General features: G+C 43.1%; 3 protein-coding genes across 4 annotated transcripts in view; 1 reads left to right on the forward strand and 2 right to left on the reverse strand.

Moving 5' to 3' along the window:
• Window positions 1-9782: 9782 nt before the first annotated feature.
• STK26 (serine/threonine kinase 26) lies at window positions 9783-39863 on the forward strand. Its single transcript, XM_066182066.1, has 11 exons — window positions 9783-9913; window positions 24681-24911; window positions 30979-31035; window positions 32711-32819; window positions 32910-33067; window positions 35563-35748; window positions 36381-36529; window positions 37171-37264; window positions 37759-37821; window positions 37912-38048; window positions 38433-39863. Exons 1-11 carry the CDS (start codon window positions 9872-9874, stop codon window positions 38455-38457), a joined length of 1251 nt encoding a protein of 416 aa, XP_066038163.1. The 5' UTR covers window positions 9783-9871; the 3' UTR covers window positions 38458-39863.
• A 3226-nt stretch (window positions 39864-43089) lies between these two features.
• Window positions 43090-54987, reverse strand: FRMD7 (FERM domain containing 7). 2 transcript variants are annotated; one of them, XM_066182449.1, is made up of 12 exons: window positions 54931-54987; window positions 50854-50958; window positions 50465-50507; window positions 49002-49035; window positions 48242-48339; window positions 47999-48113; window positions 47667-47814; window positions 46422-46520; window positions 45978-46141; window positions 45687-45755; window positions 45516-45591; window positions 43090-45359 (listed from the first exon to the last, which is right to left on the reverse strand). In XM_066182449.1, the coding sequence occupies exons 1-12, from the start codon at window positions 54985-54987 to the stop codon at window positions 44325-44327; spliced, it is 2043 nt and encodes a 680-aa protein (XP_066038546.1). In that variant the 3' UTR covers window positions 43090-44324. The 2 variants fall into 2 exon arrangements, with proteins under 2 accessions (XP_066038546.1, XP_066038544.1); XM_066182447.1 differs by having other exon boundaries at window positions 49002-49080.
• Window positions 54988-64638: 9651 nt separating this feature from the next.
• RAP2C (RAP2C, member of RAS oncogene family) overlaps window positions 64639-70865 on the reverse strand; it is a 9874-nt gene continuing 3647 nt past the window's right edge. Inside the window, exon 3 of the mRNA XM_066182067.1 lies at window positions 64639-67144. The gene's annotated coding sequence lies outside the window, so the exon portion shown is untranslated. The remainder of the gene's footprint in view (window positions 67145-70865) is intronic.

Consider the following 70865-nt stretch of genomic DNA (forward strand, 5'->3'; position numbering starts at 1 on the left):
GAGAGCTTTCAGAGTGCTGTAACCTTCCAAAGGAAGGGTGAGCCCACCTCTTCACAGCTTGGTTATGCATTTTATCCTGCCTCCTACAAATATAACTTCGGTCCATAAAATCGGTGTGTGAAATAAGGTTAGTCACAGGACTTCCTGGCAGCAGCTCATAAACAAGATTTCCTCACTTCCCTCTTATGAAAGCTCATCTCTCCCCTGCTGCACTGACTTCTTTGTTTCCCTCTTCTCCCATTTATCCCCTGACTCCCATTAGTATCTCAGTCTAGTAAACGTTTTGCCCCGTGCCAGCCTCGTCAAACACAGCAGGAACATCAGACTCTGGAGCGCACTCTTAACACATCTCCTGGGGATGGATCCTTTTGCACTTTCTGGTAGGTTATTTTGCTACCGTTCCTCATTCACACATTGAGCAAGGGGGAACCAGTGGCCCAAGTACTCAGCAGCTCGTTAGCAGTGAAAGGTAATAGGGTCTGTGAAGCTTCCTCTTCCCTTCATCCCTTTCTCACCCATACCCTCCCCCTACTTTTTTACCTTTGTAGTGGCAGTTTCCTGGGATGAGTTTGCTGTTCCACATCTGGTAGTTGAGGGTGGTATTTAACTAGATCTCACAATTATTTATGTTTCTCTGAAAAATACACCCTTTTTCCTGGATGCAAAGGTGGCCAAGCACTAGCACACATGAAGGATTCACCCCCCCCACCCCCCCATTGTGTGTTTTATAGATGCAGCCTTCTAGCACACAGGTCACGCTGTCACCATCATGGCATTTACAGTCCCACCAGTAGCCTTGCTGTCCTTGATCCACATGTTTACATCTGACTTCCTCATCAGCACAAGGGATAAGTGTACGTAGCAGTTGGACCAGATAGAGGAGAGTTCCAAAAGCAGTCAGGGGAGATGTGTACTCATGAGTCATCTGCTCTTTGGTTGCTCTTAGCCGGCAACACAGTGACTCTGTTGTGGAAATTTCCCTTCCTTACTGCAGCCTCCGTCATTGAACACACTGCACTTAGATACACACACTCACCAAGCTGGTGCCTTGATGTCACCAATTCACCCAAACCCTGGCCCTTGCCCAGAGTTTTATTTTACCTATCAGGCTCCGCCTTTACCAGTCTGATTGCAGGTCTGGGACTAAGACCTGTCAACTTATTGTCACCCCATTTGCCCCCTGGCTAGTCACACCTGTGAATGGCAGCTGGGTTGGTTTGCCGAATTGCTTGAGGGTTCATTTCCTGGAAAAAAGAATGGTGAAGCCAGGAAAATTTTCAGATCACCCTATTTACATATTCAAACAGAAATGAAAACCTAGCAGAATTTTCTGCTACCCCTGTGTTTCCTTTTCCTCTCTGTCATCCTTTTACCCTGTCTTGGTGTAAAATTCACAAAGCTCTCAACTCCTCATCCTCCCAAACTCAGATTGCCCCCCTCCTCCTTACTGTCTTTGCTGAAGTATTGAGCATCTCCTAATTTTTTTTCACCCAAGAGCCACCATCTGTGACATCTAGCAGTTCACACAAAGCTGCGTGCTTGCTGTTCGTGAGTGACAGCCCAACTGGGACACAGATGTTGAGTCTCATTTCCCACAATCCGGTGGCTTTTGGACATTTTTCCGAGAGATTTGTTCCATTCTCTCCTCTAGTTCAAGCTCCTTTTTAACAAACAACTCAACTGAGTATGTCTCTTATGCAAATAGAAATTTCCCTTTGAAGCTCTTAGTGAAGGCCATGTTTGTCACTTAGTGCTCTGAAGGGAATTTGGGTGAATTGGACTGGAGACAAAAATCCCTCTGTTCCCTCTCCTAGGAAGGTATCACATTCCTGCATTTCATGTGTATTTCTGCTCTAAGAAGCTCAGTAAAGTGGTACTATCAGACTCTCTCTTCACATTGGTTCACATTGGCTCAACCACACACGATTCATTTATGTAAAAGACTTCTTGCCATCATTACTAAGTTCCAACTTGGAGGTTCAGGTGAGTTTCCATGACCCAAACTGTGGTCTTTCCCCTGCTAAGACACCATCAGTAAAAGCAAAGGATATGCATGACAAATGCAGCACTTGGATGCACTGGCTGTCACTGTCACTGCCTCGTTTGGTCTCAGACCAATGTTGTCTCACAGTGCTGCCTCTCCAGGGATATGGGAGTGGAAAGCAAAAAAGAGAGGAATCCATTTAATATCCCAGTTTGTCCGGGCAGAACTTGTGGGTAGAGGCAAAGGCAACGTGTCTCTGCCTATTCTGATCACTCCTCAGAGTGAACTGAATGTAAACTGAGAGCCATCAAATACATGTCTCCCTAAAAGGTTTCCAGGGACAAACGCTCTTCCACAGCCACATCCCACTGCTTTCTTCCTCTGTCTGCAGTGGGGCAACTTGGAAGAAACTGTGGGCTGGGGTGATGAGCACACAGCTGCATGGAAGGGACTGTGGTGCCACCGTTTCTTCCTAGCAACCAGCGTCACTGCAGGGGCAATGGATTTCTGAGCCGTATTCCTCCAAGGGAACCATGAAGTTATTTCTAGCTTTGACCAAAGTTTTCTCTTCTGAGTGTCCCCGTTTGTGCTCCCCACTGTGCCGTGACCGCTCCATCAGCCTGTTTTCAGCAGGTACTGATAGCTGTGATGTGCCAGGAGCCCTTGGCAGGCTGCCCGTGCATTTTGTGAGCCCTGTTGCCATGATACTGTACGCAGAGCAGATGTTTATTTCAATAGAGATGGCTTTGATTCCCTTTCAACTCTTCTCTCGAGCTGCCATCGTGTGTGAATACCTCTTCCCAGGAGCCAAGCCCTCTGTCAGGGCTCAACAGGCAGGCGTTGTGGCTGCAGCCAGTGAGGAGGGCAGCAAGCTTGAGAGGCAAGTGGCAGAGAAGCACGAAGCAAGCTGATGGCCCTGGCCTCTCAGGAAGGATGGCTGAAGCTCTGGGGACAGGGACTGAGGATGTGTGTCTGCATTCACGTGTTTGTGCATACAAACACACGTGTGTGTGTGTGTGTGTGTGTGTGTGTGTGTGTGTGTGTGTGTGTGTGTTCGTGTGGTTCTGTTTTGGTACTGGAAGCTTGGCAAAGCTGGGCAAAAGCAGTCTCCTCACAGCTAATGCTCCCTAGCACTTCATTTTCCTCTTTTCTCCCTCCCAGTTGCCTCCTTCAGATCATCGCTGCCTTGCTGCATACGTGGACCAGCTTAGCTGGAGGCTGAAGTGAAGAGACAATCTTCTTAAGAGCAATAGAAACCAGGCACCAAAAAATATTGAAGATGTGATAGGAAAGGTAAGGAGATCCCTTCCTTTAGTACAGTAATTCCATGTGAGAATTATCAAGAAGAGATAATTACTGATCTCTGAATTTTTTTTCTTCTCCTTTACCCTTTCCTTCCCTACTTTTTTTTTTTTTCAGTTGGTATGTTTTAAAAATTACCTCTTTTTTTTTTTCCTCTTTCCTCTGTTTTCTTTAACCCAACTTGTCTGTCTTTCTCTCCACCCTTTTCTTGGTGCTGGCAGAGCAACATGCCCTCACAAATATCCTGCCCAGAGTTCTGCCCAGGGCTATCAGCCTCTTTGGAAGGGGTGCCTTGTTAGTGTGGAAATTCCACCAGAACCAGCTTCTTGCTGTTCCCTTATATAGAAATGTTTTTAATTCTATAAATACTGTATGCATTTTACTAAAAAAAAAAAAATAGGGAAAAAAAGGTTGGACTAGCTATGAAAAGACACTGTGCAGTTGGGGCTGGTGCTTTGTTTGCCCACTGGCAGGGCCTCTCACTTCCTTCACCCTTTCCACTGTTGTGAGCAAACTATTTTTGGTATTCCAAGAGCGCAAGCTTTGCTGAAATTCTGGTTTCCTGCTTTGGGGGGGAAATTAGAGCAGGGAAGAGTTATTTAGAATTACAAAATATATTTGCAACTGGGGAAGAATATATGAGAACAATAAACTGAGAACATTGTTTCATGATATTAAACTACTGAATTGGATACAATTACCTATAAACTGTGTAACTACATTGTGTAACAATTGTACCTACATATATGTGTGTCTCTGTGTGTGTGTATATTTAGGGATGTGTGTTTTAGAGATGGAAGTGTAAATAGAGTATATTTGTAATAAAGTGATCAGAAAAAAACCCAGTAGCTACATCTCACTTCCCTTGCAATCTTGGAAGCACAGAAGTAGCTACATCTCACTTCCCTTGCAATCTTGGAAGCACAGAAGTATCCTACAGATCATCTTTAAGCCAAATATTGTAGTGAAATAAAAAATTAACTGGCACAAGGGTATTTGTGAAGGTGAAAAAATTGCCCTTGAACTTGTGAACTTATGATTAAATATATCATAATCCTTAGGAACATAGTGACTCACCATTCACCAGACTGGTACAATACACACACACTATCAGTTTAGTGATAAAGACCTCATAAAGAAAACTCACAGATTTTTTTTTTTTCTCTGTTATGGAAAATCAAAGATGTCAATGCAATATTCCTGTGCTACAGACTCATCTAGAACCGTGGGCACTGTGTCTACTGGTCCTGTTAGCAAGTGGCTCTGCCTATCATTACAGGGCAGTTCCTCCCACCTCAGCTGAGTACTTTGGCCAAATTTTAACCCTCCAGGCTGAAACTTCTGCATGGAACAGGCCAATAATGCAAGAACAAAGCCCATCCACTACAGTAGGTCATCTCTGACTGGAGCCAGTGGAAGGGGCTGGGGAAGTGGATGAGAATGGAGTGAGCAGGGCAGTGCTTGCCTGAGGGGATTTGCAGCTCACCTAATTCCTCAGCCAGAGGTGCTAGTTTTATAAAGAGTATTTCCCAGTGTCAGGGTTTTGGTTTTTTTTCCTTCCATGAAACTGTCCAGTCACTTTTGGCCTGTAGCAAATAGTTCACCAGCTTAATTATACCCTGTGTGAAGAAGTGCCTTCTTTTGTTTGTTTTGAACTTGGCATCTGCTTGTTTGATTTAATGATCTTTAGTCTTTGCATTGAAGGATATGGTGAACCAGCATCCCTCACCCATCTCTTCCATCCTAGGTATTTACCTCAGCCTGATTATTTTCCTTAAAAGTACAGGAAGTGTCAATTAAAAAATAGTTCAGACCTTTCTAAGAGGAAGATTGCAAGAAGATGTATCATTTTGCTCTGCTAAGAAATATCATTTTGCTCCCTTTGCTTCTGAGGGAGGACATGGAGCATCATAATTTTGTCAAGCATGTGCCATTGTTGTCTCCTGGAGAAAATGCATGGTTTTGCTGTATTACATGAAAATCTCCAGTTTTTAACACTTAGTTGGGACAGGTATATTTTTGCAGCTGAATTATCTAAATAATCCATTAGTACTGCAGGAGCTCCTTGCACCTGGTCTCCTACAGAACAACTGAGCTGCCTCCTCTGGGGATACGCAGGGCTGTAGAAGCTACAAGGAAGGTGGGATATGGAGATTACTAGAGAATGAGGGGAGACAAGATGTATTCTGGGTGTGGGAATGAAGGTGGTGAGCAGAAGCGAATGTACTACGGTACAGTTTCTAGTTCAGCTGCAAGGCTCTATAATTGTAAATTATTTATTAGATACAGAGACATCAAAGCTGTAATAAGGCATTGACAAGGACTACATTTGTCTCCCATGTTAGTGAGTATCAGCAGCTTCTAGTGGCAGCACTGGAAATTCTGAAGGTCCTAAATAAGTAGCCTTGAAGACAAAATGATTTCCGTGATGTCCATGAATCAGAGACTGATTTATGTCAAAGAATTGAGAAACTATGTGCTTACAAAATCATTTTAATTCTTCCTTTGACATCCCTCATGTTCTCATTAATAAAATAAATATGTGGTTCTTTTTTCCCCCAATTCCAGTTAACTTTTAACCTCCACAACATCTTTGGCAAGGTGTTTCAGACTTTAAAACATGAAAGGTATTCAAAGTTACTGGTTTGGGATGCTGTATTCCACTTTTATGGGATAACCCTTTAGCTGTGCTGCTTGAGAGGCACTAGGCAAGAGAATTGTGGCTGCCTCTAAATGCATCGCATGGGATTATCACCACAAGCCCAGGTCAGTGCAACACCAGCCAGCTGATCTTTGCAAAAGCACTGAAGTGTTTGGAATACCCAGATCCATCCTGATACACAGAAACTGGGCATCATATTTTCTAGAGGGATGTGTAAGTTTGCATCAGCTCTGCTAGAACCAGATCAGACACCTGTTCCCACCCCCACGACATCACTGTGAAGAGTCCTTGGAGTCTGTAAAATGCAGTATTTTTCTGCTTAGCACTCTAATTAATTTCATTTTATTCATTTATATTCAAAAGTTCAAAAGACATTTCTACCACTTTTTGTGGTAGGTCTAAAGCAACTAACATGGCGCAGGCACTCTGCAAAAGCTCTGTGATTTTGATAGCTCCCTGCAGTCTTCTGATGTAAAAATAATTATATTTTCACACCAGCAACACAAAAATAGTAGTTAAAAAACATGAAACAGTTGAAGGTCTGACTTGGGTCACATCACTACTGTGACTGTCTGGGAGCTGTCCTAAGTGAATTATAGACACATTTTAGAGTCTTGGAAAACAGCAGCACCAGGTATTTAAAGGGCAGGCTGGGAGGGAGCAGGAAAGATCTTTCATAGCGCAATATCAGCAACTGACCACCTGTCTTTCTTAATGCACAAACTAGAATTTGCTAATTACAGAGGGGAATACAATATTACAGCCCTTTTCTTAGATGTTATGGTGCCAGACTACCTCACTTCACAGCCTGGCTCAATGATTCAGCCATTGCATGACCAGCTGCTTACTTAAGATTCTCTGACAGATTTTCCTCCCTGGTTTTGTTCACCATGTCATTCCCGGGCTTTCTGACCTGCCTTTTCACAGGATGTTTTCCTTTGTGTTTTTGTCACTGCACTTTTCTTTTGATCAACCTGCCATGCATGGGAGGCAGCTACAGATATAATTGCTGGGGAGAACACCTTACCACATGCTTCACAGTTGTCCTGCAAGAGGAGTAGAATTATCTTAAATAAGTCTACTACAATCCCTTTCATGTTATATTAAGCTGCATGCAAGTCAGAAAGGCATAAAAGGCCAAAAGTCTCAGTATATGGCCCCAAAATAGGAAGAATGGATTGACAATTAGTATTCTCTGGTGCAAAGTAAACAGGGAGAAAATATGTATAACAACAAGACAAGGCTGAGATAAACAGTTAGCAGGAATTTGGAGAGAAAAATCAAGGTAATATATGGATAGAAAGAGAAAAGCAAAGCCTCAGAACCAAAGAGGAGCAGCAGGTCTGCAATGCAGCAGGAGCATGAAATAAAAATCATCCTATTTCATTTGTCAGGATTCTTTTATGGCTCATTTTGTAAAGATTATTAAAAGGTAGAAGGAGAGGTGATTTAAGTATATTTGAGCAGAATGAATCAGGCAGGATTCAGAAGTACCATGAGTGAATATTCATTCATTTATTTGCTGAACCACTGTACATAATTAAGAAACTTTTTGTCAGTAGAAATCCCCATTTCTTCACGGAGGTTTATTAATGGAAAACATTTTTTAATTTAGGTATATGGTATCAACTTTCAGAAAATACTTACATTAAACATTCCACACATTAAAATTAACTCCAGGTAGGCCCATAAGTAACTTAGCTGTATAACTATCACACAGAAGCCTTTTAAAGTCATGCTATTTAAAAAAAAAAAAAAAAAAAAAGTCCAGAAGAAAGTAAATATTTTAGTAACAGTAAAAGCTTAACAAACTGACAAGTTGGAAAAAAAAATATTCCACCACGATCCACAAGCCCGTCCTTAACAAACATTACTGTTTGTTTTTTGGTTCAAACCACAGTGAGTTAAGGATGGAAAGACTGCCTAACTTTGAAAGTCTTGTCTTCAGCCTGTTTTAACACAACTTTACCTTAAACAGAGGTGTTTTGTATTCCTCGCCACAGTGCAACATTCCTCTGAGTCCTGAGGGAGGGAGACTGCCTGCTGTCACATCCTTTCTGAAGGGACCCACCCTCTCAGCAGGATAGCTGTGGTATGGCCAGCAATCCAACACCTCCAGCTTACCTTACTTTTTCTTGGCTTTTAGACCTAGAAACCTATGAATTTCAGGGAAGCCCTCACATACCCATGAGGATATTTGTGATGGATCCATGTAATTTCTATACTCACATTTAAAGGGCTGCTGGGAAGACCAGTGCCATAAAAAAATGCCAATTTTTGAGATTTACTTTAGTAACTGGCAAAACTTACATGTATAGGAACGTGAATCACACACACTAATGTGTGACTCATGCATGAATGGAAAAAAGTCACTTCAAAATGCTGTTATTTTCCCCTCTCCAGGCCCTGGTAGAATGCTGGGGGCAGCCCGCCTCACCAGGAAAGCAGGTGGTGGTGAGGGACAGAGGTATGTGTTGGGACAGCCCTGCAGCAGCCCCTGCAGCTGGGCAGAGCAGGCCAAGGAGGGGGGAACCCTCCTGGTGACCCAAGAGAAGAGCCAGCCACCCTGAACTGGGAGCTGAACCTCCAAAGACGAAGTGGACCTGCCCTCATCACTTCCATCACAGCAGGCTGCCAGGAGCACCCCTGAGACAAGAAGACATCACCACTTTTGTCACAAAAGTAAGTAAACCCCATCAAATATTCTCTCAGTTATTTGTATCCTGTTGCTACCCTGTGTGTCCGGGGCACAGGAGCCAGAGGTCCAGGAGTGATGGGGTGTTGGCAGTGGGGCCAGGGACTGTGCAGGAGGGACCCCATGACAGCATCCAAGAGGTCGGCATTGCCACTGGCGAGGCCACACCTCCAGTGCTGGGTCCGGTTCTGGGCCCCTCAGCTCAGAAAGGACATTGAGGTGCTGGACCGGGTCCAGAGAACAGCAACAGAAGTGGGTGAAGCATCTGGAGCACAGGTCTGATGAGGAATTTTGGAGGGAGCTGGGGGTGTTTGGCCTGGAGAAAGGACACTCAGGGAGGACCTTGTCTGTCTGCACAACTCCCCGACAGGAGGCTGTAGCCGGGTGGGGTCGGGCTCTTCTCCCAGGAAACCTGCGACAGGACAAGGGAGGTTTAGGTTGAACATGAGAAAGAATTTCTTCACAGCAAGGGTGATTTAAACATTGGAACAGGAAGCCCGGGGAGGTAGCGGAGTCACGGTTCCTGGAGGTTTTTAAGGAAAGATTGAACGTGGCACTCGGTGCCCTGGTCTGGGTGACAAGCTGGTGTTGGGCCATAGGTTGGACTCGATGACCTCAGAGGTCTTTTCCAACCTATTTGACGGTGATCCTGTGACAGCGCGGGCGGCCGCAGCCCCGAGCCCGGGCCGTGCGGACCCCAGGGGGTCTCCGCGGCCCCTCCCTCCGCCGTGCCCCGGCCCCGGCCCGCCCGAGGGGCGGGTGCCGTGACGCCCGGGCCGTGCGGCGGCCCCGCCCCAGCCCAGACGGAAGCAGCCGCCGCACCGCCGCCGCCGCCTGCAGCCGGGGCCCGACATGGCGCTCTGAGCCAGCCCCGGCCGCGCCGAGAGCCGCCACCCCGGGGAGCCCCGAGCAGCCGCCCCCGCGCCGGGACGGGGGAGCGGGGCATGGGCAGGGCCGCTGCGGGGAGCCCGGCGGGCAGGGGACAGCGGCGCTAGCGACCCCCGCCCGCCCTTCGCGCAGCGCGGCCCCGCGGCCGCGAGGTGAGGAGCCGGCGGCGGGCGGGGGCCGGCGGGCAGGGCGGGGAGGGAAGGAGGGAGCGCGGCCCGCGCTGAAGCCGCCGCCTCCCCGCCGCTTTGTCCTTCCAGGCCCCGCCGCCGCCGCCGCCCAGGAGAAAGAGGCCGAGATCGGGGAGCAGCGGGCGGCGCGCGCCCGGCCGCCGCAGCCCGCCATGGCCCACTCGCCCGTGGCGGTGCAAGTGCCCGGCATGCAGGTGAGCTCCACACCGGGCCCAAAATGGAGGCCCCGGGCCCGGGCCCGGCTCCGGAAGCGGCGCTTGCGGCCCGCACCGGGCGGAGCCGAGGCGCGGGGGGCCGCGGGCGGGCGAAGCGGAGCGGGGCCGCGGGGAGGCCGCGGGCAGGCTGGAGGGAGGCCGGGCCGGCCGCCTCGCCGGGGGAGCGAGGGAGGCAGGGAGGGGAGCAGGGGCTGCTGCGAGGTAACGGCAGGCTTCGGGGGCCGCATACCTGCGCCCCGGCGGGGGAGAAGGGATTCCCCTCCCTGCCCCCTTTGTTCAGGGGTGGCCGCTCCGCATCCAGGAGCACGTCAGAGCCTCTAAAACTGATTAAAGGCGAAATGAAGTTAATCGCAGGGTGTGTGGGTGGGCTGTAAATGACATACCAGGCGCCCTGGCAGGCGGACCTGCTGCAGGACTTCCCCACCGCCCTGGCGCTGGGCCTGTAGTGCAGCTTCCCGGAGGACCTTGGGAGTCATGGAAAGGTGGTGTCTGCCAGGTCTGGTGGGCACAGAGCACTGGGGAACATAGTCTGTCAGAAACCTGCACCTCCCCTGGCCTGGGAATGAGGCCTAGTGTCGTTTTTGTACGTTTGTGTTACGTTGCTTAGAAAACAAACAAGTTGGTATGTTACTGACTTTCATAGGAAAGGTGGAATACCTCTGACTCTTCATTCTTACTCCACTGGACAATCTAATACAAATTTGGCCACAGGTCTTTATCAATATAAAGTAGTTGAGAACCCAGCTCATTTCAGTGTTGATTTTTGCTTCTCAGACACTGGCAGCCCCGTCACTGTTTGGAGTATTGTCTTTACTTCTGGGATATTCATATCTCTATAATATTTCACTTATAGGTTTTTTTTCTTCAAATAATATAGAAGCATTTGTGGGACATCTCTTCCTATGTGAGAGATACAGTTCAGGAAGCTTCAGAACAGAAAGTTAATATATCTCTTGGTCAGGTAACTTCATGACTTCTAGAAAGTGTAGATTTGATGTGTAAGCAGTATTTATGTATTAATTTATGCCAGTTACAGTGCTGTGGTTTATTTTACCTTTCTCATTTCTAATAATTTCTTGGCTTTCTGAAATCTGTTAAATTATGGTCATTTGCTGACTTTCCATAAGAGGACACGAGCCGCATCTTCTCAGCCTGCTTATTCCATTGTGTCAGAGTAACTGTTGCATTACAACATTCCAAAGAAATTTTGTGATAAAAGAGCTAAAGGCTTTAATCTGAGCTTCTTTATTTACAGCCTCTGGGCTTTCTAGTATGTTTGTATTTGGGACACTCCTGTTTCAACATTCTAGTTTGTCAATTTCCCATTTTTATATCTGCTAAATGTATTACTGTCATATTTTCCATATCTGCCATCACTAAAGGACCTTGAAATTATTTGGGATTATGTTTTTCCATTGTTATACTAATAAACTTTATCCTAAGAGCATCCTTATCCCTACCAGTATTGTTACTAGTGTAACCCACAGCCCTTAACATATATCAGTATGTTAAAAACATTTTTTAAACTATTAGATAAATCCAGATGCATAGAATTAAGGCACATTTTTTTCCTTGGTTTACTTTTTTTAATGAAGATGATTACACACGTCCTGAAACCATCAGAATATAAAGAAACAGAATTTGGTGTGATGTAAATCTGCTCATCCTACTTCTAGAAGAGTCATAATACAGACTGTTTTAATTTAAAAAAACAAACAAACAAAAAAAACCCACCCTGAAATCAACACAACAACTGCATGGCAGTCTGAAGTAGAAGAGTTGTTTCCTTTTTGGTTTTTTTTACCTCTCTGGACTATTCAGTCAGGGTTATCTAAGTGATGGTAAAAGCGTGCCTACTTCTGCTCAGTGTTAATGTGTGGTGATTGATTGAAGAAGGAATAAACAGGTTCTTCTGTGATGCAAGATGTAATAGTTATGTTAAAACTATCACTGTGGGAAAGTGTAATGTCAAACCTCTTGTTCTGAAATCTGTTGAGGGAAGGTTTTATTGGATATAAAAATTGGAAACTGAATTTGTCAGAGAATGTCACAAGCTTGAAGTTTTCAGCTTTATTGTCATCTTATGCTTTCCCTTACATTTGATTATACAAAAAGTATCAAGAAAAATCCAGAAATAAACATGTTACATAATTCGCACACTCCAAAACCAAGGCTTAAGACAGTTAGTCAGCAAAGTATATCAGGAGTTTTTTTGACTCTTCTAAGATTTTTTCATCTTATGAAGAGTCAGTTCCCCTTAAAAAAACCTCAAACATGGAAAATTACAGAAAATCACACAGAGTTATTTTGGTGGACTTGGAGTCTGACTTTAGTCCCCTGGCAGCAATGGCACACCCAGAGGTAGTATTATCTATTGCCCTTATGAGTAGTTACAGAGCCATTTGTTTATGTAGTGGTTACATTCTGTTTAACCTGTCTTGTGTCCCTAACAAAACCAAATTTTATACCTAACACTTCTTGCCTCTGCAAACAACTTCCTAAACACGTTCATTTTCCTTGCTCCTTTGGAAAGGCTCCACTTGATGCAGTTGTACAGTGTTAACTTAGCCCCAGCTGCTGAACTCCTAAGCCCATTCAGTAAAATCAAAGTACTCAGTGTATGTATAAAATGAGTGTCCTGAAGCTGAACGTGATACCCCAAATTATGGCATTTTACACAGAATCCGGGATGAGATGGGAAATTGAAAGGGTGGTGAGCACAGTTAAGGTGTCCCGGTTACAGGAAGCGCAGTTGGCAGTGAGCTTGATTGTCAGGTTTGAGGTTTTATTCAGTAATGGCACAGTAACTTTGTTCCTTGGGATAAAAATAATCAAGCTAGTTCTTAGTCTGGAATGCTTTGAGATCTCACAGTGAGAAACCTGTTCACCAGCAGTCTTCAAGGAATCCAGTTGAACTCCTCCAGAACGTTTCAAGAAACAGCTTGCAAGAGAGATGTTGCCTGTGTCTTTGCCAGCCCAGGTGCTCAAAACAACTGGAGTGAGGGTGGTGTTGGACCCCTTATTATTAGTCTTAAGTGCTTTTGTGTTGCCCAGCAAATAGAGTACATAGTTCAGAGGGTTGTTTGTTTCAAGTGATCCGAACATTTCAAGGATGTTGTCAGTCATTTGAGATTGATGTGTTTCTGATGAACTTATGTTCTTGGCAGCATCTCACACAATGCTTCAAAACTCTGTACAAATAGAGGAGGTTGGAAACTTCACTTGCAAGTGAGTAACAATGAATCTTTCTAAGGTGGACAGGGAGGCTACTTTTCAATATGTCAGCATTTAAATTTTCTAAAGTAGTCTGTAAACTTGATGGAGCATCACTCGAGTAATAAACGCTTTTCTTTAGCTGGTGGAGTTTTAATGTATAAACTTATCCTTTTCCTATACTAATTTGTCATGCAGAACCTTAAGTCTGTGGAATACTAATTTATTCACTGATGAAAATATTGATTCTCCTGATTTTATTTTTTGTTAGTATGTGTGTCTTTGGATCCTGGTTTGGGGCTTTATGTCCCGTTATCTCTGCTATCCTGTTCATCTGAACACTTTCTGTTTCCTTTCTCATGGCTTTGTTGATATCTCCTGATCCTGTATGACGGTAGTTTTGAGCACAGCCAGAGAGGTTGTTTAGAACTGCTCTCCATCTGTTTTTGTTGGCATTCAGACTATCTTGCAATAAAGAACCTAACTTCCTCTAAAAGTGGAGCAGCCAGGAGCATGTGACCTGTCAGGCAGTGTACTCTGATTCATAATTGAGGGATTGCTTGATTAAATGAAAACTTGGACGTCAAGGTGAGCTTTGCTCTCTGTGCTGCCAGTTAACAGGGTGGCTGTAGGGTGCTGCTCACTGAACGGCCTGATCCTGGCAGGTGGAGAGTCCCTCCCTGCAGGCTGCTCAGGGGCAGATCAGTTAATGCCTGGTTGGATGGCTAGTGAAAGGTTTGATTTTGTAAGTGGTCCTTTTCATAGCCCTAGAAAAAAATCCACATTTTCTCTTACCTTAGCGCACATCTAGAAATGTGTGGTACCTGAAGCTAGTCTGGAAACGTGTCAGCTTTCTAGTAAACCTTATGCACTGAAGTTAAAAGAATATGACTTCTGTTAAGAGCAATGAGCCTGTTACTGTAAAATACTTATATATTTAGAAAGTGCATTTAAGAGGAACTTAAACCTTTGAAGAAAGATCCATTCAAGGTTCTTTTAATTAATTCCTCTCCTAGGAACTGAGCTGTATCCAGATGTTTCTACAGCAAATTTGAAAAAGGCTTTAAACTTTTACTGTCTAGAAACATGTCTTATTTAAGGGAGACTGGAAAGTCTGGCACTTGCAGGACGCCAGGAGACTTCCACAGTGCCTAGAAAACTGATGTTTTATGATGTGGACTGTAGTGTTTTTTCCAGTTTCAGTTCCTTGATTGTTACTTTGAGCAACAGTGCAGGTAGACTGCAGGAAGACAGTATTTGAAGCCTTATGGAGAACAAGCCTCTTTTCTGCTTGAAGCAGATCTCCTTTAAAATATTTGTGGGATTCAACACTGCAGTTCCTCCTTTCCGGGTTGTGCAGGACCTTCAAGCTCTGTTGTATCTAATAGTAGATTGCTAAATCAGCTCAGGCCTTATTAGCTGAACTTGTTTCTTCCCTCTTAGGCCTCGTGGTAAGTTACTCTGGTGACAAGAAAAGTAGGGCTCAGTCATCCTTGTACTGTCTTACTAGTCAAAGGAGGAGAGTAGACAGAGCTCTGAAAAGTATTCAGTACATGGGAGCTGTGCAGTTACAATCATCTGGCATTCAGCAGATGCTTTTATCAGGGTTCAAAGAATAAGTCCGGTCCTGTAGTAGTATTTTCTGTGCATATTTTGCAGTTTAATGGACACATTAAGTGCTTTGACTTGGAATTCTGAGGCAAATTAGCTGGAGAGAGCACATAAACCAACTCACCTTAATCTCTGTGCTGTTCTGTACCAGCATATACTCTCAGTTTTGAGGAGAGAATAATATTCCCACAAAAGTAAAAACATTACATCTGAAAACCGAGTTCTAACTTTTAAAAGTATATAATTATTGTTTTATTCAGATTTTAACATTGAATATATTTGCACTGGCTGTTTTTAAACTCCAGTGGCTTGGCTTTACAAGTCCTGGTGAAAGTTTTGTCTTTCTTTCCTCCTCTTTCTCCAAAAGGAGAGTGTATAGCAAGCAATAGCTCAGTAATATATTGCAATTTCTTATTTAGGTACTTATTTTGAGGGGAGGAATGTTTCTTTATATATAGAAACTCAGTGGTACACCAGAAAGCATATATATGACTGAGTGTGTTTCTGTGACAGCATCTGTTCAACGTGACCTGTGAAATGTATTAGTGAAGATAGACAAGAGTAGTTGCCTCAGTTTCAGTCATCTCTAAAAGTGAAAGGCTGAACTTTAGAACCAGTAGTAAAAGTACCACTTGTTTTCTCTTTGGTGACTGTCATCAGATTTAGAAGTTATGAAATTTGGAAAATTATAAGAGACTACAGTTTTGTCTTTCATTTATTCTTAGGGACTGAATTTAATAATTGTCAGAAGGGTTCAGGAATGGATTTTGGGAAGATGAGGTTGGAGATGTACAGTACAAAGTTGGTTTTGAAATGCTTCTGTGACAAATATTTTTTGTCACGCTGTAGTGTCTACTTGTATGTTGTCTTTGAAGAAATAAAGCGTTGGTGAGGTATCTATTGCGTCAGGAGTCACTGTTCCAAATCCTGGTATTTCTTTCTTACAATAATTGGAAATAAAATTCCTTCCTAATACTGCCTCACCAGTATTTACTCTATTTAAAGAACTGTCATTTGTTCTTTAAATTTAAACTCCTTGCAGTTCTTCTGGAACATGTCTGTTCTGCTGATTAGATGAGGATCACTGAACACACTCCTTAGCTCTGGAGGAGAAGCTTAAATCTGGGAAGGTTGCCCACCTGGTGATACTCACTGAAATCTTCTCTGCCAGAGGATCGCTAGCTAAATAGATTTGGCAAAAAGAATGGGGTTAGAGAAACTGTTAATACAGGTACTGACAAAGTAGCAGTAGTTTGCTGATCTCATTCTCTGTCATTTTGTGCATGTGTTTTTTCAGAGAGGGACTGTATTGATTAGGTCCATAGCTCAGGAAAGGGCATGACTTCAACTTAGTTCCTTCTTCATAAGGAAAACTTTGAAGAATTGCACAGAACTGCAATTTTTGGAAGTGTGTAACCAAGTTTGTGTTGCTGAAGTCTGAATTTGAATGGTCCTGATGGAGGCAGCATATCTGAAAGAGCTTTGTGACAAGGTCTGTCATAGTTCTGCATGAATCCTCTCTGCATCAGTGAAGGAAAAAAAGTAGTGAGAAATGTGCAGAAATCTGTCGTTTTCACACTTGAGCTTTGCAAGGGGGTGTCTGAGAGCCCAGAGTGGCTTCACTGTTTATGTGAACCAGAATTCAAGAACCATGTGTTCAGTCCTGGAGAATGGCTTTTTTTTCCCCCTGTTTCCTCCTGCTCCCCAGCCTTTTGCGGGCTTTCCTCTCAGCTGGGTACTGTTATATGTTTTGTTGAATATCTGAATAATGTTGACTGGGGGAGGATTAGAGGGTGTCTGTGCTTTGCTAGATGTCAAGTTGTGTTTCAGTGGAGGCTTCTGTGTTGGGAGCTGAATACAGAATAATAAAAAAAGTGTACAGCTTGAACTGACCATGAGTGTTGTAGCATGCCTAAATGTAAAACACTGAGTAAAAAAGATTGGATTTCTATTGATGTAGATCAGTTAAAAACATAGAGAATTATGAGGAGAGCAAAATGTTCTCGTTGTTGATCTCTCACCTTGGAAGGTATCATCTGGCAGCTGGTCATAGCAAGAACATTTTTACATTCCTGTACGGCTTTATTCTAGCCTAGTTGGCAAGAAGAATCTGATTTTTTTTCTTCAGGGTGTTTCTTTTCCTCCCCTCCCCCTTCCCCTTGGCTTTTATGTAATGAGATGCTTTGCCATGCTGTGAATGAGCTGCAAATTAATTGAAAAACGAGTTTCCTGAAATGGGCAGGTTGGTTCTGGCAGCAGAGGTTTCTTTCTTTGTAGCTCGTTTTGGAGTTGTATTTCTGGTTTTTTGTTGTGTGCTTTTTGTAGCTTCAGGTCCAGTATCATCGATCTGATCAAGGGCCATTGTTCTAGAAGAGAGTACTGCTTTCAAGCTTGTGGTCCTCTAGCCTTGGGAAAAGGACAGAAACATAGGATTCTAGTAGCCTGGTATTTGCCTTCTTTTCTCCAAATGGTCCCTGCCCAAATTAAAGGAATGGTGATACCCTCTAAGTATGGGGTCCCACTTAGGGTTCATTGCAGGCAGTCACTATGCCTGGAGACTTATCTGTGGTAACTAAACTTGTGGCCTGCTCTTTAACCCACCCACACTGTGGTTTGGAGCCATCCTTTTTCAGCTAGCATGTTTGTGCCTCACTTAAGTTTTGTTTGGCCTGAAAATAAGTAATAACTTCCTCAGTGGAGAGATTTAGCAAAAGTACTAACGTGTCATACTTGAGGTCTTTTTACTACCTTTTAGTTTATGAATTGGCTAGTTAAAAACCTGGATTTTGTTGTTATTTGTGTTCTAGCTGGCTTGTAGTATACTTCCAATCTTACTTACAGGAGGACGGTCTGTGCATCAAGTCCTAACTTACATAGAATAAATGCTAATGGCTTCTAGAGTGAGAAGGCCTGTCAAATTTATGTAGCAGTTGCCACTTAGCTGTATTTAAGTATTAGGAAAATGGTTGAAATGCTGTAATGATGCAGGTTATTGCTGGCAGAGTTCTGACATGGTTATTCCTTTAAATGGGTGTGGCAAGAATTAAAAAAAAATGTTTATGTACTGATAAGCAGACTGGTGCTGAAAGGAAAGGCGCACTGCTAAAAGTAGGCTGCAGCCCATAAATGGTTATTTTTCCATTTTCCTATTAGATGTGGCCTTTGAAATCGCTCTGCAGATTACATTTTTCGGAGCAGTTCTTAAAATGGAGAGGTTATAAGTGGTTTTCGGCAATGAAAAATTGCAGTAGTCTTTTATATTCTGACTTCTGATTCATGTTAGTTCATTGAGGTGGGTTAGTTACTCATTCAGCAGTCACTTGTCCTGCACTGTTCAACAGAGAAGATGAAACTTGTTGTGAAAGATCAGTTGTTGAACTCTTAATAAATGCAGGACAGAATTGAAACACTGGGCCACCAGAACCTGTTGATGTGATTTCTATCTCCATTTCAGGATGTTGGTGCTTCTAGCTAGAAAATACTCAGCCACTTACATTTTTGCCGAATCATAGTAAAGACTTAGTCATGTAATAGGTGTGTGGTGGGGTTTTTTTGATAGGCTGTGCTCCTCAGACATGTGAACAGACTGAAGATTATGCAGCTGTATGCAGTGATTTGAGGACGTTTCAAAAATACACTAGGTAGTTAAAAGGTATTGATACATGGAAGCCAAGTGGGACTCTATTTGAATTGTAGGATGTGTAGAATATCAGTTATAGAGAAACTCACTGTCATGGGAAATGTCTCTTTGTTTCCTTTCCTCTGTGCAGAGTACTCTATAAATAATTGGTGTAATTTTTTTCAATTGCCTTGTGTCAAAGATCTAATCTTTGGTACATATGGTATTAGTCTTTTTTTTGTGCTTATTTATGCTCTTCCTAAGCTGCTTTATGTTGTGTGAAAGAAAAGCTAAGAATAGAGGAAGTGACTTCTGTGGTTTCCATTTTCGGCATAACGTACAATTGACAGCTCGCATCTGCCACAGGTCAGAGATGGTTTGAATATGCAGGTAATTCTTTCCTTAAAAATCTGACAAGAGGTGGGTTTGAATGCTGATTTCAGGGTTTTGATACTCATATAAATTTTCAAGCAGCTCGCCTTATGGCTGACTTGATTGAAAACAAAGCCACATACATTTTTGCTTGCTGATTTTGCTTTTATATGAAGTTCCCTAGGTTCTCACTAAAAATGGCAATGAGTCTTGGCCTTGTCAGATATGAGAGATGTTTCATAAACGGTGTAACAGAGGTCAGGTCCCATTTAAGGACAGCAAAACCCAGATCTAGTTTTTACTACCCACTGAGTAGAAAAACTTGTGGATAATGTAAAAGTTTGATAAAACCAAATTTTTTGGTTGTTGTTGCTGTTAAAATAATTTTCTCTGCGTGTGTATCATACAGCTCCAATAAATATAATGAAATCCTGATGTCGTAGTCTTGAATAGGACTGCGGGGTAGCAACAGAGTTTAATTTACTTGCCAGAATAGCTGAAAACAAAAGCATGTATGTGTTCAAGAGGGAGAAAAAGAGATGTCTATAGGTTCCACCCTTGTCTTGAATGTCAGCAGATTCATTTTTCTTATTCTTTGTAAGTAATAATGGATCTGCACCTGTGCCTTCATTAGCTTCAGACTACTTAAATTTTTATGTATACACACACACACCCCACACGCCTATGGCACTTTCTCTGTGAGTAACTTTCCTTATGCAGGTAAATATGAAAATATATGTATAATTTATGTGAATAAGTATTGTTACATGAATGAATATGCATGGTGTATAATTTGTGTGTGTGTGTATATATATATATAAAATATCTGAAACTACATCCAGGTAGTGTACAAGAAAAGATGCAGAAGAATGTATCTGTTGATGAAGACATTACTCTTAAGAAGTACTGTAGCCTATCAGGTTGTCAGTCTTACTCTCCTCTTAATTTTATTTTAGGGGGGTCTGAACAGAAGAAAAATTTAAGAGGTACTTTATTATCTGAGAATAGGTAAATGCCTGCAAATGGAATTGCTTGAAATGACAGTCTTTAAAACACAGGTAATTCTGATGGCTTTCAAAGATACCAAGACCTTTTAGGCTGCCATAGTAGTGGATGCTTGAAAAACATGAGAAAACACTCTATGGTCTTCTCTTACCAACCTTTTATAAAATCCTTTGAACTAATTATTATGTCTTTATTTAATGTATATTTGGGTGATGTAGGTGTAAGTGTAGGTGAGCTGCTCTACAGCAGTGCTACAATTTTAAGGGAACTTCTGTTCCCTTAAAATTGTAGAGCCTGGGAGATGCTTGAAAGTCCTCATAGTGTAACAGCATTTCTCAGTCAGGTTTTAGAAATACTGTTAAGATAAGGATGAATGTTCTCACACTGACAGACTACTTAAAAGAAATCTCACAAGACTCTTAAAATTGTCACTTTAGAAATCCTAGAGGATGTTAGGTGCTTGATTTTGTTAGAATCAGAGTATTAGTTCAGTCTCCCTCTGAGATTCTTTGAAGTTTTGTTTTTTTCATTCAATTGTATTCAGTACCTTTGAATGAAATTCATTAATGAGCATTTTCAGAAGACCTGTTTCTGTAAAAGAGCTGTCCTGCACCAGACACAACCTGACATACTGTTTCTTCTAATTTGGTCTGTGTTGCTAGATTTCTGTATAATCTTGGAAATTACATATTCAGTATATTTTGAGTTTATTTTAAAGGAAGGATTCAGAATTTGAATAACAGGTACATGACAGGATAAGAGGTGAAAAACTGAGTCACCAAGTCAGTCTTGTGGCAGAACACAGCCAGGACATTGCTTCAGAAACATGTGTTTATTGGAATCAAAGGAAATAGGTTATATAAGCCAGATTGGCAGAATGCTTGACATAACAACTGGCAAAAAAATATGTTTTAAAAAGAAAAAGTATGCTGGCAAAAATGATGCTATAGTGTTTTTTATTTGGGGCTTCTGGGCAGGTGGTCAGACTGGATGGACTCCTGAGGTCTTTTTGGCGCCAGGTGGTGTGACTTTCTGCGTGCACATACAGATGTGTATAAACACATACAGTGATGGCACAAGGTTGAGTTAGAGAGGAGGGGAGATTTCCTGAAGGCCCCAGGCTGTGTGGTTGTGCTGGGCTGGTGAAATGGTGTACTTGGAAGCAGTGCAGAGGGCTTGTGTTGTCACGCTCGTGCTGGTGCTCTTAGTCACGCTGGCAGGACTGGAGCTGGCCTGTGCCTGTGCTTGTCATACTTGTTGCTGCTTTTGTCTGTGGAATTGGGCTTAGGGAGGGAAGGAGTAAGACATTGTCTGCCTTATTTGTCCACTTATAGGTATTATCTCTGGAGAGGTGATGATAGAGTCCATATACTGTCTATTGTGTTGTTACTGTCTGCTGCCCAACAGACATGGCTTCCCATGGTAACCAGTATTTATTTTAAAAAAAGAATACCAGTTATTCACGCAGGCATCTTTCAAAGTTTTTTTGTTTTCCATTTCAGTGAAAGATCTGTGAAACAGCAAGGAATAACAACGAGTGTTTTTGCTCAGGAGTGTTGAAAGTGTTAAAAATCTTAATTTCTGCAATATTAGAAGTTTAGCTAGTAGCTCTGTTGCAGAATTTTACTGGTATGTATTGAGACTGTGTATACATACATATGCATTTCTATTTATATAAAATATATCTCCCTTCTTTTCTATACATTTGTTTACGGAGCAGTCTTTTCTTAGTTTTGTTTTGTTTTCATTAGTTAAAGAAAAATATTCCTGTAGAACAGTAGGCTGAAAGACAAGGAAATTAAGAAAGGTAAAAGCAAATCTGTTTCAAGATGCAGTCTTTGTTCTCAGGCCATGTTTTAAGTTATGTAGTGTTACAAGTTTGAAGTCTTTCCAAAGGACTTTATCTCAATATTAGCTGTAGTTGGTCGGAAATATTTTTCCTTATCCTGGAGTGTCCTACAGTCCCTTGTCAGCCTCCGTGAGTAACAGAAGCTGTAAAGCTGACTTTGCTTGCTGTGAGAGGATTTTCTGAGAATAGAAAGATGTGACTGTTTCCTCAAGTAGTCCTGCACAGTTTGTTCTCCTCTGATGCCCCTCTGTTCCACCTCCTCCTCCCAGGGATGTACATGGAGTCCTGCGGCATTGGGAAGTCCAGCCATGACTGATCTCTCCCTGTACTCCAGCACTCACGCACAATGGCATCAGGTGCTGTTGGAAGATAAAATGGCCTTTAAAGCTCTGATTCACCTGGAGTGGCTTGGGGGAGAGAATCTGTAGGCCTGATTTGTTCTGTTGGTGGTGGTTAAGTGGGTATATAGGATGGAGTGATGTGATGTGCTTTTCTGTTGAGGAGCCCTGAGGAGTTTTCTGTTTAAGGTTTCTTCCCCAGCAAAATCCAAGTGTTGCCCTTTGAGGTGATCAGACGTTTGTGAAGGGCTGGATTAGCTGAGTATGTCTGTGATTAAATTGCTTTTCTTTTATCTGACTGGAAGTATTTAACAGGTCTAATCTCAAATCAACAATGCCTATTAGTATGAATGACTCCCAGATTCCAAGCAGTATGTCTTAAACTGAAGCTAGTTTTTGTGAAGATGAGTATTTAAGTATCAATATAAAGTTTTGCCAGTAGTCTTTCTTGTTTCTTGAAAGTGTGTGTCTGTTTATTGTAAGTTGAGAACTATCAGTTAATTATTCCTTATTGTAACTAATGCAGTTGAGAAACCATTCCTGGCTGGAGGATGGTTTCCCTCTTACCTGGCAGCAGGGAAAGGCTGGGTGGCAGTCACTGCTGCTTTTGCCACACCTGTCCCCACAATAATTTTTGGAGCACCCCTGGAAATAGATTTTAAATTCAGATTTTTTTTTTAAATGTTTTTTGGTCTTAGCGATGAAATTATGGCAGGAGCTGATGCAGTAATGTACAGCAATGTGTCTGTCTTTGGACAGTCTGAAGATTTACTGGTGTTCTGGGACCATTTTAAGTAAAAATCTTATAAGCACCTGAAGCCTTCAGTCATTTTCTTTCCTAATATAACGATATTAGTTCTCCCAGGCTTCAGACCAAATAGGTCCATTTTTTTTTCATTTTCCATTTCCTTTGATTATGTATTTGTTAATCTTTTAGGTCTTTCACTGTTTCTATCAAAAGAAGAAAGCATAAGTTTTATGTTTAACTGTTTCTAGGAATTGTTTTTAATGGAGCAGAGTAGCAATGAACTCATTGCAGACAAAGGGGGAAGCTCCTTATTCTTGTTGTAATGTGCTGCTCAGGAGCAACAGTGTGTCCTGTATGTTTGCAAAATCTAGGAATCTTACCTCCACAGACACTGGGAATCTGCTCTACTAATTCATGTTCCCTCCTCCTGTGATAGCAGAAATAACAGCTTGGTATATATGAACTGTGAACTGATTCAGCTGAAAATAAACCTGGCAAATCATATGGTTAATTCCTAGCTAAATCAGCTTCCTGCTTAATTTCACTGTATTGTGGAATAAATTCCAAGAGTAAGGACCCAGATGTGAGAAAATGGGACTGTCCATTTTGGAGTAGCTTAAAGTACTAATTTTTTTTTTCCTTCCCCCCCCCCAGTAAAGATTTTCCCATGAATTTCCAAGAGCACCAATGTAAAGTTATTTTCTGGAGTTTCATGTTGATACTTGAGTATTTGGTTGTGTAGGGTAATCTCTGCTTTGGGTTAAATGCCTGCTTTTGCCATACCTGCTGCTTCTTTTGCTGGTTCTGACTTTTGGAATGTGAGAAAGATACAGAGCAAAGCATCTCTTCCTTATTTTCAAAACTTTTTTACTTAATTCAGAACTGAATTAGAGGGCTTTTTTCAAGCCGGGATGTTTCTTTATTCAGCACTGATTTGTGCAGTCAGTTGCTCAGTCCTGATAGCAGTAAAGCATTTAATTCTGTTGATCTGCAAAGCATGGGCTGTTCTGTTCTGTTGGAGTGTCAGTCTGACCTCTTCAAAACATTTCTCTGTAAATTTTTGTACTCTCATCTGAAGTTCTGTGTTCTTAAACTGTGAAGTGTGTCATCCATGTCCTTCGAAAGCCAATGTTCTGATGTTTGGTTATGCAAGGTTCTCTAAGCAGCCACATGGCATGCTTTATCTTGATGGGAGAATGAGAATTTGCTTCCTTTTTGTTGCCCTCCCTCCTCAGAAATTTAAAATATTTTTATAATAACTAGTCTGGTGATTTTAAGAGCAGTTATTCAGCAGAGTTTCCAAACCAGCAGTGTGCTCAGCAGTGCTCTGCTCCCCTCTGCAAGGCATGTGTCGTGATACCAGCCAGTTCTATTCAGTGCCGTAGGTTGAGTACTCTGTGGCAGCTGAGCTCATCTCAGTCCCTTTGGCTCATCTTTCTGTCAGCACTTTTAACTGCTCTGGAGACACCTGGTCTTACCTGATCTTGCACCCTGGCAGCCGTGCCATCCTCTCCCGAGCACCCCTCACTATGTTAGGTGACAGGGAGCTGTGCCTGCCCCAGGCTCTTGGCCAGGAGGGAAGCCCAGCCTTTTCTGCCTGGGTGATGTTGGTGGTCCTGTGCCAGGAATTGCATTCTACGGTCTTCTGAATTACTGCACAGACAGGATTAATGTTAAGAACTGCTCTATTCTTTCATTTTAAAGGGTTGCTTTGGGAGGAAGTGAAATGAGGTTTGTACCTGACTCCCTCCCTGATGAGGCTCACTTGCCTTAGACAGAATTGCATAATGTATGTTCTGTAACTAATAGCTGAATTAGAATTAGTGTGTTAGGAAATAAATTTACCTGATACAACCCTTCTGGTGATGTAAAATCTGGATGACGTGCTTCCTGGGGAGTAATGAGGGCTAATAACTTGGAAATAAATTAGGCAACTCATGTGGTTTTTTCCCTTCTTTTTTTTTTTTTTTTTTTCTATTTTCTTTTTCTAGAACCACAGAGCAGACCCAGAAGAACTATTCACAAAATTGGAACGCATTGGGAAAGGCTCCTTTGGTGAGGTCTTCAAAGGAATTGATAATCGGACTCAGCAAGTGGTTGCCATAAAAATCATAGACCTTGAGGAAGCAGAAGATGAAATAGAAGATATACAGCAAGAGATAACTGTTTTAAGTCAGTGTGATAGTCCTTATGTAACAAAATACTATGGATCTTATTTAAAGGTAATGTATAATATTGCACAAAGATTTGCTAGAATGCTGCTAGGAAAATCATGCACAATTAAGGAAGATTTATCATGCCAACCTGGCATTTTTAGTAGGTTTTTTTTTTTCTTTGAACAGAGTTTTTCTCTTTCTACTGCTTGCTCTTTGGGGCTGGGATTTGCACAAAATGGCTACAGAATGAACAGAGGTGATAAAGGATTCCTTTTGCCATTGCTTTTGGACCTTGGGTTTCTCTCCTCCCTCCACAGTCCCTAGCGCAAATTAGTGGCTTTTCTGAGTAAGAGAAATATACCTTCATAGTTACAGAAATAAAAGCTGTTCCTGGTGTGGAAAAAAACCCTGCACCATGTAAAATGTGTTGGCAGTTATGCAGCTTAGTAGGCCTGAGACAAAGTAACACTGACATCAGCAGAATTATGTAACCACTGTGTGAAATGTTATCTGAGGCATAATTTAACAAACAAACAAAAATTAAAACCTACAGAAAACCAAAGAGTTGAGTAAACCTTTTCACCTTAAGTAGTACTGCTGGCATATTTTAGGTGACTTTTAAAAAATCCCTGAAACCATTTAGTGTAAGCTAAAGTTTTAGTGATAGTTCAAAGTATACTAAGTATCTGGGAGGAATTATTTGTTTGTGTTTGGGTTTTTTGTTGGTTTTGGTTTATTTGCTTCAGTTTGGGAGGTTTATCTGGTTGGTTTTGTTTTTTGGTGCTTGGTCTCCCTCTCAAAATTTCTGCTCTCTAAAGGCGTAGTGGGATTTTCTACATTTTAACGACATTTCTGATCAGTGTTCTCTCTGTCACACTTGTGCTGCATCGGTCAGTGATACGTAAAAGTATTTACAGAATGTATTTAGAAGTATTTGTAGATTTTGCTTTTTTCTGTTTAAATTGCAAAAGTATTCAATCACTTATATTTTAATACCAAGCAGGCAAGTTGTTTTTCCAAAATTTCCATTATATTTAGTATACTCCAAATACGAACTTCTCATTTTGACTAATGTAGGACAGCTGTAGTGGCTTTGCTGTTTACTGTGAGTTCCTCACACCCAAATAAAGATACAAACTGGCCTTGATAACCCGTTTTTGCTTCCCTCTATTTGGCTCAATCAGTGGGATTTTTGTTTTGTTTGTGAATAAGTAATAAATGTCTGAGAAGTAGGATTTACTTTCCACCATTACAGCATATTAGAACAAGCAGGTTCGTCTCAAGATAACTTTGAATTCAACTAGTGAGGTTCCCCTGGAGCAGTGCACAAATCTGCAAATGGTACTGCAGATCCAGACATGATTGGTCTTTTTTGCAGTCCTTTATTTTCTGTGATGAGCTAAGTCCTAAATCCTGTTCTCCTGAATATCCATAATTTCAGCTTTGTGCTGTAATAGCTCAGTTGTTTGCCCTGAAGTACAAACAGGTCAAAGTAAGTCTTGGAAAGTGTTTTTACTTGGAAGTGGTTTTGCTTGGAAAAGTGTTTTGTGAAATCTCAGAACTAAACAGTGATTTCAGCAGCTATAAATGGAGGAATTAAACTTTGATTGGGTGGGGATTTGTTTTGTTTGTTCTTTGTTTTTTCAGAGGTGGGGGGTGGAAAAGGCCTTGTAAGTTATGGATTAAATGGGGAAAGAAAACAGACTTTTCATTATTTACAGCAATATAGGTGTGGAAAGTAAAGTCTAGTTATTCTACTAGTGCTATACAACTACTAAATTCTCCTTAGTTGTTTTTTTTATTTTAAACAATTCTTGGCAAATGTAGGCTCATGTTAATGCTGCAGTACTCTCCTCACTGCTATGTGAGTTCTTTCCATTTCTTTTCTAAATGGATAAATTCTGAAAGAATAATGCTGATCTCTGGTTTACTTTTGACATTTGTAAGGTTTTTGGGAAAGGAAAATTTCTGTGCATGGAGTTTGGGGAGCTGTTTGTGAAATTTTGGTTACTTTCCCAATCCTTTAAGAAATTCCTCTCCTCTTAACACAAACAAACCCCTAAAAAGTTGTTCACAGGAATGTTTTCCATCCCAGAGTAGCATGATAAGTAATTCTGCTGCTTGCTGTTCCCCAAGTAAATGAACAAAAATGTCCAAAAATAAATTACTACCTTTAATTCTGTAATTAAAAATAAATAAAGCAACTTTTTAAGTAGTATCTTCTGTCTAAATTGTTCTTAGACTGTATTAAACCCTGGTTGCTAGTTCTAGATCTTTCAGCTTGAGACTCCCCAGGGGAAAGAGGGTATTGGCTTTGTTCAGTGTGCAAAGAATCTTTTATTCTGCCTTTTCATTTTAGTAATAGCAGGTATTCTGAGAGTCATGTCTGTCAACTTTTGTTTGTTCCGTTTTTTGCTTAATTGCTCTAGCTGTTAAATTTTTATTAGTTATTTCCTTGTGAGGGGCTGTCAGCCTAATTGTTAGGCTGTGTTGTACTTCATTCAGGATTTAATTTTTTCTATACATTGTAAGTACAATGGAATGGGTTCAGTTGTGTACCAAATGACTGTATAATTAAAGGTAAAGAACATTGAGGTCAAATTCTGAAAAATAAGATATCCTATTTCTTACAAAGCCAAGTCCTAGGCTGCAGAGATCAGAAACAGTTTGCCATGGATATAACTGGTGTGAAGTTCACATTCACAGTGGTCCCATATGTTTATTCCTGGATACTTCAATTTATATATTAAGATCACTGAAAAATTCCTGGAAATACTTTTAAAGATAATGGTTAAGAAGAGCATAGGCATAAGGTAAATGGAAGGTATTTCAAAATTTAAGATACTTTTATTTTTCCATTGCATCTTTATTTACAGGCAAACAAAACAGTTTTTGAAAAACTGTGAAAACAAAAAAAACAAAACAGTGAAACAGAGACAGTGCAGTGTGTTTCAGATCATACTTTATGGACTAGAAATAGTTTACTGAAGTGTATTAATCTTACACGCAGCTCTCTCTGAAGCTGTGGAAATGCCATTAGAAATGTTCGTAGTTTTACACTGTTCAAAGAGACTTAGTATTTTTGACTAAATACCAAAGCAAACCCTCAGTGTAACGGCATTCTGGTTGCCTACAGCACTTACTGATATTTCTCTAGTTCAGTAATCTAGATCTGTCTTAAATTTTATAGTTTCCACTTTGAAGAAATCACAGCTGAGATGATGTTTGGCTTCAAGTTTATCATGTAAGCCTCGGTTTATCCAACTGATATGTAGTGGAACATCTTCAGTTGTAACTTACCCTTTTAAAATCAATTTTAACTAAGCTTTGAGTAAGCAGATTTTTCTTGTAATCATTTTGTAGTTTTTGAGTTTTCCCTCCAGCAAGATAGTTGATGGCTAAAAGTTGTTACAACTAAAATACGGAGGAAGAGATGTAATTCTTCTGTGAGGGGGTTGTAATTGCGAGCATTTCAGATGAGAGATTTTATTTTTGTACCAATGATAGAATCTCTTCTACATATTCTGTGTCTTGACGGTTTCTTTGCACTTGGGGTGCAAAGGCAGCCTTGTGGCTGATGGAGATGGAGTGGCCCAGTCCCTGGGAGCCTGGGGCTTGCCAGCTGCATGCAGGCAATTCCAGATGCCCCTGCTGCTGAAAAGCAGAAGGGAAGAGTGTCTTTATTTCAATTACTTGACTTAATAACTTGTGACATTCTGCAGCCTAGTGGTTCATTGGCTACAGCTTGTATATCCACTTGTAAATGTGATTTTAAAAGTATGGACTTTACCCTTAATAGTTTTCCTATCTGTGCAATGTTCCTTGTCTGTTATCAGATGTTTAGTCTTGAAAAACCTTATCATTGGTTCAACATGGCGAGGTCTCCTTCCTTGAGGTTCTTGAGGGTAAATTTCATGCCAGTTTTCAGTTTTTGTGACAGAAAAAGGTGCAAAAGCACCATATCGTGGTAATGTGGGATATCTTGAAGTTCAAATAGGAGTTTACCATTGAATTAACCTTAAAGCTTAGGTATTAGGGGTTTTTTCCAATATTTTTGTTGAGTGTCTGGCAAGATGAATAGTGTTTTCTAAACATACTGGTAGGTGATGTGCAAGCATATACATAGTCAAAGAACGCAGCTTAATAAACACATTTGTGTACAGTAATAAAATGTTTTACCTTTATATCGTGGCTTTCACTGATGTGTGGAGAATCATATACACTTCAGCTCCATTGCAACTTTTGTGGCTGTAAGATAATTTAAGTCCTGATGGAGGTATTTGTAGGTATTTGTAGATATTTCGTATTTGTAGAAGGTCAGGATCTAAATTTGTCTCCTCATCCCCTATTGCACTAGGAATCCAATCTACGTATCAATAAATAAACCACTGAATGTGGAGTGTCCCCTTGATAAGTTAGGTTAGATAGCTGAAACAAATGTTTTCCTCCAGCTTAATGGCTTGTCAAAATGCATTACTCCCCTACCAGTTCAGGCAAGACAAAGATTTAAAGGTACCGTAGTTCTGGTATGTTCTGCTTACACATGTTTGGAAAATGCACTTGATGAAGTGCTTCTGCTGGACTTTCCTACAGTACCATAGAGACTCTTAATCACTGGATTCCATGACTGTTTTCCTTATTCGTGCCATTTAGACCAAGGTTTTCAGTATCTAGCCTTGTAACTATTACAGCCACCTAAGCCTGCTCTTTTCTTTTGCAGTTAAAACAAACCTGAAGTTATTCTCAGCTTTTCAGATTCAAATGTGGGGAAATCCTACAGTGACATCCAGAGACTTCCATCAGAATTGCGCGGCACTTCGTGCAGCAAAGCTTTGAGACAATCTAGAGATAGTGGTTGTTCTGCCCTGTCTATTTATACTTGACTGACAGAAAATAGCTAGGAAAAAGGTTGTTCATGCCTGGCTAGAAAATATCCACACCCAATTACAGTGGATAGTAGCAATTTCTTTGAGACATTGCTTGAGAAACAGTCCTTATTCATTTTCACCCTGTACTGTTTTCAAGTAATAGTCAAATCCTCCAAACATGTCTGGTAACCACAGTGTTTGCTTTGAACAGGAGTTCCTTGCAGGTCTTCTGGGCTGACAAAGTTGGACTTTATAAAAACTGCTAAAATTAGCCAGCCCTTCCCTGCTGAGATCATAATATTGGAATAGACTCTCATAAATGCCGTGGTTTTTAAATTCAGTGTAAATCTAATAGAGCACACTTTGTTAGGATGATTGGATGTGGTGCTTTCAGAAACTGCACCTTTATTTGCTTGCTGAATTTTCTTTAGATTTCCATTCCTGGGCAGGCCATAGGGTGGGAAAGTATACAATGGAGAATGCAAGAGGCTTTAAAGAGTATTCCTGCCCTAAGCTTGTGCTCTGTAATGAGGAACTAGCGCTGGTAAATATTTGCTGGAAACCTACACAGTGCATGTGGTACTCCCACCAGCTGTGGTTCAGTTGACTATTTTTAATAACTGGGTTTTATTTTGAATAAACATATTTATTCATGGAATTTTCTGGGGTAGTACCACAGAGATTCATGTTTGAGTTTTGTCTTTTGAGGGGACTCTGGCAGGCAAGTAGTCTGTAGATTTGTTACCAAGTGTTTCCAGTTTTGTTTCTATGAACCAGCCACCTTTTGCAGTGACAAAGCTGAGGACAAAATCAGCACCTAGAAATCAGTGTTAGAGTAATATGTCAGTTCTAGAGGTTGAGACGTCTCCACAGAGGAAGTGCAGAAATTCACATATTCTCAAGGTCCGTTTAAAATAATTATTTGTATGTAGTTAAAACTTAAACCACTGCATAATCACTTCTTTCCCTCTTGAGTTCTGTTCTTTTAAGTGAAATCGTTCCAGATACTATTTAGCAGAAATTGGTTAGTAATGATGGTGTTTCTTCATTGCTTTTTCAAATATAGAAGTCAAACTTAATTAATTAATAATTTAGACTCCACAGGAGTTGTGTGATTATTCTACAAGAAGTAATTGCATACAACTAGGTGATTAATGAGACTCTTTATTTGCCTTTTCCTAAGAGTGTGCTGGTAGTCTATTGAAATTTATATAAATTTTTAATGGCATTCTTGGACTTTTGACAACTCACACCTTCCTTTACAGGGCACAAAACTATGGATCATAATGGAATACTTGGGTGGAGGATCAGCTTTGGATCTTGTAAGTATATGATTTTTTTTTTTGCATCATAAGTATCAGTATCATGAACATTTTTTCATTTTGTTTTTATATCACTTTGTAAAAATAAGTACCTGGAGGCAGCTGATACTACATCACTACTGTGTGGTAATGCTTCAAGAAGTGTGAATTTGAATGGTAGTTCTGTCACATTGAATTCATGTTATTTTTTTCTATTTTAGTCTTTGTCTCTAAGCATTAGTAAGCACCCCTTTTTTCTTAGTCAAATGAAACAATGAGGGTTTTTTAGTTTGAGAAGTCTTTTTCTTGCCATATGTTTGGTGGGATTTTTGGTTTGGGTTCTTCTGTCCATCGCTTTCCACCTCCTCCAAGTAGAATTCATTACTTATCAGTAAAAAATGTTTCATTTAGGTTTGGATCTCAGGAATGAATGAGGTGTGTGTCCACAGACAGTTAATTTTAACTGGTTAAGTGGTGTTGGGTTTTCCATGTTCAGGTATTTTCAGTTAAGCATGAAAGTGCCTTTTACTTCAGATAGTGTGGCATTCATGCAGGGTGTAGCCTGGAAAGTGCACAGGCACAGTCCGCTGAGTGTGGATGTGGTTTCCCCATGGTTTCAGTGCAGCTCTACCTCAGCTGCAACACTGCAGACCCACCCTTTCCTGTAAGATAATACAGCTCAGTCTTTGTGTGATTCTGAAGGGAAATGTCATGTCTTCACTATTACAGAGTGGTAGTAATTATGTATTCACTAACAGGGTCCTGTCTCTGAGCGCTGAAGTATGTGCTTCACTTCACAAATCTATTTAGACTACTTTATGAAATTTCATCACATCAGCTCATCAAAAGCATAGTAATTAGATGTAGTGTGTGCTAGTTTGTAGCTCTAGAACTTGGCCCTTTTGAGAAAGGGGCTGTGAGGTACTCTTAACACTTTTGAGGAATTGATTGTATTCTATGGACTATGAGAAACAGGGAAAAGTAGCTTTTACTAGTGCCAATTTAAATCACTGAACCTGTAGAAGAATAAAATTTTAGAGAATAAAATTTAAGTCTTGCCTCATTTGCCTCCCCATAATTGCACGGTGTTCACTGTTTCGGTGCTGTGTTTTTGGGTTTTTTTTTGATCACTCACCTTAATTTCTTTTACTTCCATAGCTTTCTAATGTGCAAAGTTTACACTTAATCCATTAGCAGCTTTGTAGTAGCATGTTACGTTCTTTATACAAAAGCAAGCATGGAATCACAAAGGCTGGGACAAGTAAAAACTGCATCATTAAATTTAAAACCCACAGTTAACAGATTAATCTGTTTTTTTTAAATTGGTTTTCTTAATTTACTTAATCTAAATTGCAAAATACAGTCTGCTGAGTTTGCTGCCTGTAGGGAAACACGACTTTGTGGACAGTCAGTTGTTGCTTTTCTTGTGCTTTGCATGCTGAGGGGAGCACAAGGAAGTGTGTGTTTAAGGAGTAACAGCATTTTCAGTGTATTGGCAGGAAAGGAGATGTGAAGGTGATCATTCCAGTGGCACCTATTATAGTTAGAATATTGACATATTGCTTTGAATATTTTATTAATTTTGTTAGTTTTTTATTTTTAAAAAAATGTTTCAATTTTAGCATTTAATTTAATCAAAGCAAGGCAAAAATCAGATACAAGACTAAAATTCCTTTAATGTGTCTTTTTTCCGAAGCTGCGTGCTGGCCCATTTGATGAGTTCCAGATTGCTACTATGCTAAAGGAAATCTTGAAAGGTCTTGACTACCTACACTCAGAGAAGAAAATTCACAGGGATATAAAAGGTGTGCAACGTTTCAAATGTTATTTGTTACAGTCTTTAAAAACCATAAAATAGTATTCTAATTAGTTATTATGTTATTTCCCCTTGGCAGCTGCCAATGTCTTGTTATCAGAGCAAGGTGATGTTAAGCTTGCTGATTTTGGAGTTGCTGGGCAGCTAACAGACACACAAATTAAGAGAAATACCTTTGTTGGAACCCCATTTTGGATGGCCCCTGAAGTTATTCAGCAGTCAGCATATGATTCAAAAGTGAGTATGAGAGTGGAACATAATTTTTTTTTGTATCTTATTATCCAACAGCATTTATATTGATTTTTTTTTTTTGCTTTTACCTCTGTCACTGTGGGGACGAAAGAAAAAAAAGGTAGATTTGAAATTACAGGGTTTCAAATAATAAAATTAAAAGTAGGTTTAAAATTATTTTATACAGTAGTTACATGTCATTGTGCTCAGGTGCAAAGTCACCAAGTAAAATGGTGATGTTGTGTCTCTTTCAGACCAACTCCCTGAATGTGGGGTGGTTGGTTGATTTGGTTTCAATTCAATGTTTTGTATTTAATTAAAACACTAATAAAGTAGTCACAAAGTAAAATGCCACCAGAACATGGCAGTTTATTTAAAGCCAAGATAGTGACCAAAATGTTAATTTCTTCTCACATTTTTATACACAGCTCTGGGTATAATTTCTCAAATGGTATTTCTGAGGATCCGTGTAATGCTGAAAATTTTAGCGCAGGTCTTGAGAAGGTAAAAAGTAACTTGGTGGCTGTGACTTAGTAGGATTATGGTACCTTCTGCCCTTCTTTGTCATGAGAGCTCTTGATGGATTTCTAATTGCAAAGGAGAGTTTCCCTATGTGAACCAGTAGAAAAGCAGAGTTCTTCTATGTTTTTGTGAGACTTGAGAACTGGTGCTAGAAATGATAATAAGGAGGGAACAGTCCCCTCTTCTGTGTGTAAAACCACAAATTATCCTAGTGCATGTGGTTGGTGAAACAGCGGCGTGTTTCATTCTGGGGTTGGACTTGCCACATTTCATAGACAAAACCTTAAAATAGGACCAAGAGAATAAAAATCTTGGTATTTGTGAAGAAATACTTTCTTACTGCTTTTCTCAAATAGTAAACATGAAACTCTACTTACATGATGTGCATATAAAGAAAACTGTTGGATATCTGAAGTGTCCTGAAAATATTCACACTCCAGGAGACTTTCCTAGGATAAGTCAGACTTGAAGGAATTTGTGTACTTGTCACAAGGGTTCTTGCTGATAAAAAAGTTGGAATTTTCCTGTTTAGGGTTTCAGTGGTCCCACTGTAATGTGTTCCTTAGGGCATTTTGGAAAAGGTCTCTACTCTGCTTTAAAAATGTGTGTTGGCCAGTAAGATTGGGAGTAATTCTTCTGCTTGCCCTCTGTATAGATCAGCTTTACCACCTCTTCATTTGTGTTTCTCCAGCAACCTAATCTTCTGCCCTCGTATCTCCTCAGTGTGTTGCAAGAGCAATGTCTTCCCCCTTTTTTTCCATGCCAGTAGGCTGGTGGGAGACAGCACTAAAGATACAAGCCTTTAGTAGGAGAGATGAAGGATTTGGATAGGATACACTTCAATTTCTAGACTAATACTGATGACTGTTTTGGTATCTGGACTGAATTTTAATCTTTCTTCTTCTCTCTCTACTCCAAAAGGCTGGAAATGTATGCTAGAAATTCGTACATTTTAGTAGTGCCGGAGATCTCTTCTTTCAAATAATTTTGCTGCAATACACATGGTTAGGTATTTCAGTAATAAACAGTGAGTTAATTTAATTCTTTGCTGTAAAATACAGTTATTTTAGGTCTTGTGAGCAAAAAAAGGAATATTAGAGAGATGCAAATTGTAATCCTTGTTTACTCTGTGGGCAGTTATGGTTTATGATTCTGTGCCAAGTGTAGTTGACTATTGCCAAACACTTTTTTAATGAGAAGCACCTTTAGTGATCTAAGTAGCTATTGTAGCTCATCTAAAAAGGTGCAAGTAATAATATATTACTTGGGAAAAAAAAATCAAAATCAGTAAAGAATTTTAGAATACTAGTGTTTTATATATGATATCAAAATACCATACTGTGTTTTGATACAAAGGCAGAATTTTTTTATAATGCTTGCTTTTAGCTAAAATAAATGGTACTTCATTATTTTTCTGTGATTTAAACCGTGAACTTGGTGCTTCAAGTGGTGTTTCAAGTCTAACTAGTTGTCAATAATTCTCCAGCTAAATTCATCAGGCAGTCTGTTAGGAAAGAAATTAGGTGATCCCCTGCTGGATTTGATTCAGCTTTCTTCCTTGTTTCTTTAAAGTGAGCTGACAAACAAGGTTGGATGCCTAAACAAACTCTGAATTAGGCATAGGAAATTTGTGGCAGTTTGTCATTAACATACAGAAGAAATCAAAGGAAGTTCAGTATTTCTGAAGCTTTTCCAAAAGCATGAAATTTAGGTGTCCTTTTAACTTGCTGGCAGTGTTAGAACATCAGCTGCAGCAAAAATGATGATCTAGATGTTTGTCTTTAAAGACTGATTAAGTCGGCCAGGTCTTTGTGAGTCAGGTGTTCCTGAAGCGTTAGAAAGGAATGTTTGCATTATCTACTTAAGCCAACATTAATTTTGTTATATAGATGCATTACGTGTGAAGATTTCAGTTACTGAATGAATGCAGTCATGACAGCCCATAATTCTGTACTAACAGTCCCTTTTCCCTCTCTCAGGCTGACATATGGTCACTGGGCATCACTGCAATTGAACTGGCCAAGGGGGAGCCTCCCAACTCAGATATGCATCCAATGAGGGTTCTGTTCCTCATTCCAAAAAACAATCCTCCCACTTTATTAGGAGATTTCAGTAAACCTTTTAAAGAATTCATTGATGCCTGTCTGAATAAGGACCCAACATTTGTGAGTAGATAAATTTGTGTGTGTGTGTAGATGTTTCCATTTTGTTTTTTGTTCTCCTATGCTTGTGAAGTATTCTGCTGGTGTTGTGCATCATCAGTGATTGAAATAATCTTAGAGACTGTACTTTCCACTGTAAATTTTAGTGGTGCTTTTTAATATCTCTGTCTCTGTCCTAGTTTGTTTTGTTTAAAATACTCAAAAGGAGGAGGGAGAATGCTGAAAGAAATTACGGTGGCAGAGGCAGATTCCTAAAGTGCAGTCTAAACTAGGATCATGTCAGAAGAGAAGCATTATCAGAGGAGAGAATCATCTGAACTCCTTTTCTTAAGCACAGCTTTCGCTGTCTGAATTCAGCATACAAGGAAATGCTGCACTGGAGAGTTTTCATTAGTCATTTTCCTGGGTGTGACCTAACGTAGAAGGATAAGCTGTATAGTCCATGGGTGACTTGATCGTATTTTTAGCGTGCTCGTAAATGTGGATTACTGGCTTTTTTGACTTCCTGTTTCAATAATTTCCTGATATTATACAAGTTAGCTTTAGAAGTCTGTTGTCTTACTAAGTCTTCCCTATTAGCATTTTAAATCATTGAATGTTACCGTAACATTAAATATTTAAAGTGTTTCTTACAGCGCCCCACTGCAAAAGAACTTCTGAAGCACAAATTCATTATGAAAAATGCCAAGAAGACTTCCTATCTGACAGAACTGATTGATAGGTTTAAGAGATGGAAAGCAGAGGGTCATAGTAGTGATGAAAGTGATTCCGATGGTTCAGATTCGTAAGTTTATTTTCAGTACAGTCTTTTTTGGGTGTGTTTTTTCATTTAGATGTTCTTAAAGTGAGTTTGCTGCAGCTTTTCTGTGTAATTACACCATTTCTGTACACCTATTTTTTTATTATCTTCTTCCAAGAAAACCCCCTATATGACCCTACAGATTAACATGTAAGTCAAGCTGTGTGCTTGTTACCTCTTTAAACTTTCTCTCTTTAAACTCAATTTCAGTTCTGTTTAAGTGCTATTTATTTCCTAGTCTGAGGCTAGTGGTTGTACCAAAACCACTGAATCACAATTAGAGATAATACAGAGCAAAGTTGAGGTGCATGAAGAAGTTTGCACAATGCCTGTGGAACAACATGCTTTCTGTAAGTCTCTTGTTTTTCTGGCTATCAGATAACTCTTAAATGGGATGCCATGAGAGAAGGTAAGCCTTGTAGGGTAGATAACATCTTCTGTTTGCTTTTGATCACATTTCAATTTATTCAGCCTCTTTTAAAGTTCAGGTAATGTTTCAATACGTGTTTTTCTTATTTTAAGGAATTTTAAGGAACTAATCCTGATAGACTTCTTATGTATTTGGGTTACCTGTGCTTGATTAAGCGTTCTGTTGTATTATGTACATCATGTCTTTTTTGTTTCAGGGAGTCCAGCAACAAAGAAAATAATTCTCACCCTGAGTGGAGCTTTACTACAGTTCGGAAGAAGCCAGATGCAAAGAAGCTCCAGAATGGGACGGTTCGTACAGACAGAGGAGTTCTTCTTTCTAACTGCTGGTTCTGAAGCCAGTTTAAGGAAGATAGTGATAAAACTTAGTAACTTCACTTTTCATAAGAACTGACTGGGGTTTTTGCAGTTCAGGACATAGTGCACGTTAGTGGTATTTCCTGTGCTATGTCAGCCTCAAATGCAAAATACACAGCAGATGTGCTCTAGATCAGTATCCATTCATGGGAATTTTATAGTCTCTTATGAGTGAGGAAAAACTGATCTGTTTTTCTGATGCTGAATGACATTGTTTGAGATGTGTCATCAGGCATCTGTTTCAACATCCCATAACATTTGTTGATGTACTGTGTCTTTGTGGATTTTGTAATGTATTTTAAACACTATATTACATTTAACTCAACTTCCAAAATCACCTGTGCTGCGTTAAGAGGCAGTGTGTATGTTGTATATATGCTGATGTATGTTGCAATATGCTGATGTAATCCATATTTGTTAACTTCTAGGATCAGGATCTTGTTAAAACCCTGAGTTGTTTAACTATGATAATCACCCCTGTGTTTGCTGAGGTAGGAGTTTGTTTAAAAATCTTCTTTGAAAGTATTAGCCAAATGTCTGATAACTTTTCTGAGTTTTAACTTTTTTGGCTTGTTCTTCAGCTCAAGCAGCAGGACACAAATAATGCTAACAGAAAGAAAGCAATTGAGGAACTTGAGAAAAGCATCAATGTGGCAGAAGCAACGTGTCCAGGGATCACAGATAAGATGGTGAAGAAACTTATGGAGAAATTTCAGAAGTAAGTAATTTAGTCATAAGAGAAAGATCTGCTATGTCCAGTGCTTTATACCTTTAGCTTTGTAGTAATAGGTAACACTTCTGTTTGAGACTAAAACTAATACTAACAGTTACTGTATCTGGTCTTGAAGTGCTGTAGTGTTACTGTAGTTGCTATAGCTTGTTTCTTTAATTTCGTCTGCAGGCAGTAGGGGAGAACAGAGGATTTTTTTTTACCTCTTTTAGGAATGTTTTCTTGAGAATGTCTCTTCTGGTGGGTTTTTTACTGTGGACCATTGAGATGAAGGCATGTACTAGTTTAGTGATGCAGAAATACTTATGTGCTGTTTGCCTAGCTGAAACAATATAGTTAACAAATTTTTTAATTTGCATTTTTTATCTGTAGATTTTCTGTTAATGACTCATCCTAAGAGACTTCACACAATTGACTGCTCTTTCGTATGGACCCAGTGAAACCCACCAAAACTACTTCAAGCTTGGCAGTGCTTAGCTCATGAGCTCCTTGTGCCTTTTGGATCTTTGCAACATATTGATGGTGATTGAGGATTTGAAAGAACCTACTCAACTATTTTGTGGCAGTGCACATGGTTTTATATTTTCAGGAAATTATTTTGTAAAAAACAACTTTTAATATTGTAGTTTCACCTGTTTAATCTGATAAATGTTGAGGTGCAGTTTTGCTTTTAGAAATAACCATTACTTTAGTTAATAGAATGTGCAAGTACAGTATGTTTTGATGCTATTTTGTTCCTGTACATGGACATGGAGTTGTACAGGTCTTTTATATTCATGAGTTAAACTTTTGTAAATCACTAACAAGCTTCAGAGAAAATTAGCTTTTTCACAAGCATATTCAAGACATGTAATGTAGTGGCAAGGGTATTGCTGTAGCTTCAACCAGCATATAGTTATCGTGCCCTGAAAAACAAACCTGCAACAGCATTTGTTTTCATTCTAAATTGGTACAGTATTTTAGGCAGCTCTATGATTAAATATATTTGAGAGCAATATGGCAATAGTTTGCAGGTGTTATGTAGCAACAGGTCTATCCTGATGTACAGTCTCTGTATTACCTTTTAGAACAGGTTTTGAAGTAGTAATTCAATCTTATATCATCATGGTAGGAAAATTTAGAGCAATACAGTTGAGGGGGTGGGGCTTTCGGCAATAATGGACAAATTCTGAAGTCCAATTTAACTTAATTTAAATTTTTTTTTCCTCTGAGAATACATGCCTGGGTGGAAGGGAGCCAGAGAAGCTGAGCGTCACATGTTACATACCTCACACGCAGGTATAGGTGTAACACCAGCGTTCTGTGTAGTGGTGTTGTTTCTCCTGTAAGATATTTATACACATTTTTGTTCTGGAATACGTTAAACACAGTACATCAGCGTAATTTGTTTATAATTTTCTGAAAGTGTATTTTAAATATGTATTTACCAGTTAATATGCAAATAACTGAGTTATAGATATTCTTTCACACAAAGTTAGTACTGTGCAGTACGGAGTGATTTTTTTCATAAAAAGTAGGTAAGACTATAAAGTTGCTTTCAGTTATATATTTATGGTACTGCTAGATGGGTAATCTCTTCTGTTGTTTTGTTTTGATTTGGTTTTTTCCCTTTTTCAACCCAGTATGTATATTATGCTGAAGTTTTGAACTGGGATTGTTTTTCAGTACTTAGTTGTGGAACTGTTGGTGTAAATTTATTTTTGATAAAGGCTGGGTGTGTTTATTTTATGGTTCAGACCTGCACATTTTGTTTTTGCACAAAAGTCATTTTAAAGAATCTGAAATATATCTGCCAAATATTGAAAAAGTAATGGTGTGCAAGTAAATACTGCATTTTTCGTCAAATGTTGCCATTACATCGTTTTTATATAAAGGACACTTGTGAGAGATGGTGGTTAGATATGCCAAGGACAATTATTTTCAATGGTGCCTACACTGTAAAAAAAAATACTTTTAACTCCTTGTTTTAATTTTAAAAAAAAAATGTTTCTGTTTAAAACTTTCATCTGCTATATAACTGAAATTCAATTAGAATTTATATCTGAGAAAAAGTCTGGAAATAGTTTTTGAAAACAATAATGTTATGGATTAAATAAATATTTTTATAAATGTAAAAGCAGCAAAAGTTGTAAATACAGTTGATCGGAAGCTTTACAAAATAACTGCATCACAGAAACAAATTGTAGTGCTCCTCTAGCTTCTGTAGTTGTTAGTCTTGTAAATCTGTTTATAGATGAAGCCTATTTCAGTGTTTTTGGGGGGGGGGTTAAAATGGTTTAAAAATAAATATTTAAGTTCTGTAAACTTTCATGAGCTTGTTCTGTTGTGCATCATTTTATTCTGGATTTCAGCAGCTGTGCAGAGGTGTGGACATGTCTGTCACAGACTCGTGTTGTGAGAAGAGTGTGTCCCTGTGTGGGTGCTTTGCAAAGCTCTGGGTGCCCCACATTGTCCTTGTCCAGAGGACGCCTTCCAGCTGCTTTGTCCCAGGGAATGGATGGAGCAGTCCCGGGGTTCCTTTCCTAGAGGGGAGACTCGGGGATGTGTGAGTTCAGACATGTCCAGCAGTGCAGCGATGTCACAGCTTGGTCACAGCTGTCACAGCCCTGACTGCCTTTGGCCTCAGCAAGGGGCAGTGAAGGGATACAAAGGCCTGTGCCACAGCTCCCTCGACTTTCACCTCTGCAGCCTCAACACAAATCTCATTTTAAGGAGCTCCATATACGTTTTTCACAATTAAAAACATGTTTTTACTTCTATGTCACTTCCCTTAAGGTGTTCTTTTTCTGTGGGAAAGAGCTGGTGGGAATTCCTCGAGTTTTGTAACTGGTGGCTCTGCCCTGTTGACACAGAATCTTTAATCTGTGCAACTCTGTGAACAATTCTGGGTAGGTGCGGTCAGCGAATGACATGGGGAATTGGAACCTGACATGTTTGAGATACAACTGTAACAAGCTGCTGAACTATGGTGTCTCTTTACCTGTGGAATGTGTGGGATGTATACCTAACTCGTGGGACAGCATGGGAAAAACTCCCCCACGTGTACAAAACAGACTCATTCTCTTGTATTACAGTCCATTCAAAAGAAGGGGGTTTTTTTATTGTGCTGCATATGCCTGAAGTCTCTGTGCATCCTAAGACTATAATTAGCTCCTAAGAAGGGACATCTGTATTGCTGGTTCCAGAGATGAGCTGTCTTTTTCCCACGTGTTAGTTATTGATGAACTCTGTAACTTAATCAGCAGTATTCTGTTGCTGGCAGGTAGCTAATGGAAAGATAGATCAAAATACTCATGCAGGAGCCATCTTCTTGCTCTTTTGGTTTGCCGGCTTCCTGGTGTAGAAAGAATTGAGAAGAATTGTTGCCGAAGTAATCTTACCAAAGTAGTCTGAATTGCAGAATAGGGAAATGTATTTGTTCTTGGGTAGATCAGTTCTTCACCGTTCTTTAAGCCCTTGCTGTCTGACCCCTCTATTCATTTCTGTGCAGTCAGTGTAGTGTCATCACACCTGCTCCTGCCTTGCAATTTCGACAGCTGAATTGGAGAGTGTGTAGGTTTTAATGTGTTTGCACAGTTTAGTGATTGTTAAAAGTCTGATTTTTATCACACTGTTTTATGACTTTTCACTGGAATAAAATTATTTTCCTCTTTGCAAAGTTCTAGTGGTGTGTATGTTGGCTTGTCTTACTTCACAGTTTTATCTATTTTGTCTAAACCTTTATCTTTTTTATATAAACCAGTTCCTTCTATCTGACAGTACTGAGTAGCTTAATGTTTTCCCACTGTGATGCTGCAGTGCCCTTCTCCCCTACAATAATCCTTTGTGTAAGGACTGTAACAGTTCACATTTTCCAGGTTCTGCCGTTTGTCTTTCACCACCAGCAAACCAAATCTTTCCACGTCCTCTCTCCATCCTTATTTTCTTCCCTAGGGAAGCAAAATCTCTTAAATAGATGTCCTTATCTCGGGGTTGAATAGGACTGAGCAGGGAGCAAGGGGAAGGACTTAGTCAAGGGTTGTTTCAATTGTTCCTTGACAAGTAAGCCACTGCTTACTGGGATTGTTCCTTAATTTTAGTCAGTCCCAGGAAAGTGGTTTATGCAATGAATTCAGCTCGGAGATGTCCATTTGTGTCACTTACTGATGAGCTGCTTTGTTCCTCTGCTATTGTTGACCGTGTGTAGGATGTGCTGAGGCACAGTGTCCACACTGTGCCCCTGTGCTCCCTAGTTCATGGAAAAATCAAAAAAATAGTTCCTAAGTCCTTGTTTCTCCCTCTCAATGCTGTTTTCCCAGCGCAGTCTTGAAGACCAGACCTGGCAGTTCCTGAATATTTGGTTAGGGTGTTCATACAATGATGCCTCGTGGGACTGTGTCTGCTCTGGGACATGCTCAAGGTGTGTGTCCATATGCTTTGAGAAGCTAACAGGGATTGTGGATGTGTCCCAGGGCTGTGTGCAGCCTGTGTTTGAAACACTGCTGCTTTTTTTAACCCTCTACCAAACTGCCCACAGACTGCCACTCTTAAATGGTGTACTAAGTGCTGATTCTTGCTCTTTTTAAGGTGCAGAGCTTTGGAAATGGGGAAGAAACGACCCTCAAGCAAGAAAGATTATCTCTTTTTTCAGTAAAACACGTGCCAGAGCTGCATGAGGGATCTCTGCAGTTCACAGCTTCAGCACAGGGTAACTAGGAGCAGAAACAAACCTTACAATGTACTCACTTGTTGGGCTAATGCATTTCTTTGGGCAACCAACCAAGAATGTGGCTGTTCTCAGCAGCGTTCCGGGATCTCCACAAGTCTCCCCAGTTGCTGGGGCAGCGAAGGCACAGAGGGAGAGCAGGCAGCAGAGCAGGAGAGGGAAACCAGCTCCTTGGAGCACTGAGGAGGGGGAAGCTCCTGAGCTGGGAGGCGCAGGACAAGGTGTGCTGGGGGAGGGGTGTGCCTGCATGACTGGGGGTGCAGATTTCACAGGGCAGGAGGAAGAACTCAAAACTCCAATGTGAACAACTTTTTTATTGTCCACCTTCTAAAACAAAGGACAGCAACATGCAGAGTGAGGAGGACCCATGAGCCCAGTTCTTTCTACATTTTAATCTATTTTTTTTTTGTCTCAGCTTCCATGTTTCTGAAATCCTTCTAGTAGGCTGCAGTGGTTTCTCTGCCGTGGCTTTTCTGGGCTGTCCCTCTGCTTACAGTCCTGTCCTACAGACACTTACAGGGTTGCTCTTAAAGAAAATTATCAAGATCCCCACCTAAAATCTTATGGAGGTAGTCTCTCATCGTTCCCAGGATTTCCAAGTCAATTTCGTGTAAGTTTAGAGTAATAGCAAGTTTTTTAAATAAACATACTTCCAAGAAGCTGCCAGTTGCTTTTCTACCTGCTCCTGATACCTTTTTTCCCATGCTGCTTAACTGAGGACAGACTTGGGGAAGCAAAGGACCCCAAAGACCCCCCTCTTACACATGTCTCTCCCTCAGATTTAAGCAGGGCACTGAGGTACTGGGGCTGTCACGGTGCTGCCAGATGATGGATGATGTGCCTAAGCAATGTTAAAGAGTATGAACTCACTTCCCAATGCTCACCATGGGGTGCTTCTAAAAGCTTGACAAGCATTACTGAGATATTTCTGGAGAAGGATAATCCTCTAACTGGCCAGGGAGAAGACAGCCACACACAGAGCCTTGTCTTTGAGTGCCATGTGCTCCCTGCAGCCCTGGAGGGAGGTGAGGCAGGTGGAGGAGATGGGCTCTGTGCTGGGGTTTTGTCCTGTCCACATGGCATCAGGTCGAGGAGCAGCCTCCCATGATTTTGCTCCTTTCCAAAAGGGCCTGAAACACCCTTCCCTCCGGTGTGCTGCCCTGCAGCTGGAAAAGCAGCAGCTGAAACTACTTTGTGAGAAGTCTTTTTCTCCCTCCCTCTCAATGAAGACTCCAGCAGCTGAGCTCCAAGCATCAGCTTGGGCAGGATATACAGGCTTAGCAAGGCTTTAGGAGATCCCTGGCTGAAGCAAGATCCCCTCACTCAAAGTGTGGTGGCAGAAGCAAATCAGCTTCCAAATGTGGTGCAGGGGTTGAATACTTCTGAACACACCCCTGAGGTCCATTAATATATCCCCTATAGCTAAGAGCACACACAACACAATCCCATCAATGTATCAGAAGCTGTAAACAGACCTGCGAAAGAAAGAGTGTCACGGTTCTTTGACCCTGGGTCAGCAGCACTGGCTGCCTCTGCTCCCTCTGGCCGGTGTCAGGCACCTAGGTGAAATACTTGGAGGCCCCTCTGGAAATCCTCTCTTCAGCAGCACTGGTGGCAAAGGACACCTCCTCATCCTCCTCATCCAGCTGGAGGCTGCCCGAGGAGAGCCGCACGCGGGCCATGGGCGAGCGCAGCACGCGGCCGTACAGGGAGCAGTAGTCAGCGGCCAGCAGGTCCGAGTCAGAGTCGCTGGACTCGGTGCTGCTGCCCAGGTAGCGCTCAGTGGAGCGCCGCGGCCCCGGACCCAGCCCTTGCTGGGCTGGGATGTGCCAAAAAACACCCCCTTTCCTGCTGCTCAGCGCAGGGCACGGCCCCAGGGGCCTGAACTCAGAGCCGTAGGGGAAGCGGATGGTTTTCATGTCCGACTGGCTCCAGGACCGCCTGGGAGGCTGCTCCTGAAGGCCGTAATCGAAGGAGCGAGCCAGTGACCTGTTCTCCCCCACCATGCTCATGCCCATGGCTGTGCCTGCAGCCTCACGGTGGAACTGCCCAGCCTGGGTCCCACTCGGGCCCTGTCGGGCGGGGTTTGCTGCCACGGGGCCACTTGCACGGGCCGGTCCTGCTGTGTCCTCGCCAGGGGCCAGTGCAGGACCTGGGGACTGCAGTGCCCTGTCCAGATGGAAGAGCACAGCGGGGGCCGGGGCCACCATGGGCAGGGGACAGGGCACATCCGTGTACACCAGTGGCCGGGCGCTCACTTCCCGCATGTTGACCACAGAGGTGCTTTTGCTGTTCCCAGCAAACTGGTGGTGGGGCCGAAAGGATGTCAAGGGATTCCTGGCTCCGAAGAGGTCAATGGGCTCCCATGCCCGCTCCATCTCCAGCTCGGCGTAGAGCAGAGGGAAGGCAGATGAGCTTTTGGAGTGGGGCAGGAAGGTGGGGGATGCTTCAGGCTTGGAGCACTCCAGCTCCGTGGCAAATGTCACCTCCATGGTGGAGCTGCAGCGCCGGCTGTCCAGGGTGGGCTCGGAGCCATGTACTCCGTTGGCGTGGTAGGAGCCCCGGCTGCCGTAGGCCAGGCGCAGCTCCTCCACCTGGGCAGGGCACAGAGAGGGTGGGGGCCCAGGGTGGGGTGGGAAGGGAGTACCCAGGGCTGGGAGCCTGGCTTGGCCTCCAGCTGAGCTCCTCCGGTTGGGGCAGAAATGCCAAGACCTCACCACAGAACTATTGCTGATGCCATGGGGACTTACCTGCTTTGATACATCCGTCAGGAGGTCCGGAGAGGAGCGGCACTGCCTCTCATCGTAGCGGGATGTGTAGTGTTTCCTGCAGGACAAGAGCATGGGTAGGTGTATGGCCAGGAGGGTCCTTCCCCTCTCCCCAGTCCCCTCAGGCACTGCCCCCCTCCATGCCCGCAGTACCTCTCAAAGGGCAGGCTCTTCATCTTAGCCTTCCTCCCGTTCTCCAGCAGCTGCCGCTGAGTCCTCCCACTGCAGCATGGAGGGAGAAACGTGAGCAGCACCATCAGCCCCAGCCCTGGGCAGGCCTTGTGCCCCATGTGAGGGGATGCAGCAGGACCGAGGCATGGGTGTCTCCAGGAGAAGTAGCTGTTATCACCCCCTCGGATTCAGACAGGGCTGACATAAAAGGGAGGCTCAGAGCCATCCCCAGGCCTTTCCCAGCCCAAGTTTGGGTTTCCCCAGGGAATTTACCTGTAGCGGAAGCTGGAGCCTTTGCTGCACAGAAGGGCTTTCGGTTTTGACTTGGGCTCTTCAGAGAGCCTGAAGAAGGCATGGTACTCCACACATGTCTTCCAGAAGGCTTTGCAGGTGTCCCGGCTCGCCATGGTGAACTCCAGTGTGTCCTTGCACAGTGCCTGTGTGCCAGAGACAAGACGGCCAGGGTCAGGAGCACAGGACAAGCTCTGCCACTTGCCCTCCTGATCCCCTAAGGGTCATGCGGGCTGTCAGTGGCTGCAGGCAGTGCACTGTCCCCTTGCTGGGGACACAGAAATAGCATGTGCTGCACTCAAGAAGGAGCATCAACATGAGCAGCAGGAATGGATTTTACCCAGAACTGGGGACTTTGTGTGGCTGACCTTCCATCCACAGCTGTCTGCTCCCAAGCCCAACAGCTCCCTGTGGTGTGGTACTTACAGAGATGTAAGCTTGATGGAGCTTGATGAGAAAATGCTTTCTCTTGAAACTGAGTTTGCGAATTTTGGACCAGTTGAAGGTGTTGATCTTTGTATTGCCCTGCAAGGACAAACACAGCAATTACAGCTTGATGGGGGCAACCTTTGAATATTAAAATGCAGTGGGTCAAGGTCTGAGCTCACAGGGCACTGCATAAGATTCCAGTGCAGCTCTTGGAGCTGCTGGAGTCTGGGGAAAGGGTGTTGGGATTTGCTGTTTGACTCTCCGTCTGGTGATTCTACAAGTAGAAATTGCAGTTCAGGGCTTGACTCTGACTGCTGAAGCGCTTTGCAAAAGTCCAGGATCCCCAGACAAACCTCATAGAGGTCAAGGCAGGGAGTCCTAACCATGCCAGCTCAAATATCACGTGAGTTAAGGCAGAATCAGCGCCCTAAAGAAATAATATTCTCCCCTCCTTTGCTGCGAAGTGTAGCAGCGCTCAACTCACCCCCACACCTTTAGACCTGGTTTAAGCAGGCTGCAGGCACACTTTACCCCATTATCATTTTGCACAAGGTTAGATGCACTCACAAAACACTGGTGCCATGGCAGAATTAGGAAAAATTGTGTTACTCCACTCTGTGGCACCAGGACCCTCTCAGCTTTCTGGGAAAGCCCAGATTTTAATGCGCTCACAGATGCTCTAATCATGCGTGAGGGGTGTTTACGGCTCTGAATAAATAACCGGGTCTGGCAGCACTAATTACCAACAGCAGACCCACAGCTACGCTTTATGTTTGGGTTTGTCAGATTTTTTTTTTGCTGTGACAAGATGTTCCCAGGTTGAAATCAGCTGGTGTGGCAGGGGAGCTCTGCCTCACGCTGGCTGAGAGGAAGCCTGTATTTACTGTGCAGCTCGGCCGTGATTACAGCGTTATGTAATTGCACAGACGTGGGGGGCTATTTTCGCTGGAAGATTACACGGTGAACACATGTGACAGAGCCGTGGAACCTGTGCTGCTCACACAGCCACCACGCTCGTGGGACGAGGGCCAGCAGAACTGGGGCAGTTCCGGTGGCATGCCGCGGGTGCTGAGGGTTCGGCGGGGCTGAGCCGCAGAGCCACGTCTCAGAGCATCACCTTCACCACCGTGCTCTGCGGTACACATATCCTCTTGAAGGACTTGGGAGTTTAGAGAGCTCTGAGGAGAGAAGGATCGCCCCCAGCTGGAGAGGTCGCCCTACACCCCTGAGCCCCGGGCTCACCCGCAACACCAGCACCCCCATGTGTGTCACGGCCAGGTTGATCTGTGTCCCCTCGCCGTCGCTGGCGGGGTGCGGGCGGATCCCGTACATCTCCAGCTTCCTGGCCACGTCCAGCAGCTGAACGTCCGACTCGGCCGGCGTCTTCCCTCTGGAGACGCAAAGGCACAGGAGGCAACATGAGTGAGAAGGCAGATGCTGAAAGGGGCTGAAAAAATCCCATTTTGTAGGTGAAGGTACTGGCATCACGCCCTCCCCCACTGCCAGCCCTGCCTGCTGATGGGAACACCCCGTCAGCAGACGTTCATAGGGGATTTGTGTGGAGCAGCCCTTACCTGTGTCTCCGGTGGTAGTGCATGATCTTGTTGTCCAGGTACTCCTGGTTGGGCAGGTACCTGTGTGTGGCCAGGTGCTGCTGGTCTGTGTCCTCGCGGAAGTCGCCCAGCTCGGCTTTGGGGACACGGAGAGAGCAGGTATTAGACTGTGAGGGGTCAGCGCAGTGGGAACCCCTGGCTGCACAGCCAAAGACCGTCCCCGGGGAAGGGGCACTGTCCCTGCTGGCACTTGCTTGTCCTTACACTGCAGTAGGTGGGAGACGAGCAGTGCTGCACTCTTGTCACTGCAGGGCAGCCGCCCCTGTGCCAGGTCCTTCTTGATCTGGAGGGTGAAGAGGTACCTGTGGAGGAGGACAGGAGCCCTGGGAGAAACTGGGCGCTGGGCTGAGCCATGAGTGCCATGCCTGTTCCCATATCTCCACCCATGGATGCACATCCACAGCATCATAGGATGAGCATGCAGCCCCTGCAGAAGACTGCAGCTGGGCACCACTATGACCAACGCGTCACTGCCATTGAAATGCTCATCAGTGGATTTCAAAATTAACATTCCTTTCTGCTTTGGAGGACATTTGCCTCTCTTGGGGCTGACATTCTGCAGAAGCACTGTCTTGATTTTATTCTTAGTCCCTGTTTGCAATACTTGCTCTAAGATCGTAAAAGCTAACAATGTCGTTTTTAAAAATAAAACTAAAGTTGTTCCTTCAGAACGCTGCTTGAGGCAGGAGCTAGACTGAGCAGTCAAACTCTGTGCCCAACTACTAAAATATTTGGCAGTAAACAAATTGCAGCCTCATAAGACGGCTGATCCTTCAAGTGGATTGTATTTGAAAACAGAGGATCAAGAAAAGATATTCTTGGTTTTGTTCTGCAAAGTGTAATACTTAGGATACTTAGGATAACCACTGCTCACAGACAGGCTGGGGCGGATGAAGATAAAGAATTAGCACACTGCAAAAACACAGAACTGTGTGGGAAGAAAGTAAGAAAACAAGCACTGTACCTGGTCAGTTCTTCTCTCAGGTGGCCGGGGTCCACTGGGAAAAATTTCACCATAAATTTGAAAAGAACCTCCTTAGGATCTTAAAACACAACATCTTCATAAGTTTTCTTTTACAAGTCTATTGAGAACATTTACAACTCTCTTCACATATGCTGCCTTGTTATAAATTAATCTGGTATTAATCTGGGTAAATTAATATGGACCCTTACAAATCAGGGACTAGAGCTTGCACCCCCCCCCCCCCCTCCAAAAACAGCATGCCCAGGCCCCCAGTATTACCAATGGATGCAAACAGAGATTTGGATATCTAAAGAATGCTAAAGAGAAAAATGCCCCAGCAATTCTTTAAATTGCAAAAATCCCTGTTGGGAGGGGGTTTCCATGAAATTGTGCCAGAGAGTGTGGCCAGAGCCTTGGTTAATTGCCATCACTGGGGCTGTGTGTTAAACTCAGCCCTCCAAGCATTTGGGATGCAACAGCTCCATAGGAGGCTGCTTGGGCAAAGGGTTTGGGGTTTTTTGGGTTTGCTTGGTTTTTGGTTGGTGTTTTGTTTTGTTTTGGTTTTTTTTTTGTTTGTTTGTTTTTTGTTGTTGTTGGGGTTTTTTTGTTGTTTTTTTTTTTTTGTGGGATGAGTGGGAACAAGCAGCCAAGCCCGAGGCAAAGTGTGTGGAGGGAGGGAGGCAATTATGTAAGCACCGACTGTCACAGACTGGGATGGCTCAGAGGCACAGGCCAGAAGGCACTTGGTAAAGGAAATGGATGCCTGCAACAATTCCATTTGCGGTGCACCCAGAAAGGGAATGCTCCTTATCAGGCTTTCCCCTTCCAGGGAAATTCATGCCAACATCATTCTGCAGCCTCCCCATGGCAAAGAATGGGGTCATGGCCTCAAGCTCTCAGTCACCTCCCAGCCATCGTGTACTTGGGGAAAACATTATGGGGCTGGAAAGAGACCTGTCCTGAAAGCAGCACTGTGCTAACACCAGCCATGGCCAGGCAGAGGAGGATGTGCCTGAATTCAGATCAGGTTCTGCAGCATCTCCGTGGGGCTGGGGAGGAGCTGCAGGGCCTGCGGGGCAGAGGGGCGACCCTGCAGGTGCCTGGGCCACTCTGAGCTGCCAAGAGAAAAGGAGGGCACGCAGGAGCAGTGCCTGTCACGCTGCCAGCACGGCCACACAGGCACTCAGCCACCCCTACTCCTCTGCCAAGCTGTCAAGTTATTAACAGCTCCAGCCTAAAATGGTGCAGATACCGGACTGCAAAGGCAGCGGTATTTTCACAGGATTTTGTACAGACTGAGGCGTCCTTGCAAACAATCCTGCCCAGCCTCATCCTCTAAAATGAGCCTGGGTAAGTGCTGGAAGCCAGAGATCCTGTCCCCAAGCAACAACACTTCATGAACATGTCTGCACTAGACTCTCACTGGTACAGATTTATAAGAAATCTATTCTTGAAATACTTACTTTTGACTTGCTTTGTTATGGGTTTTAGTGGTTCCAGCCAGACCTGAAATAAGGCAGTGAAGAGCTGGGTAAATAAACAGCGCAAGAGATGGGAAATAAAAGCAGCAGCAGCACGGTGGGATGCAACACGAAAATATTGGCCAGCTTGGCTGCTGCGACAAGTGTCCTGCTAGGCAGCACGACATGGACAACTATGGATAGACCCCAAGAGCTGTAGATATCACTGGGGCTCATGGCTCCCCTCCTAAGTCCCATTTTCAGGATATTCCTGCCATCATGGCAAAACTTTCTATTTAATTTTCCATTTGGAATTTTAGGGAGGTGCTAACAATCCCCCAGCCATGCAGGCGATGGCAGCTCCAGGGGCCTGCGCTCCTGGCTGCACTCACCTGGTTCCCAGCCTGGCTGTGAAACTCCAGCCCAAAGTACTCCTTCTCCACAAGGTTGAGGTGGCTGCAGGTGAGGTTGAAGAGCCCTTTCCCACAGGATTTTTGCTAGCAAACAAACACAGAACAGAAGCAGCAGGTTAGGCAATGCTGACAGCAGCCGTGATGGGATTTCAGGGAGATGAGGAGAAGTTTCAGCTCCCTTCCTTCACCCCCTCCCTGACCATGCAGCAGCAAAATCTTACTCAGTAAATGCTGTTGACTTCAGCATGTACAACAGGACAATGGCATATTGTATTCCCTGCCTCTGGAAATCAGATTCCTTTCCATCAGTTCTCTCCTTTATTAACGAACATAAACCAGAAAGGAGAGCAAGAGAAAACAAACCATGCTTTGACTCACTGTTTGCAACTATCACTGTCTGGACAGTTCTGTCCCTGGTGAATCAATGAGTGAACCCCAGGACAGGCACCTGCCTGAACCTGGGACAGCCATGGCAAACGTGCTTAATTAAGAGCCAACAGGAGCAGACCTCAAACCTGTGCAGTGAGTCGGTGTGCCCAACAGCCAGGGATGAGCTGCAATTATGGTTGATGGTAATTAACAGCAACAGGACCAGAGATCCTGTGCCGTGGGCTCTGAGTCATCCATGGGCTTTAGCAATATGAATTAAGTGGTGCTACATGCTGATAAGGGAGGCCAGGCTGTAGTTATTCCCAGTAAACAGAAACACTTGGAGGGTGTTATCTTGACTTGTTGCCATGCTGTATGACCTGTCTGGAGACCAAACCAGGAGGCCCCTGAATCTGGAAAGTGCTCCAGAAAGTACCAGAAAATAAACTGGCAATGACCCACCCCAACAAAACCCTGATACACCTTCATCAGCTTGTGAAAAGCAGACCAAAAAGAAGTATGGGTTATTGCAAAAGCAAGCTGGGGCAGAGAGGCCAGGTTAGACAGCTGCTAAATTATGGCATGTTGGGTGATGGAGGGGAAGACAGGCTGCAGCTCCCTGTGGCTGTCCCCAGCAGGGACGGGAGGGACCCAGCTGCTGGTGGTGATGCACACTAATAACCACCTTTCAGGGCTTCTCCTGGGATGAAATTGCTGGCTCTGTGCTGAAAGGCTGCAGAAAAGTGATAGCATAATAACAGCATTCACTCTGCAGCACTCCCAATTCTCCTCAAAATTACTGGATCACAAGGGTAATTAAAAAAATTATAAATGTTTTTTTCCAAGCTAGAATTTTCTACCATGAAAGGCCTTTGGCCTTTGTCAGGCAGCCAGGAAAGACAAACGTTTCTTACTGGGTTATTACCTACCATATATCTGCTGGGAGCGACCCACTCTGCTCCAAATCCAGCACTGCCCAGGGACAGGAGCAGCCCCAAACCCAGGAAACTCTGCTCACAGGGAGACACAGACCTGCTGCTGCAGGGGATGCTTTAGAAACAGAGCCTTTCTCTTGTAGATTGTTGCTTGCAGGTGTTCTGTCCTGGATTTTGGGGTGCTGAGGCCAGTGCTTCCTCAAGCACCAGGGTACAGTCGTGCTCAGCAGCATCAGTCCTGCACTGCACCAAGTGAGAGAAGTGGGGTCTGTGCTGGAGAAGCACAGTGCAAGGCAGAAGCATGACATGTGAGGCTGTTTGTCCCATGTCCAAGCCTTCAGGTGCCTCTGAGAATGATGCAGGGCCAGGAGAGCACCCACAGGCAGAAATCCCAGAGTAGAAGGTGAAAAGGAGAGGCTGCACTGGCCCTTCACTCCCCAGTGGAAGGACAGAAAGCCAGAGGCCCTTCCAGAAGTAGGCAGCAACACATGCAGCACATGGGACACACACACATGCCCATGTCCCCACAGGCACTCTGGCAACACCCACAGTCAGATGGGAAAGCCCATTTCTGCAGTGCTCCCATAGGACAGGCTGCTGCGCCCAGGTCTGTGATTTAAGGGTGAGCAACAGCTCGTGGGATTTGATGTGATCTTTTCCCACCACCTCGGGAGATGCCTGCCCTATCAGGCATGCTGCAGCCAGCACAGAATGTCATGCACCAAAAGCCACCAGTCCTAAGGCTCCCCAGGCCCCCAAATCTCCCATCAAGGAATTCCCAGCTTTACAGAGGACATTTGACCACAGGGGACTCTGTCCTTCACTCAGCCTCAGCTACGAGTTTTTCTGGGCTTGTTTGGTTTGCTCAGCAGCATCCCAGGCCCAGCCATGGGGTGCTCAGCAGGGAGGGCACAGTGGGGACATTCAGAGATGTGCCAAGCCCCTTCCCTCCCCTGCCCTGAGGGCTCAGACCTGTTATCCCAGGAACCACCTCCAGTGCTCAGCTGAAGGAAATCCTGGGAACTCAGCGGTCTCAACTATCAGCAAGGATTGCAGTGGAGGCAGAAGCCTTCCCCGGTCAGCATCCAGCACCAGGAAAGGAACTGGTTCTCATGCGAAGGAGCCTGGAAATGAGACCTTGCTGCACATGCCAGCAGCTGTGACACCCACGTGAGGCAGGTAGAGATGTTTACACTGAGCATGAATGCAGGGGGAATCAGGCCCTGTGTGTTTGCTTGCTTTTGTCCTTTTCCCTCCCATTATACTGAAGTACTTCACCTTCAAAAGAGCTTTCCAAAGTCAGGAGGGGTTTAGGAAGAGTTGCTTAAAATATCTGCTCAAAACTTAGCCCAAAGCACTCCTTTTGTACTGGAGAAGTCACTAATTCAGCCATTCATTTATCGTACCCACACAGCAGCAAATGCATAAAATGCCTAAAAGGGGTTTCCAATACCATTCCATGCTAAAAAAGGAAATGACCAGGAGTTCCTCTAATGGAAGCTATTTGCTGCAATAACATGTCGTGCAGAGCTATAGTGCTGTGGTTTGAGCAAATAAGAAAACAGAAATGAAAAAAAGAATGAAGCAACATTGTACCAGAAACATCTTCTGAATTGTGTCTCGCTATGACTCGATCTAATCAATGGGGGGAGGAGGGGAAAGCATTTTAAAATTACCAGTCTCATTTTTAAGGTGACTCCTGGACTAGGATAGATTAATTAAACTAAATCAAACAATTTCCTTACTGTGTCAAATGATGGAATTGTTTTATAATCCTCTTTCGTGCAAAACACTGACACAAAGAAATAGAGCCGTGCATCTGAGAGAACAGTTCGCAGGCTGTGCTATAAACCACAGAAGACGACAGTATAAGAAAAGCAACAGAACTTGAATAAAACCCCCATTTTATATTAAACACTCTGCTCCCACAGGAGATGCAGGTAAGTACTAGAACAAATCTACTTGAATTAACTAATTCAATTAGCTACTGTGATTATGAAACCCTAACCAACAGTAAATGTGCGATCACACTTGTAAAAAGAGTTTCTAACATTCAGTCAAAACATATCTATTTTCAGTTATCTATACACATATGCATAAATCTAACACCATAGATATTAATACTTAACATTTTAAACCTAGTTCAGATCTAGCATTTGTTAAATGTGAATTATTAATCACAATGCGTTGTGGGATGTGGGATGTCCCAGTGATAGGACACTGCCATGCAGAAAATAAGACAGAGTGACTTTTTTTCCTCAGCTATTCATAAAACCACACAATTTTCTTTTTCAACTGAATGTCCAGGAAGAGATGTGTGCAGATGTTTCTCACCAGGGATAACTTGGACAAATATGCTATTTTTATTCTGTTCCCAGACTTTACTTCATTGCTGAATGTTTACACTGGCAGCCAAACAAATGAGAGAACTCGACACTTGTCAAGACCATCACTTCGTATTAATTAATTTCCTAAAGATCACACCAGGTAAGTAAAAGCCATTCCTCCTTCTTCACAAATAATGCCAATAACAGGAGAGTGTAGGAGTGTGTTGACACAAAAAAACACCTACCAATTAGTACCATAAACTTTCATTTTGAATTTGAGACTGGTTTTCTTGTTTGTTTGCTGGGGGTATTTTTTTTTTAAAAGCCAAAAACCAGAAGCTATCAGAGATCATGCAAACCCTTTAGAGCAACAATGCCTTAATAATTAACACCAAAAAATCAGTAAGAATATGATACCCACTTACATCAACTACAAAGATCTTCTGGGAATCATCCAGGAACTGGACTTTCAGGTGCAGCATCCTCAAGCAGGCAGCTGGGTATGCAGCAGGCACGGCAGTCCTAGCAGTGTGAGCCAGGAGCCGGGAAGGGAGCCCTGACTCCTCTTGCTCACATAATTCCCTTTCAGCTGGATGGAGAAGGCTGCAGTCACAGATGTGGAGCAGAGGCTGGAGCAAACGAGCTGACTGCCTAAAAACTAATTAAAACAAAAAAAAACAAAAAATCAAAAAACAAACAAACGAAAAAAAAAGAAAAAACAATACCTCCCTAGGTTTAAATGTCACCACTGCAATAAAAGATGTTTTCTGCCTGTGAATTATGGGTGTATTAATAGGGGGAAGATTGGCAGTAATGGGGCTGAGATAAACACTCAGCTCTTACAGCTGGTGGTGAGCAATGCAAGGGCAAAGCCCACGCTTGGTACCACAGGGTCAGGGGAGAAGAGCTGAGCATCTCTGCTGCCGAAGTCACCCAGCAGTGAGGGTCGTCCTTGCTTCTGCTCTGGTTAAGGTGCACTGGGAGACAGCTGGCTGGCAGCTGCGCTGGCTCCATGGGGTGGGAAGATCATGTCCTGTGCACTGACTGATGTGTGTACAGGCTGATGTACTTCACCAGGGACCAAAAAAATGTTTCCAACTGGACCCAAAACCTGTTGTGAGTCCTTCCAGGAGAGGCAGAGGAGGACTGCTCCTAATTCCCAGCTCATAACCTGGCTGAGCAGCTTAGTGAAGTCTCACAAGCCTTTGAGACAACCTGGTTCCCATTTCAGATCTGAAGAGTCCATGTCCCCTCTCATCAGCTCATCCTTGGAGTGCCAGAGCCAGCCACACACCCTCAGACCCCCGGGCTCAGCCCAGGCTGCTTTTGCAGCCTTGCTTGGTGTGGTGGGTGCCTGGGGATGCTTGTGCTGCTCCTCTGCCCCAGGTGCTGCAGGGCCACAAGGAGCTGTCTGACCCCTCTTGCTCCTCTCACCCATCAGAGACCACCTCACTGAGCCTTTGGGTGAAAGCAGATTTTGGGCAGGAACCCCCACTTCCAGAAATAAATGCTCTGGGCAGTGCCAAAGGCAGGCACTGGACTGGCATAGGGGATCATTACTGCTGCTGCTGGAAAAAGTCACAACCACACATGATCCTGTGGGACCCAGAGTGATAGAAAGATGGCTCAGCAAACCAAAAAAGACACATTTAGTGCTGCAGAGATTTTGCCCATTCCAGATCATTTGCCATGGCTTCTCTTACACTTCCCAAATATTCCTGGGGATGTCTAGACAGATGCCATCAGGGCAACATAATACCTTGTCATCTCTGGTGCAGAGAGAAAGACCATAGAGCTTTTTATCCATGGAAAAATGTAGTCTCCTGCTAACCAGGACAAAAAGGAGCCTGAAAGTCAAAGCCAACCTGCTTTTCTCCCCTGAAGCTGCTCCACAAAGCAGCTGAGTTCATCGTGCTCCATGGCCAGGAGGAGAAGGCAGTACCCCGTGTGCCAGCACCACATCAAGGACCAGATTTCCAGCACTGCACGTGGCCCTGGGGTCTGAGCTCTTTGTGTCACAGGAGAAGGGCAGCATCACGTACAAACCATACGGGGGGGCTGAGTGCATTTTCCCTCTGCAGTTTAAAATGTTTATGCCGTCCAATATTGACAGGCACCAGGGAGAGGAGCGGCACTCCTTTGAGTGGCTCTCGTGTCACAGGCACAGCTCCGCACTGGGAGCACAGCAGAGACACTGGACTGGCAGGAGGGGATGGGGATGGGGATGCAATGGAGGAGCCCCCAAAGACCAGAAGACGACAAGTGTCTCTGTTACATGCTTTCCTGGCATGCCAGGGCACTGAACCTGGACTCCACAGACGCTGTTGGAAGCTGAGCACCAGCCAGTCAGGTTGTGGGAGGAAGAAAATAATTTATTTCACTACCTTGTCATGAAGGAATAAGGCTGTTTTGGGTCAGACAGGACCTCTGGCCATCCTGTAAAGCTACCCATGGGGACAGCATGGAGCCAGCAGTAGCAAACAGGATCAAACTATGTAAACAAGAACTTTTTGGCATAGGATACTAAAGGACAGCGAGAAGAGATGTGGGACAAGGAAAGTTTGCTTGGGGCATGGACATTGTTGCTGCCTGAGCAGATGAAACACCTGTTTTACCCCCACATATCTCCTTCTGGAAGTGACCTGGGGGTCAGCCAGAGCAGCACACGAGAGGAGCACCAGGAGTAATTCCAGCTCCTGGCCTGACCCAATGCCAAAGTCCAGCCTGGTATGTATGTTCTCCTTATCTGCAGGGGCAGGGGATGATGTGAAAATGGTGCAGGAAAGCACAGAACCCATGAAGGGCAAGCACAGCTATAGTGGCAGGTGGGGAGGGGACCCCAAGCAGCAGCACCAGAGCACAGTGGGGCCTGAGCAGCAGCATGGTGGAGTGAGTTCTGCTGCAGGTCTCCTTGCTCTGCCAGCTCAGCCCTTCGTTTTAAATATTCTGTACCTTGCTATCGCCATCCTGCATTGCATCAGTTTTCCCCTGGAAGGACTTTCTTCCACCGAGTGCATCTGACCCCATATTAGGGTGGATACATCAGCTCAGGATCTTCTTCAGCCTCTCATATACCCTGCAGCTTGCTGGGATGGACTGAGCAGAGCAAGAAATAAGTTTCCTTCCTCCCAAACCCTGTTGTCGCTTTTTCCAAGGAGAATACTCAAACCAGTCTTTAAGGGGGTTCTCCTTTGTTCCCTATTGGTGTTGGAATGAGGCCAGCTCACAGGACAGGGCAGAGAGCTGGGCACTGCAGTTACAGCCTGCAGAGCCCCCTGGAATGGTGAGCCATTGTCACTAGGCAGAGAGTAAGCCAGTTCAGAGCTGCTGTCCTGGTTTGGGGCTGGGGATGGGCAAGGAAATGCCCCAAACCTCCCCACTGCCTCCCGAGAGAGGAGCAGGCTGTGAGAGAACAAATTCTGGCAGAGAAGGGACATAACATGCTACCCCTGCATCACTGCAGCTCTGTGCATTGCTGTCCCTTGGGTTTTGTCATGTTTATCTTCAAATCTGGTTTAGAGGAAAGGAAATGAAGATGGATAGATAGTCATTGAATAGAGAACTGCCAAGGGATTTTAAACACAGTCCAAGAGGCAACAACCCACACCCAGCTCATTGCTGAGCAGGCAGAAGTGCACACTGGAAATGCCAGACAGGACTCACCCAGGTGGACTCTGGTCAGCTGTGACCTTACATGCACTCACGTTTCACCTCCTCTTCCTCAGCTGGAGCTGCAAGGAGAACATTCACATTCACTCCTCATCCAGCCGTAACTCCCCCAGCTGCAGGGCCAGGGAGCAACCCAGCTCTTGGCTGCATCACTCTGGCACAGCCAAAGTCCTTCTGAACAGCTCCAGGCTCGCATCAGGATATCCCAGCTGGTTAATGAATCCAAGGCATGGCACCAACACTGTAAACAGGGACATTTCTTTCCAGAGTAGGGTACCTACCACATTCCTGCTGCCCCTCCAAGAGGAATGGCTTCACTCTCAGCAGGGGTGTCAGCTTATACACAGTTGCTTTAAACTTTTTATAAAATATACCCCCCAAAAAGTATTTTCAAAGAACAAAGCCTGAAAAAAATTGAGTATTTTGAGCTTAAAAAGAGAAGAAAGGAACAACAATCACGTGATTGATGCAGGGACACTCCAGAATGGATCAGCTGTGCTCCCAAGCCAAAGAAAAAATTAAGAGCTTGCTGAAACTGCAAGGAAGATCAGAGTTAGGTCCTAGGAAAGACCTTTAAATTGTGAGGCAGAAAAAATACTGGAGCAGTCTGGAAAAACCATGGTTGATTTAGACATGCCTGTTGGGGTCACTCCAGGGATATGGTCCTTCCTTTAAATCTTTAACAATGATCATTGTTTTACATTTATTCCATATTATATCTTGAACATATGTCAACAGTTCAACCTGACTTGCCATGTCCTGCCCTTCTAAAAACTTCTGCCTCAAAACTGTTCTATTTATTAAATATAATAAGCAATGATACATTTACATTTTCATCAAATTTTGCTTGCCAACAATCAGCTAAATAATCTGACATCAGTGTGCTGAAACTCATTACTCATATGCAATCGCTGGGAAAATGGAAATAATTGCCTTTTTTTTTTTTCTTTTGTGTTTAGGTGGGGTTCACCCATTACCTTCCAGGATAAGACTTCTCTGAGCAGCATTTTGATACCACAAGATGACATTATACAGCAGCATTTTCCTCTCCAGTGTGCCCCAGTCCCACCCAAGGCAAAATCAGTGCATAATCTCATGCTCAAGGAATTATAGAATAAAAGAAAACGTTGCTCTTGTGATTATATTTTTTATGTCAGCTTCAGCAGCTAAGAGGCTTTTTACCTACCTGCAACAACAGAGTAGGAAATCCCAAATAACCTCGATTATGCACTAAAGACTCAAAGCACAAATGTAATTCCAAACACCTGAGACAAATTAACCCTAAGTGCTAACATCCTTTTAAGTCCCGAAGCCCTGAAATAGGTATTTTATTTCCATTTCTGTTCTGTTTTCAACTTGTGCCGCCCCGTGTTTGACTCCGAGCTGGACAATCCCAGGACCAGCCACTCGTTGCTTCCACGCTCCCTCTCGTGGTGCTGGTGGTGCCCCACAACAAACACAGGAGAGGACTCGGCGTGCAGGGATGAGCAGCTCAGTCCAGCAATCACACATTCCAGCGTGCATCCACGGGCATTGCCGACTTCTCTTCCTTTTTCAGATTCTACATGTTATGTAAAAACTATTACCAGGACTGCAGAAGGCAGCCTGCTGTAAGCAAATACAAATGACAGCACAAGCTGCACAAGAAACTAAATACCACCCTGACTCTGGTGATATCCAGACCACTTTATCTTTTTGATAAGCCAGTTGCACTGTGGTGTTGGCACAGCTATATAAAAAGCACTCTGCGATGTTTAATTCAAACAGGTCACTTCAAAGACATGAGAAAGCAATTTATGCAGCAAGAGAAAGGCTCTTAAACTGTACTGAATCAAAGGAGCACTGATGCCTCCAAGGACTTGGGCATTGCACAGCATTCTGTGATTTCCAGCTGGGGAGAGGCACCTCACCACACCTGTGTAGCAGTGTACAGCACTGGGCTGCTACCTTTGCTTTTTGCCGTCCTTCTTTTTTTCACACATGTGGTTGCTGGGCCCCTTGCTGAGCATCAGGAAGGATCCTGCAGCCAATGGCTTTGTCTCAGAAAGTTGCCAAATGGAGACTGCAGTGCCAGGTGAATCCTAGTAGAATGGATAGAGTTCTAAGGAACTATACTGCCTATTTTCATGACAGATGTGGTTTCCCTCTCAGCTCAAGACAAATAACTCTGTTAAGTAAGCATTGATTACTCCTAGGCAAAGAAATACACACATTCTCCAGGTACCTCCAGGCCAATGGACCAGACTCATTCCACCATATGGATCCTGATCCTGAGTTTTAATAACAGTTCCCTCCCAGGTAACCTCTCTACTCCCACTCTTTTTTTTTTTTTTTCTTTTATTCTTTCTCAAAAGACCCTTATCACACTTCAATCCTACCAGGGTGCACCAAATTCCAGGAACACAGCTCACAGCAGAGGGAAAGGTGTGTCAAAGCCACTCTTCACAGCAGGCAGTGGAGGACAACAGAGCAGAACCCATCTGAAGCTGGGAGCTTGCCACTTTTGTAGTGATCAAAGGTGATCCCCACTTCATGGCTCCTCTTCCAGGGCCTTCTGGCAGGTGGAGGCAGCTACAAGGCAGACATATTTCCAACACCAGGAAACATTCCTACATTGTGACTGTCCCAAGGTCTCAGGGATACATTCACAAAACCTTTCTAAATTATTAAACTGGGGCCCAAGATGGAACCATTCAGATGATCCTGTGCTGACAACTACTTCACAGACAGCTGAAAAAAAAGGAATGTAGCTGGACACCCAAGCACTTCTAACCACAGCCTAACACTGGGCAGGCCCTGCAGCTAAAATATTTCTTCTAACCTATTAAAACATCTGCATTACTGAGATTTGACCCAGAGCATTTGGCAAGGCTGTGCTAATTCCTGGAACAACAAACGGAAAATAATGACAGGATCAGTGATGTGACTGTGGTCACTGAGACATGGCACTGCAAGGGACTTCAGAGATCCCACGTGACAGCCCAACACACAGAGGCAGGAGCTACACATGCCTCACACACTCCTTCCTCCAGCAGTGGTTATCCAATACCATCTTAGAAAATCCTTCGCCACCCCACATAGCTGCAACTTGCTCCAGCACTTAGGTGTGCTCTGTGAAAAGCTTTCTCTCTTCTCCAACATAGATCAGCTTTCTGAAAATTCTGTTAAATTCTTCTCGTTTTCCCACAAAAGCCGGGCTGTCGGTGATTACACAATCATTATTAATTTGTAGAAAAGGGGTCTAAGATCTGTTCCAGCAGTAGGATGAATCCCCAGGTGATGACTGATCATCCTACCCTGCCAGTTCCCAAAAAGACAAGTAGTCCTTCAGGAATGTCACAGACAGCAAGTGCATTTTCTCTTCTGGGCTGACCAAATAATTTAAACATAATGTCCAGGTAGATCTTCTAAGGACATAAAACTGTATGAACTAGTCAGTCTAGCAGCAGGAAAAAAGAAACAACTTCTGGAAAAGCCAGAAACTTCCCAGAAAGCTGACTGTTTGCTTCATTGAGTTGCAGTCATAAATCAATTAAACCTTTTAATAGAAGCATGAGTCTTAAGACTGAACAAGTTACATTGTAGTCTCACAAATGTATGAAATACTAATCCTTTTCACAAGCCTGAGAATTTTTCAACTTTGTTATTTAGGTTCTATTCCAGTTATTTATTAACATATAGAAGTCCAATTTCAAAATTATTCCACAACACCAGTGCATCTGATTCCAGTCAAGCCCAAGCACCTCCACATCTCTAACACACCCTTCCCCATATGCCCCCAGGAGGGAAGTGCTACAGTTACAGTTTTTCTTCCAAGGCAAGAACAATTGAGGTCAGTAACTGGCGGTGTCACGGAGTCTCAAATCCCACGCAAGCCTAATCACCAGAAATATGCTTAGGAGGAAGTAAGGCACTGCTAAGAGAGCTGCCACAGCACCCTCAGACTGAATCAGCAGAACACCAAGGAGCAGAGACATGCCACAAACCAAACAAGCAGCAAAGCCTCCCCTATGAGTGAATATTTTACAGGTTCCTACAGCATGAGAGACTCTTTCCCATCAATTTCAGATAATGCTCCAGACCCATTGGAGGGACTTGAAGAAAACAGCTTTGAAGGAGAGCACCAGCGGCAAATAAGCTGATTCCATACTAAATACATTGTTTCCACAGAGAACAAGCCTCATCCCTTACAATCCTGCCATCAGCACCGTCACTGCCAGCCAAGCTCAGTGCTGTCCTCAGCAGCACCAACACACGCCTGCCAGTGGGACACCACCTGCACCCAACGCGGTGCTGATTTACAGCTCGGAGTCCTTCTTCTCTGCTCCTCGCTGCTGTGTTGGCCCAGCAGAGATACAACTGGCTATGTAAAACACCCGAAACCCGCATTAGTTCCCTTTCAGAGCGCAGAACATCAGGCCACGTCATCTCCTGACCGAGCCTGCCTGCAGCTCCAGGAGCTGCTCGGCTTCCTCCAGCCAGCGAGCGAGCGAGCGGTGACTCAGCCAGCCCCAGCAGCCACCCGGGCTGCTGTCTTTCCAGCACAGATAACTCACACAGGTCAACCGGTACTGCTCTGGAGCCCATATCTCATTTTAATTAAGACTAGACACTTCCACCCAGTTTCACACCGTAATTACAGCCCAGCCTCCCGGGGCAGATGCCAGCGTGCAGCTCCACACGAGGTGTGGCCGGCGGTTCACCCTCCGCCCTGGCAGGGTCCCTCTGTCCCAGCTGTGGGGTTTGTGTGGCTGTGGGTTGTAGCCCTGCACACCCAGCCGGGCTGCAGGGCCAGGCTCTGCCCTAGCCAGGGACACAGTTACCTGTCACCTGTGCTGGCTGGGGGAGCAGGGTGGGGACAGGCCTCTCGCAGTTGGCTCCTGCTCTCTGATGGCTCTGGGGGAACATCCCTGTCCTCTGGCTGCACAGGAGAAGCAGGACACTGAGAGAATTCTGCAGACACCTGTATAGCAAGGCCTAGTAGACCAAAGAAAAAGCTGCCATGAAACACTACAAACAGCCCCAGAACCAGACAGAGCAACTTGATATTGCCACACCTATTTAACAAAGGATGCTACACAGATTTGTGTAGCAGCAACTGAGTTCGCTCCCAGCACCAAGACTTTTGAAAGATAATAGCCTCAAATAGAATCTTATGTCCTTCCTTAAAATCCCCAACCCAGCCTGTATTACCGCCACCTAGAAACAAACCAGTGGTGTAAGTCACAGGGACTTAACATCAGTACTCACACTGCTTCCCAACCTACAAGTGGAAACAGGAAGCAGCTTTCTTAGTTACACTGAGTGCCACCAGGAATTGGGAGAATTATTGCTGCATTATGACTTTTTTTAAACCACATGAGAAGTCAGACCCACACAGCAACGAACCCAATAGCAGCACCTCAAAGCAGACTGATCCTAATGTGCCAGCTCCCACCCTCAGTGATACTAATGAGAACAGGGCTTCACCCTCACCTCTCAGCTAGGTTAGGGAAGCAGACGTTTCACCCAAAATCACTTAGCAGCACACCCCGCTCCCGTGCTCCTCTCTATTATTTCTCTCTTGAGATGGAAATCACTTCTCTATTTCAGCAAAGGAAGCGTGAGCAGGAAGAAGAAATGGCACAGAAACCTACCTACAAGATAAGGCTAACGCTGTTTCAGCTGGAGGAGGTGATGAGCAGGCTATGAGGGTTTTTTGCCTGTTGACACACTGCTGAGGACTGAAGGTACCAAGGTATCAACTTTTTCTCTACTTGAAATCACATTTTCCATTAACGCACAGCTTTAGTTACAAATTCAGTACTAAAGGTCAGTGCCAAGACTGTATGTCCTGGGGAAGATGCACTTTTTGTTACAGGGCCCAGATAACAATCACTGACTTGGCAAATTCAGGGCTTTTACTGCGCATTTAAGATAACTGTTGTCAAATAGCTTAAGGCACTTCGGTTTTCTGGAAAAATCTTGTGCCTCTCCTGTGGCAGAGCTCCAGGAGCACTCACTCTGCCAGGGTGGTGGGAAGATGTCAGCTCTGGCTGGAGGGCAGCTACAGACACTGCAAGGTGATGTCAGGACTTGTGGCCTTCTTCACACACATAAAGCCTGCATGAAAACAAGAACGTAAAACACACGCACAAGACAAACACAGATTTCTTTTGAACAAAGCTCCATCACACTGGCCTGTGAGGAGGCTGACCTGAACCCAGCTCAGGGAGTACCTGCCTTGCACAGGCAGACAAAGCACAGCCTCTGCTTCCCCTTCGCTCTCCTCAGAGCACCCCAGAGCTTTAAACCCAGCTGAGGCACAAACCCTGAGCCCCCACACCAGGAGTCACTCAAGACAAATCAGATGTGGTTACTGCATTCAGAATAACCAGCACCTCAAAAACAACCCGCAAAACAAAAAGCAGCAGCAGCTTGTCCATTCAGCCCACTCCAGAAGAAACTGAACACAGACTACTCACCCCGGTTTGGTAATACAGGTATCTATTTTATTAAAAAAGTTACAAACAGGTGGACTGTAGGGTTGTCTTACAAAATGACAAGAATGAATTCTACTGGAAAAAACTTTTTACAAAGCATTATAGGTAATTGTTCCATTTTTGCACTTGTTATTCCAGATTTCACCTATCACTGATAAAGATACAGTACATTAGATACAAGATGTTAGGTTACATTTTTATTTGTAGAGCCCTACTGCAGTGATTTGAACAACTCCTAAACAGATGCCATAGTAAAGACAATACATATTGCATTTATTATTAGCCTCTTACTCTAATAAGCAACTTCACATGCAAACTATTGAGGAAGCCTAAATAAACTTTTGGTCCCTTTTTCCCCCCAAAGTGTGCTGAAGAAACCATCTCTCATTTTCCCAGTCCTGTCACTCTAAGCTAGTTCAAGTTTAAGGTTTTTTTTTCATTTGTTTGGTTTTTTTTGTGGTTTTTTTTTAGTTTTTTCTTTTTTTTTTTTTTTTTGCTGAGGTCAATGAAAATGAACACTGCTTTGAAAACTACCCATAGGAATGAACCACTGATCAATATCAACCAACTTTTTTCCTTCTTAGACAAAGGAAAACTAGGATCTTTATGAATTACTTTCATATCCTATTACTTCCTTACAACCTACAAAAAAGATCAACAACCATCACTTAAAAAAAATCTACTTTGAATACAAGGTTTGGTTTAATTCTGATATTAAAGTGCAAACCTAATTATTAGCCTCAGCCTGTTTATAAAGTTTGTACAAACAGGAAAAAAATATTTCAAGTAACCCCACAGAAAAAGAATCAGATGTTTCAATGACCAGGCAGAAATCCTGGTGTGTCCTCTTCTTTTCAGGATTCAAATTCAACACTGAATGTAGACACAGAATCTTTATTTCTACTAATATTGTAAAGTCAGCCTGCATTATTACCAATAAAACACATTAATATTGAGATACTGTACCGGTGATCTTTTATTGTTTTAAATGCCATCATCCACAATACAATTTGTGAGTTTTCAACTGCTTAACCTCATATATCCATCACTGCTTTTACTGGAGCTTTTCTCATAGATATTAAGCTATTACAGGGAAAGAATGTACATTTCTAGAAGCATGTTCAAATGACTAAAGCTGGGCTCCTAAAAACCTAGAACTTTGGTGCAGTAGGTGAGCTGCAGTTATCAAATCTCTGCAAAAAAAATTACACATTTTAAACCACTGCTAGAAAAAGCTCTCATGTATGCAACACGTTAATAAAGGTGAACAAAAAGATTTTGTCTGTTCTTTGTACATTTTCATTCTGCTCTTTACACCTGTGTTATTGTTAAAATTTTCAAGTATTCAGAGAAAATGTTGATCAGGTAAACAATAAGGAAGGCAATGGCTGTTTAAAGCACGCTTGCAGTTAGTATCACTGAAACCTGGTGCTTTTCCCCTTGTTACACCAACTTGTCTCTTAATATTAAACTTGTTTACTGGGGAAAAAAAAAACAAACTAAAACGCAATTTGTGACAGTGCAAGAAAAACTTTAACAAATATTGCTTTAAAATATTATTCAGAAAGACAAATATTAAAAACTATAAAATGTAAAGGGATCTTATTTGCATTAGATTTACATATGCAGAGGTCTACTAGATGTCTCTTACTGTGCCAGGCAAAGCTGAGCTGACAGAGAAGGCATAGAGCCCATTCTGAAGGATACATTATCCCTTTCCAAAGGCATAGAGAAGCAATTTGCAAACACGCAAGTTTAGAAACTCAGTAGAAGGAAAACTGTGCTGCTGTCTTTCAATGCTACAACTGCCAGGTTCAATTAAGAAACCTGAGATTGAGAGAAACATCAGCTGGAGACTTTATATCCCATTCCAAGTAATCCCTACTGTCAAATCGGACTGGTTACAAAGACATTGTCACAGCTTCATTTGCCAAGAAAAGGGATACTACATCCACACAACAGAGGTGCCCTCAGTATCTTTCCATGACACTGTCACACGTAAACAAAAATTCTCAAAGAATGACCAACTACATCGTAGGAGAAAACCTTGCAAAGAGAAATAAGCACTGATGTGAGGTAATATACAGAAGTAACCATTTGTTTAAGGCTCAATTTATTCTCCATTAAAACTCTCTTCTTTTAAAAGGCATTGAGTAGGTAATACTGAGTTTAAGTATTTAATAAATACAAGTTCAGAACTGATTAAAGAAATCACTTAAAATATTAAAAATGAACTCTTGCATATTAGCCATTATATGAACTTAGAAAGCTATAAAAGGACTGATAGATAAAGAACAGATTTTAAAACTTATGGTAAACATGCTAAGCATTCTGATTAAGGTGTGTGGATCCTGGAGGCCACCAACCTTATGCACTTAGATGTATGGCAATGTGCTGTAATAGAGACAGGTTTACCAAGGCTCAGCTCTGCAACCTGGGCTGAAAGTTCTCCAAAGCAGCATCTGTGCAAGTTTCCTCTGAGTTTTATCTGCAATTAAAAAAAAAAAAAAAAGAAAAAGAAAAACTAATGAAAGCCATATTCAACACACATCCAAAGTGAATTCCCCTGCCTGGAACGGTCAGTTTTCCATCCTGAGTTCCAAAGGACTGTTTTCCACAGCAGCATTCCCAAATGCTCCACTAACTCTGGTAATACAAGAGGCAAGCAGCCAACAACCTACTGCTATTTACTTTGTAATAGCTGCTGCTGTGGGATAGGACATTGCATCTAAAGACCCGAAAAATCCAGGAAATTTAAGCTCTCTTGTACAGATGCACCAATGCAGAACCCAGTGTATGTGTAACACCCAGTAACACACAGCAATGGCCTTCAGCACAAGTTCTGGGAACAGGCAGATGAGCCAACTAACTCAGTTTTGACATCTGTGTTCTCAGCAATCAGACCCTCTAAATGACTCCTAAAAAAGGCCTTCAGCATTCAGACAGCTTCAGCAGGGACAGAGCTGTACACCACCATCCTCAATCAAGCACACCAACACATTACCCATGTGACCAAAACATCTCTACATTTCAGATAACTTGCCTGTAGCTCCCAGGATTTATCTGCAGAGACATCCTGAAAGTCTCAGGCAAAGCTCAAAGTCTGTAGAAACCTGTCATATGTACATGCATGCACTTCACTCTGGCTTGATCCATGGCTTTTCAGGAGCCTTCTCAATTCTTGAAGTAATTTCTCCAAATGAGTCAGGACCTCATGTTTCCTACTGCACCACTTCTTTACAGCTGTTGATTTGCTCTCAGCTAACAGTTTGTCATGACAGAGTGCTTTGACATAGCCAGGGTTCCCCTTCTTGCCCAACAACTGCTCAACCCCAACACTCAGGAGCAGCACTCCTGCCCTGACAGGAGCCAACAGCCAGGTTTTTGTTGCCCGTTTGTATGTTTTCCAACTAACAGCAATTCTCTCCCAGTCTGGTGAGATCACTCCTACCCCACACACTGTTGCTGGTCCACAAATCTTAGACAGAGAGGGTCCCTGTACTGTCAAAAGATGTGAACCAACATTTAGCTTCTAATGGGGATGGATCAGACCAGCTTAATAAATGTTTTATCTTTGCTTAAAGCACAGAAGAGGCAAACCATTTACAGTGCAGCTCCTCCCTACCAGAGTTAGATCCACCCCAAAAACTTCATCTAAACCCAGTATTCAATAATGCGGCCAGCAAAGAATTGCTGGGAATAGTAAGAACAGAAAAATGAAGTAATGATATTTTTCTCCACAAGCCCTTCAGCATCCTTGCATTTGCAGGTTAGGGATCTCCCAATTCAGATTTGTCATCTCTCCATTTGTGTTTAGTTACTAAAATTAACACAACACAACACCTTATCTGGCTTCATTTGCCTGTGATATTTTATACCACTCCCTGGTCTCTTCTGTGGGCAGGCAGGAGAGAAGGGGAAGTTAGACAATACAGTATAATAAATGTGTCCATGTTGCACAGCCACATAGACCAGAGGAGAGTACACTTTCAGTTTTTATTCCTAGAGAGGAATACTCTTCCTTCAACCTTCGTAATACCAGTTACTCATGAACACAGGGAACAGAAAGCACTGATCGGAATCAGTCTTTCATCCCAACATTAAGGCATTACCAATCCTGTTAGTATCAGAAAGACTTCAGTGCACGAGCACTGTACCAAGTTTTAAAGAAAACAGTGTCATACTGAAAATTCAAGAGAAATAAATACTGGGGCAAGAAACACAAAGCAGCTCCTGGGACTCTCCCGTCTCTGAATGCAAGAGCAAAACAGCAGAAGACCACTGCAGAAACAGGAAAGAGGAGGTGGGAAACAGGATGTCAGAACAACACACATTTTTTAAAAGGAACTATGGGTTATCCTGACTATGCAGTTGTGTTCCATTCTTCATCTCATCCAAGGCAGCTGACTGGAACAACAGTTTAGCAAATGCTTCTCAAAAACGTCATGAAAGAACCTACACATCACAGCTGACAGACAGGCTGAGGTATCAACACCAAAAAGAGGTTAAGTGGTGCCTGTGAGTTAAAACTGACACTAGAACAGCGTCAGGCAAAGCTAGGCCCAGCAGAAAAATCCACCCCCACCCCACCCGTGGGCTTCTGCACCAGAACTGCAGGAACACAAACTGTTGCATGTACTGCTCTGTGAACTGACACGCCCAAGACTCCCCCTGGACGCAGCCAGGTTACCGAACTCAGAGATGATGATTTATGATCCCAGGACACAGCTGTAGTTCAAGCCCACTTCCTACACACAGATTTTCAGACAGTTGGTTCTACTTCCTCAGTTTCAATTTACCTAGGAGGGGTCACTCCTAAAGCATAGGTCTGACAAGCAGCAATTGTTTCCTGGATCACAGACAAGCAGGATTACAAAGCTCATTAGGGCTATCACAAGACACTATCAGCACCTCTCCCACCAGAGCACATCAGACAGAAATTATCAAGCAGCAAAGGCTTACGAGAAAGTTAATGAGATCCTACATTCACTCAGTCAAAGAATAAGGATCGAGTGGGAGCCAGGAAGAGGAAAGTACCCCAAAAGTGTTAGGCTGAAATGAAATATACAGAGTATGAGGCCCGTGAAAAGACAGAATGAGTAATAAAAGTTCCAGACACGGTGAGAACTGGACTGAATAGGAAATGGATCAGGATGGAAAGACTTTGTTTGGCACAGGTGATGAGACTATACTGAGCAGAGACAGCATTCCCCAGAAGCAAGGAAGCAGTTTGCTGCTAAAGGTTTGGGGAGATTGTGTAAGCCTGGCAGAAGAGAAGGAAGGAGTGGAAATCTCGATCACAAAAGCTTAGATCCTCTGTCTCAAGAGCTCACAAAGACGTAAGAATTCAGATGTTTCTTCTGAAGCAAGAACATGTTTAGGAAACCCACTAAATGTAGGCATAAGTTATCATTCAAAGGAATAACGTGGCCCTGTCCCTTCTTCAATTTCACCTTTAAGATTAAATGTGCTACTTAGTGCTAAATCCAAAAGCAGACAGGTTACAAAGCCTCCCCTGGAAGCAATCAATTCCACAACTACAAATTTCAAGGATGAAAGGCCTGATTTTGTCAGAGTTTAAGACAGTAACCTGTACAAGATGAACCATTAGTAACCCGGGGGACTGCCATATCCTTTGGCATGATACTTCTAGTCCACACAATCTCGTTTGTGAAGCTGCCTTACAAACAGCTGTAACATTGCATAACTATACACAATTCAGGATACTACCCATGCAGCACTCAATTCAAAAAAAAAAGACAGTAATTTCTTAGATCCATTTCTTCCTAGAACTCTACAGACTCTGCAGGTGTGATTAATGCACAATGAAAGATTTTATTTGTATTTTCCTCTGCTACAAAACAACAAGCTTGCTCACCTTTCAACAAGCAGATCTCAAACTTACACACATCTCTTACACAGTGACAGCAGCTCTTCCTAGTTTCACAGAACTGGAGATAAAAACATCATGTATTATCTGTAGCATGACAGTGCTAGGGCCATGAGCACCTAAAATTTTATATTTACAAAGCAATCGATAACAATCTAAAAGACAAGCTTTGAGACTTCACTCTCTGACCTTGTACTCAAGATTAAAGAGGATACATGGTCCAAAGCTTCCAGTAATAACCTATTTTCCCCTCTTGTCACTCAGACATAAAAAGCTCTTTTGAGTTCAGCAAGTTACTAACATGGCAGTGGGAGCCTGA

Source organism: Chamaea fasciata, unplaced genomic scaffold (assembly GCF_029207755.1).
Source record: "Chamaea fasciata isolate MVZ Bird 193981 ecotype frontalis unplaced genomic scaffold, bChaFas1.0.hap1 SCAF_4, whole genome shotgun sequence".
Taxonomy (NCBI): Eukaryota; Metazoa; Chordata; class Aves; order Passeriformes; family Sylviidae; genus Chamaea; species Chamaea fasciata.

What these genes read in the sequence shown, in the direction of transcription:
- STK26 (XM_066182066.1), top strand. Translation starts at nt 9,872, where the DNA reads ATGGCCCACTCGCCCGTGGCGGTGCAAGTGCCCGGCATGCAG. An exon ending in GATTCCGATGGTTCAGATTC is followed by an intron (nt 36,530 to 37,170) that starts GTAAGTTTATTT and finishes TTTTTGTTTCAG; the next exon opens with GGAGTCCAGCAACAAAGAAA. An exon ending in AGAAGCTCCAGAATGGGACG is followed by an intron (nt 37,265 to 37,758) that starts GTTCGTACAGAC and finishes GTTAACTTCTAG; the next exon opens with GATCAGGATCTTGTTAAAAC.
- FRMD7 (XM_066182447.1), bottom strand. Translation starts at nt 54,987, where the DNA reads ATGCTGCACCTGAAAGTCCAGTTCCTGGATGATTCCCAGAAGATCTTT. An exon ending in ACAGCCAGGCTGGGAACCAG is followed by an intron (nt 50,508 to 50,853) that starts GTGAGTGCAGCC and finishes GCCTTATTTCAG; the next exon opens with GTCTGGCTGGAACCACTAAA. An exon ending in TCCATCAAGCTTACATCTCT is followed by an intron (nt 46,142 to 46,421) that starts GTAAGTACCACA and finishes TCTGGCACACAG; the next exon opens with GCACTGTGCAAGGACACACT.